This window comes from Hemiscyllium ocellatum, chromosome 40, assembly GCF_020745735.1.
Source record: "Hemiscyllium ocellatum isolate sHemOce1 chromosome 40, sHemOce1.pat.X.cur, whole genome shotgun sequence".
NCBI lineage: Eukaryota > Metazoa > Chordata > Chondrichthyes > Orectolobiformes > Hemiscylliidae > Hemiscyllium > Hemiscyllium ocellatum.
In genome coordinates this window covers 22887642-22959730 of record NC_083440.1, presented here as the reverse complement: position 1 = coordinate 22959730, position 72089 = coordinate 22887642, and the positions used below count along the sequence as shown (strand labels likewise).

At 47.6% G+C, this 72089-nt stretch overlaps 1 protein-coding gene across 3 annotated transcripts; it reads right to left on the bottom strand.

Moving 5' to 3' along the window:
- Positions 1 to 22886: 22886 nt before the first annotated feature.
- On the bottom strand, positions 22887 to 54310 carry LOC132834491 (SWI/SNF-related matrix-associated actin-dependent regulator of chromatin subfamily B member 1-like). 3 transcript variants are annotated; one of them, XM_060853410.1, is made up of 9 exons: positions 53990 to 54305; positions 49566 to 49677; positions 49201 to 49330; positions 47763 to 47900; positions 42974 to 43101; positions 28429 to 28595; positions 26689 to 26879; positions 25132 to 25263; positions 22887 to 22982 (listed from the first exon to the last, which is right to left on the bottom strand). In XM_060853410.1, exons 1-9 carry the CDS (start codon positions 54071 to 54073, stop codon positions 22943 to 22945), a joined length of 1122 nt encoding a protein of 373 aa, XP_060709393.1. In that variant the 5' UTR covers positions 54074 to 54305; the 3' UTR covers positions 22887 to 22942. The 3 variants fall into 3 exon arrangements, with proteins under 3 accessions (XP_060709393.1, XP_060709392.1, XP_060709391.1); XM_060853409.1 differs by lacking the exon at positions 22887 to 22982 and having other exon boundaries at positions 24470 to 25263; positions 26701 to 26879; positions 53990 to 54310; XM_060853408.1 differs by lacking the exon at positions 22887 to 22982 and having other exon boundaries at positions 24470 to 25263; positions 53990 to 54307.
- Between the last annotated feature and the right edge of the window lie 17779 nt (positions 54311 to 72089).

Here is a 72089-nt window from a genome sequence, read left to right as displayed (position 1 = left end):
TAAAATATTTTGGACCCGGTGAGACCAGATCACCATAGAGGATGGCATGTTATTATGCTGGATACAAGATTCAGGTAAGTGAGAGAGATGGTTCACTGCAGGGGATGAAGTTTGGTGTAGGAATCATGGGAGTTACCCCTCATGGGAGAGACCCCGCATGGGTAAGAGGCATGGTCGGCGCAAGGTCAGGTCCAGTGACATTCAAAGTTTGGGTGGGTGTGATGGTCCTGAACAAACATGTAGGTCACATGAAAGCTGCAAACATGCAAATGTTACAGGAGCAAAATGTGCCTGGCTCCTCGACAGCCCTTTTGACTCTTCAGGAACCCATGGGTTCTCCCCTCCATCAAGCATGGAAGATACTTCGGAATCTGAGATGAACACAGCGGATATCAACACCTGGATACCTTTGCCACCTGAACAGGAGAATGCATTTCTTCTACTGTGCAATACATGCCACCTGTATCAGAGGCACAGTTGTAGGAACCTCAGAAGGAGCTACAAAAGAAAAGAACTGACCCTTATCCTCAGAGTCAAAACAGGAATGATACAGTTATAGTAACAAGGTGAACCAGGGAGACCTCGTAGAAAATGACTTCTCTGATTAACAGGTCCAACATGGGACCCTAGCTGACAGATAAGAACAGGAGTCACACCTGCGCACACACACAACATGGGCGATGGGGAAAAAAAATTAAGCACTACTGCAGTTAGGCAGTAGTGTGGGGGTTTAAGAAAAACAAAAAAAAAATGAAAAAAACAAGAACAGGAGTCACACCTGCACACACACAACATGGGTGCTGGGGAAAAAAAAGCACCAGCACAGTTAGGCGGTAGTGTGGGGGTTAAAAAGAAAAGAACAGGAGTGCCAGACAAGAACAGAAATATCAGACATCCTGCTCAGTCAGAGCTGGCTCTGACGGAGCTGGATCAATGTCAAGGACTCTTCATATAAAGGGATGACTTGGTGACAAGATACCAGCCTCTCTCAAGTTATTTCACACACAAATGCCATGCAATAAGCATCTTCAACAAGAGAGGCTCTAATCACAACCTGTAATATTCAATAGCCTTACAATTACTGAATCACTCACTATCAATATCCAGGGATTGCACATTAACTAAAAAATCAACTGGACTCACAATATGAATAGTGGCTAAAACAGCAGGTCAGAGGTAGGAATACTGCAGCAAGTAACTCTGACTCCCCAAAACCTGTCCACCGCCTACAAGTCAGGAGTGTGATGGAATATTCCCCACTTTCCTGGATGGGTGCACCTCCATCAACATTCAAGAAGCTTGACACCATCCAAGACAATGCAGACCACATGATTGGCACCACATCCACAATCCACCACCAACCCTCAACAGCATCAATAGCTACAGGATACACTACAGAAATTCATCAAAGGGCCATAGACAGCATCTTCCAAATCCACAATCACTACCATCCAGAAAGTCAAGGGCAGCCTAATTATAGGAACTGTACCAGCAAGATCCCCTCCAAGTCACTCAGCATCCTGACTTGGAAATATACCATTGTTTCTTCAGCGTCGCTGTCAAAAGCCTGTAATTCCCTCTCTAGGGCATTTTTAGTTAACATACAGCATGTGGACTGCAGTGGTTGAAGAAGGCAGCTTGCCAACACCGTCTCAAGGGCTAACTAGAGATGGGTAATATATGCTGGCCAGCCAGCGATACATACATCCTACGGGTTAATGAGAAAAGTACTCAAAGTATTGTTCTGAGTATATGCGCTTAAATTCCACAATATTAATGAAAATCTGGAATTAAAAAGAGGTACTAAATGACATAGCTGCATTAGGGTGTACAGCAGTTAGTAAAGGTACCAACAAGAACCGGGGGCGGCACGATGGCACAGTGATTAGCACTGCTGCCTCACAGCACCAGAGACCAGAGTTCAATTCCCGCCTCATGCGACTGACTGTGTGGAGATTGCACATTCTCCCCTTGTCTGCGTGGGTTTCCTCCGGGTGCTCCGGTTTCCTCCCACAGTCCAAAAATGTATGGTGAATTTGCCATGCTAAATTGCCTGTAGTGTTAGATGAAGGGTCAAAATGTAGGGGTTGAGCTTCGGCGGGTCGGTGTGGACTTGTTGGGCCGAAGAGCCTGTTTCCACACTGTAAGTAATCTAATCTAATCTAATCAAGAGAGAAAACCTCATCCTCACTGTCAGTGATCTGTCTGGTTCATTACTGCTCTTTAGGTAAGGAAATCTTATCTCACCTTTCCTGGACTGGCCTACATGTGACTCCAGACCCAAAGCAATGCAATTGACTCTTCATTGCTCTTCAGGCAATTAGAAATGCTCAATAAATGCTAGCCTTGCCTTAAGAAAATGTATTCATGCCTTGGATCAATCCAGTGACCTATCACTGGATTGCCTCCAATCATTGTACCTTTCTTCAGGTAAAGGGACCAAAACTGTTTACAATATTCTGGGTGCGGTCTGCTGAGAACCTTGGATAGCTTTAGCAATACTTTGCTATTTTTATACTCCATTCCCTTTAGAATAATGCAAACATTCGACTTGCCTTCTATTTTACCTGATGGATTTGTCTGCTAGCTTAATATTTATGCACAAGGAGCCTGAAATAACATTATGTTGCAGATTTCTGCAATTTTTCTCCATTTTAATAATATTCAGTTTATCTCTTCTTGCCAGACCTCACAGTGACAGAAACACCATTGACCCAATTGTTCAGCTCCACATAGGCTTGTCCATTCCATCCACTCCTCCCCTTTCTTTTCTCATTTTATTTTAGTTCCTTTCTACTCGCTTACCTTCTGGAGAGTGGCATCAGGCTGGTTGAATTTGGAGGTCACTTACATGTCCAGTATGGGGCAACCTCTGGGGATCTGACCCTAGACTCATGTTGAGTTCCCAGTGCCCAACATGCAGACCAAGGCAAGACTGAGGATTGGTGCACAGACCAAAGGTGAGGCCGCAGCCCAGCAAAGGGTCCTGGATCAGGGCTTTGGCAGTCCAGTGTGTGGCAGCGGCTAAAAGTCCGGATCAGGACTTTGGCTGTCTGAGATCCCAGGAGTGAGCCCACCACAGTGATGAAGTTCCCCCAACATTTGCAATGATGACAAAAGCAGGGGAGACCGAGCCAGGGCAGGGAAAGCTTGTCAAAACAGAGGAGATCGAGCCCTGGTGGGAAGTGCAGTCCCAGCTTGGCTAAGCACAACAAAGACTGCAATGGTTGAACTTTCAGTATGATTACTTTATTTTCAATTTAATACTAAGAAAGACTGCAATGTTTAACTTTCAACTTTGTTCCTTATTTCTTTCTACCTCGTTCTTAAGTTTTTGTACCAAGGTATTTGTACCTAAGATGGCGCTGTGCATGGTGACATCAAAAACTGTTCACTTGTATTCCGGTACCTTTTTACTTGAGTACACATAACAATAAAGACTAAATCTAAAATCTGAATCTGAATCTAAAATCTAAAGGACATAGCTACTAGGCATGGTCTGCAGCAGGTGTTGAGGAACCATTAAGAGGGAAAGCTTGACCTCACCCATACTAAGCTGCCTACAATGGTACGCTGGTGCATGAATGTATCAGAAAAGTGACCACCACACCATCTGTATGAAGGCGAAGTCCTGTCTTCACATTGGGGGCACCCTCCATCGTGTTATGTGGCACTACATTAGACAGAAGTGATCAGGTCCAACAGCTCAACAATGGTCATCTATGAGGTATTTGGGCCATCAGCAGTAGGATTGTTCTCAAACACAATCAGCAACCTCCTGGCACAGCATATCACCCACTCAGCTTAATTAGAGACATCATACAGCAATACTGATCTGATCTCGCCTAAAAAGAGAGGCACCATGGGGACAATGATCCTAGCAAAAGAGACTTAATTGGATTTAGTGAACTAATCTCTGAGCAGAATAAAATAGAGTCACTAATCTCATCCATAAAGACACAAGGGAGGTACTAATCTAACCTAGGAGGTACACCGTAGATACAGCCTGATCCAATTTAGAAAGACACCAAATAGGGAACCTCATCTAATCTACAGAGACACCATTCAGAGATCTAATCTCCAAAGGCACCATAAAAGGAGCTTCATCTAATCAAGAGAGGTATTATCGAGACAGTCTGATCTAATCTCGGGACAGAGATGTAGAAAGGATATTGATCTCAACTAGAGAGAGAAAGAACATAGACACTTTCTGACTTAAACTAAAGAGAGAGAAAGATGCCATGGAGAGGTTCCGATTTAATCTAAAGTGACACCATGAAGGCACTAAACTAACTCAGAGAAATTGTGACTCCAGGTTACATGAATTACTGCGTAATATAGAGACTCTGATTCAATCTAAAGGAAGAGACACCACAAAGGCTACTGATCTATTCTACAAAGAAAAAGTGAGACACTACAGTCATAGAGCACAAAGAAAGATCCGTCCGTCTATTGTATCCACTCCGCTCAAAAACAACTACCTAATTATTCTAATCCCATTTTCCAGCACTTGGCCCATAGTCCTGGATGTCTAGACATCAAAAGTGTACATAATCTAAATATTTCTTAAATGTTATGAGGATTTCTACCTCTACCACCCTTATAGGCAGTGAGTTCCAGATTCCCACATCCACTGGATGAAAAAGTCTTTCTTTCTATCTTGACACCTTCTGCCCCTTACCTCATAACTATGTTCCCTGGTCACTGATTGCTCTATCAAGGGGAAAGAACACAAGAACCAGGAACGGGAGCAGGCCATCTGGCCCCCAAGCCCGCTCCGTCATTTAATAAAATCATGGCTGATCTTCTTGTGGCCTCAGCTCCACCTACACACCCTCTCACCATAATCCTTAATTCCTTTACTGCTCAAACAATTATCTATCTTAGCATTAAGAACATTCCATGAGGAAGCCTCAACAACCTCACTGGACAAGGAATTCCACAGATTCACAATCCTTTGGGTGAAGAAGTTCCTCCTCAATTCAGTCCTAAAGCTGCTCTTTTTAATTTTAAAGGTTTTGCACTCTTGTTCTTGTTTCACCCGCCAGTGGAGACATCCTCCCTGCTTCTATCTCATCCATTCCCTTCATAATTTTATACATTACTATAAGATCCCCCTTCACTCTTCTAAATTCCAATGAATATAACCCAATCTACTCAGTCTCTTCTCGTAAGCCAACACCCTCAACTCTGGAATCAACCTAGTGAATCTCCTCTGCATCCCCTCCAGTGCCAGTACATCCTTTCTCAAGGAGACCAAAACTCCACACAGTACTCCAGCTGTGACGTCACCAGCACCCTATTCAGCTGCAATATAATCTCCCTGCTTATAAACTCAATCCTTTTAGCAAGAAGGACAGAATTCCATTTGCCTTAATAATCTGTTGCACCTACAAACTAACCTTGATGCACAAGAATACCGAGGTCCCTTTGTAGAGCTGCATTCTGCATTTTTTTACCATTCAAATAATAGTCCTTTTTATTATTATTCCTACCAAAATGGATGACTTCATATTTATCAACATTGCATTCCATCTGCCAGACCTTTGCCTGCTCATTTAAACTATCCCTCTGCAAACTATCAGTCTTTTGCAGACTTTGCTCTACCACTCATCTTAGTGTCATCAGCAAACCTTGACACACCTCATGTGATCCCCAACTCCAAAACATCTTTGTAATTTGTAAACAATTGCTAATCCCTGAGGCACACTACTAGTCACTGATCGCCAACCAGAAAGGCACTCATTTATCCCCATTCTTTGCTTCCTGTTCGTTAGCCTATCTTCTTTCTATGCTAACACACTGTCCGTAACACTGTGCACCTGTATCTTATGCAGCAGCCTTATGTGTGGCACCTTTGTCAAATGCCTTTTTGTAATCTAGATACACCACATCCACTGAGTTCCCGTTGTCCACCACACTCAATGCCTTCATAGAATCCTAGTAAATTAATTAAACATGATCTGCCTTTCATGAACCCATGCCGTGTCTGGCTAATCAGATAACTATCTAGGTGTCTTGCTATTTCTTCCTTGATTATAGATTCAAGCACTTTCCCCACCACAGAAGTTAAGGTAACGGCCTATAATTCCCCATCTTTTGTCTACCACCTTTATAAAACAGTAGCGTTACATTTTCAGAAAGGTATCTTCCTATCTACCCTTTCTATGACCCTCATAATTTTACAAATCTCATCATGTCCCCTCTCAATTAAAAAAAATCGAAGAACTGCAGATTCTGGAAATCTGAAATGAAAACTGAAATTGTGGACAAACACAGCAGGTTTTGCAGCATCTACAGAAAGAAAGTAGAGGTGAGAGAGAGCAAGGAAGAATATAAGGATCGTGGTACCATTTTTGGTGGTTTGGTATTATAGCACTTGAGTACTGCTGAAAATGACTCATTTTGTCAAAGTTTTTTTGCATTAATCTCATCAGGACATTAACAAGTTTATAAGTGGAAAGGTGGAATAGTATGTTATACTGTATGAGAAAGACAGTACTGGTTGGTTGGCAAGGACTCTCATGGTGTCAAGGTGTTGCCATGCAGAATGTGTAACTTAGACAATGGCCAATAGTTAACTGCCAAGCTCTGCCATAGCAACATGAATAATGTTTGACGCTAACAGAAACATGTTTTGTCCGTCACGTAAATAAGCAATGTGGTATATGAAATTCAGTGCCTGTATAATGCTAGGTATATAGGCTGTATTTCTCAAACATTGGTGGATTGTATGAAAGCATGCCCTGTCAGTCGTTCTCAATAGGCAAGGTGCAGGCGATATCCAACCAACTTGTGTTTGCAAGACTCGGAACAGTGTACAACATTAGACATGATTTTGTAATAGGCTTATTTAACAAATTATAACCAGAGTGCACTAAAAATTACAGTGATAATCAATTTAAGACTTAAAAACAAAGAACTGTTAATGCTGGAAATCTGAAAATAAAAAATAGCTGCAGAAATTGAACCTGAAATATTGATTCTGTTTTCTCTCCACAGATCCTGTCAGACCTGCTGAGATTTTCTAGCTGTTTGTTAGCAATTTAAAATTGTCAGTTCGGCTCACCAAGCAGAAAACTTATGTGTACAGGAAACAACACATATTAATACATCAGCCCTTCTTCTTTGCAGAGATAGTGAAAATTTTGAGCCTGTTTGAACTTACCAAAATAGGTGTCACCCATTCTCTGGTTTGTACCTCAAGTCAATGCCTTGATCAATCAGAGTCAACCAGTCTGGTTTAAATTTAAACAAAACTCAGCAATTAACTCAGAATCATAGGTAGACAGGGTAATGAAGCTAGCATTTGGTACACTTTCCTTTATTGGTCAGTGCATTGAGTTAGGATGTCATGTTGCAGCTGTATAGGACATTAGTGTGGCTGCTTTTGGAATACTACTCAATTCAGTCTCCCTGTTAATAGGAAAGATGGTGATAAACTTGAAAGAGTTCAGAAAAGATTTACAAGGATGTTGCCAGGGTTGGAGGATTTAAGCGAGAGGGAAAGGCTGAATAGGCTGGGGCTATTACACCTGGAGCATTGATGGCTGAGAGGTGAGCTTGTACAGATTTATAAAATCATGAGGGCACGGATTAGATGAATAGTCAAGGTCTTTTCCCGAAGGTAGGGGAGTCCAAAACTAGAGGGCATAGGATTAAGGTGAGAAGGAAAAGATATAAAAGGGAGCCAAGCAGCAACATTTTAACGCAGAAGGTGGTGTGTGTATAGAATGAGCTGCCAGAGGTAGTGGAGGAGGCCGGTACAACATTTAAAAGGCATCTGGATAGGTACATGAATAGGAAGGATTTAGAGGGACATGGGCCAAATGCTGGAAAATGGGACTCTATTTGTTTACAGTCGGCATGGATGAGTTGGACTGAAGGGTCTGTTTCCATGCCGTACAACTCTATCACTCTAACAGCTAGTCATCAACTAACGGGTACATTTTCCATGGCATTTCCTCTATCGATGAGTCCACATGCCAATCAATCAATACTTTTTCATAGAGTATATTTGCAATACTGTTCAGCCAAATATCTTAGGACTACAAGATGAAAAGCTTCAACAAAATATTTCTTTATTCAGCAATATTTTATGTTCATGGCCATCAGTCTTAAATCTTATTCATAAGACTTCCATCTTATCCATGTCCTTTGTAAGAAAGGCCCTTAAATATTTCTAATTACCTGTACCAGGTCTGGGAGGTGAGAATTTCACGGTAAAACGTTTCCTGTCTCTCCCCATTATCTTCGCATTGTAGTTTTATTTGAATTTTTGGAATAAACTTACCCAAAATCCTGTAAACCAGGGGGCTCCAATAATCGCAGGGTATGAATAGCTTTCCGCAAAAATCAGTGGAATGCCAAATATCATCTGAATCATTCCGATCATAATCTCAATGGCCTACATTGGCAAATGATTGCAGAGAAAGAAAAAGCTTAGAATGAACACAGTTATGAGATATAGACTATCTACAGTACAAAACTGATGTCAGAACATGACTGATAACCACTACCAACAGGTGACATGTGCAGAAAGTAGACAAAAGACTAAGCAAATGAGCCCCAAAATCTCTAGCTGGGATGCTGTACCAGAAAGGGATATAGGGACACTACGGTTCTAGTCAGCAACCCTTGTTGAGTAGAGTAACGTCTTCAGTTTAAGGCTCTGATAATCAAAGATGATATATTATTTCTGCAGGATTGTTGCATGAATTCATCACAAAGATGTTGGGGCTAGAAGGACACCTATTTCTGAATAGATCACTCTTCTTTACCTTGAGTGTGGAAGATGGGTGTTATAATTATCTTAAAAAGTTGGAGTGATAGAATAAATAGAGAAAAATTATTTTCTCTGATGGGGCTGGGCTGGGAAAGTTGATCAAGAGTGAGGGAACAATTCATAAGAAAGGGCTTTGCTTTTAAAATCTGAAATTAGTCATTCAGGGTAATGGCATCAATAAAATGATAATGGAAATATGGATTTCAAAAAACCTGAGGTTGGCACTCAAATGAAAACTTTTAAGACTGAGATTGACAGAGTTCTAATGAGCAACAGGATTAAGCCTTGTGAAACCAAGGTGGATCAATGGAATTAAGATACACACCAGTTACTGAGTAGCAAAATATCAAGGAGCTGAAAAAACTTCACGATTTTTCCATGACAAGATCTTCAGCTATGAATTTTGACAAATAAAGGTGGTACATTCCCCTTTCAAGGTAACTGCAATTCCATTACCTATTGAGTTAGGTTATACCTGAATGAAATGGAATGGAAAGTGAGGAAGAGAAACAATGGTCTCTCTCTCTCTCCTCCACTGAATCTCACTCATTGAGACAGTACAGAAAAAGTGCATTCCCAACGCTCCCAGCACTCCCTTAATACTGACACTCCAACAATGCAACACTCCCTCAGTAGTGATCCTCCTTCATTACAGTGTTCCCTTTCTACTGACCCACTAACACAGTGCTCCTTCTGACAATGCAGTGCTCACTTAGCACTGACCCTCCCAACAAAAGGCCACTTGCTTGATGTAATTTACATTACTTTTCTGAGACCATATATTTACAAAGAAAACAGGCAGAAAGATGTCAATACTTACACCTAAATCTCTTAACTCTGTGTGTAATTGCTCCATTAAGGTTAAATGGGCCATTTTGTAACGTGACAAACTGATCCATGACATGCGATGTTTATGCATATGGTGAAGCTTTGGTTGATTGAACCTCTGAGACGCAGACTTGGGTTGCGTCCAAACGGTTGTGGGTTTTTGCTTAAACATTTGAGTAAATAAATTCTGGTTCTTCTCAGGCATTTTTGCTGAAGGCCTCTCTTTAGTTATCTGCAATTTATTGGAGAATTAACTCCACATGGATTGTTTTCTTCACAAGATAATTAGGGGATCCTGAGCAAAACATAAACAAAAAGATTTCATCGTTATCCAGAAATGCTAACGGCATATACTGATATGAAAAGACATCTTTTGAGGGCAACCACATTTTGCTGGAACGTGCATACTTGAGGGAATACTGGTAGTAGGTTTCAGCAGTGGTGCCTGCTTTTAGACTCACAGCCGACTGGCCATTAGGCACAATCTGATTATACAGAATATTCCAGAAGAAGAGTTTTGAAAGCCGGAGAGCATCATTTGAGTGAAGTCACAGGTTTGAGATCTGACACAAATTTTAAACAGATAGTGTCATAAGAATGATAACTAGTGCCTGAGGCACCACATATCAGAATTATTGTGTGGTGAGTGAACATGAAGGTCATTCAGCCCCGGTGCCTCTGTCACCTCTTTGGTACAGCGATTGCTAAATCCTATTCCTCTCCTCTTGCTGGAGGGACGAGAGGCTGGGTGGTGGGGGGAGGGCGGAATAAAATATATTGCATAATTCATAAACCAGTTAAGGATAGAAAGCAAAGGTTAATTTTTGGGATGGCAGGGTGTAACTGGTGAATTGATACATGGATCAGTGCTGCTTACAACGTACAGGAACAACATAGAGATGAGAGGATTGGCTGAAAAATACCCAAATTTGCTGGATGATGCAAGGTGGGAGTACAATCTACAAAGACAACACAAAGCAGGCACCAAGATACACTGTTCAGTGAGAGGACAAATGGTGGTGCTGGATTGGAATATTCAATCAGAATATCCAATATTGGAAGATGAAGAATGGAAAAGCGGAATAACTTTAGAATTAAGGTTACACATGAGCAAATGCTATATTCAGAACCATTTAGGTATCATTATAAATGCATCATATAAAGTTAAAGTGACAGCAAGCAATCAGGAAAGCAAGTAGTATAGCCAACTTTATTCAGGGGTTGCTGCAAAAGAGTAAGGATATTTTGCTGCAATTATATATGGTTTTGGTGATCAGAGGTACAGAATACTGTTACAGCTTGGTTTGCTTCCAAGCGAGTGTGTCAGTATTTCCTGCAGAACATGATAACATTTAGAGGGATTCCTGGGAAGCATGTCAGCAGCACTGTATTTACTGCGGTTTCCTGGTGCGTGTGCCAGTACTAACAGATCAGTGGGAAGTGTGTCAGTATTTACCAGGATCCCAAGGGAGGTGTGTCAGTATTTAAAATGATCCCTGGGGGAGTGTGTCAGTTTTAACAAAGGAGATCTGGGAATGTCATATTTACTAGAGTTCTACAGTATGCCATTATTTACAGGGGTACCCAAAGTGTGCATCAGAGTTTACTATGATAATGTACAAAAGCTACATTTGACAGATGTTCAGGGATGGGAGGGCTGTCCTATGACGACACATTAAGCAGAATGAGCTTATATTCTGTAGAGTTCAGCAGAGTGAGAAGTGATCTCACTGAAATTCTTCAAAGGTTTGATAGGGCAGATGCTGAGAGGCAGTTTCCCCAACTTGGGAGTCTAGAACAAAGGGGGAAGAGGAGTCACAGTCTCAGAATACTGACTGAGCATCTACCTCTGAAATGCAAAACATCCAAAAATTCAAAACCCTTTGAAAGAATGCATATCTCATCCCTGATCCTTATAAGATTAGAAGGCATAGAATCTGTGTGGGTAGAGTTGAGGAACTGCAAAGGATACAAGACCCTAGTGGGAGTTACATACTGATCTCCTAGCAGCAGTCAGGGCGTGGAGCAGAAAACAAATCAGGAGATAGAGAAACCATGCAAAAAAGACACTATTACAATATTCATGGGCTATGGAGAAAATCAAGTTGGTAGCAGACTCCAAGAAAAAGAATTTGTGAAATGTCAATGAGATGGGTTTTTTTTGGAGTAGCTTGTGGCACAGCCCATGAGGGAACAGGCAATTCTGGATTTGGTGATGTGTAATGAGGCAGACTTGATTAGGAGCTTAAGGTGAAAGAACGCCTGAGGTTGGTGACCACAATATAATAGAATTTACCCAGAAGCTGGAATTGGATATAACAGTATTGCACTTCTGTAAAAGGTAAGTATAATGAGCGAGGAGATGACCAAAGTTGATTGGAAGAGGAGCCTAGCAGGGAAGATGGTAGAGCTGCAATGGCAGGAATTTCTGCAGGTAATTTGGGAGGCACAGCAGAAATTCATCCCAAGGAGAGGAAGACAAAAATATACTAATGGTAGGTCAGGCAACCATGGCTGACAAAAGAAGTCAGGCACAGCAGAAAAGCAAAAGAATGTTGTGGAGATTAGTGGAAAGCCAGAAGATTGGTCAATCTTTAAAAACTAGTAGTGGACAACTTGTAAAGAAATAAGGGTGCAGACTATGAAATATTAGGGCAAGTGAGCCAGTATTATAAAAAAAATTGCAGGTTTTTTTGGATATATAAAAGGTAAAAGAGAAGCATAAGGCATTGGATTGCTGGAAAATGAGGCTGGCGAAGCAGTAATGAGGGACAAAGAAATGACGGCGGAACTGAATAGGTATTTTGTATCAGTTTTTACCATGGAAGACACCAGTGGCATACCTGAATTTTATGAGAGTCAGAGGTCAAAGGTAAGTGTAGGGTCCATCATTAAAGTTGGGAAAGCTGATAGATCTGAAGGTGGATAGATCAGCTGGACTGGAAAGACTACACCCCTGAGTTTTGAAGGAGATAGCTGAGGAGACCGTGGAGACATTGGTGGTGATCTCTTAGGAATTACTGGAGTCAGGAAGGCTCCCAAAGGATTAGAAAATGGCTAATGTAAAGCTCTTTTTTTAAAAAGGAAGGAAAGCAGAAGAAATTATAATCTGTCTAGCCTGACCTCGGTCGTTGATAAGACTTTAGAGTCCATTACTAAGGATGAGATTTTGGAATACTTGGAGGTGCATAGTACAATTGGGTTGAGTCAGCATGACTCCAACACAGGGAGATCATTTCTGGAAAATCTATTAAAATGTTTTGAGGTGGTAACGAGAAATTTAGACAAAAGAGTGCCAGTGGACATGATCTATTTGGATTTCCAGAAGGACTGTGACAAGGTGCCGTACTGGAAGCTGCTAAATCAGAGCCTTGGATGCTAGAAGCAAGGTACTGGCATGGGTAGTGGATTGGCTCACTGGCAGAAAGCAGAGAGTTGAGATAAAGAGTTGTTTTTCAGAATGGCAGCCATTGACTAGTGGACTTTTGCATGAGTCAGTGTTGGGTCAACTATTCACATTATATATTAGCAATCTAGATAAAGGAACTCAGGGCATTATTGCTAAATTTACAGATGACACAAATATAGGTGAAGGGACAGGTAGTTAGCGTTGAGGAATCTGTGAGGTTTCAGAAAAACTTGTATGGGCAAGAGGATTGGGCAGTTGAAATATAATGTAGGAAAATGTGTGGTTTGAATAGAGGTCTAGACTATTTTCTAAATGGGTAAACACTTTAGAAATCTGAAGCACAAACGGACTTAGGAGTCATAGTTCACGATTCGCTTAAAGTTAACAAGCAGTTGCAGTTAGGAAAGCAAATATAATGCGAGCATTCATTTCGATGGCTAGAATACAAGAGCAGGGATGAACTGCTGAGACTATATAAGGCTCTGGTCAGACTGGACGAGGAATACTGTGAGCAGTAGTGGGCCACATATCTAAAGATAGATGTGCTGGCCTTGGAGGGTTCCAAAGGAGGTTTATATGAACGATCCCAGGAATGAATGGCTTGTCATTTGAGGTGCAGGTAAGCACTCTGGATTTGTACTTAATCGAGTTTACAAGGTTGGGGGGGGGGGGGCGGAATCTCATTGAAACTTACATGGCACTGAGAGGCCTAGATTGACTGGACGTGCAAATGTTACGAAGAGAGTAGGACCTGAGGGCACAGTCGGTGTGAAGGAACTGAGGATGAATTTTTTCAACTAAAGGATGTTAAATCTGCGGAACTCATTGCCACAGAAGTCTATATAGGCCAAGCCAGTGAATGTATTTAAGAGAGAGATGGATAGATTCTTGATTAGTAAGCGAATCAAAGGTTACAGGGAGAAAGCAGGAGAATGCAACTTGGAAACATTTATCAGCTTTGATTGTATGGGCCAAATGGCCTAATTCTGCTCCTGTACAGTACAGTCTTCTCCTCCTCAGAAGGAGTTAATCACATGAAAGCTGGAAGACATTCCATGCAGCAGGACAGAGACACATCAACGGCTGGGAAGATTAGAAGTATCGTTAAAGTCAGACCTTTTTTTTGGATAAACAGGAAAGATAGAGGAGGGTATGGAAAAGCTGGCAGATAAAAGAGGCAAAAGAAAGGAAGATGCAACAGGAACACTGTAAATGAGGAGCACAAATTGTGCATATGGAAATCCTGAAACAGAAACTGAGAAAGCATGTCGGGGGTATCATGAAAAGACCGACCCATGTCTGTCACACCGATTTAGTCACACCGATTATTTTTCATCGATCTTTACCCTTACACTTCACCTCTCTCTTATCACTTACACCCTTACATCCTTCTCCACTCTACCCATTCAACTCCCTTCTCTCTTCCTCTGCCCTCCTTCCAGGTCCCCACATTCTCCTTTATTACACCATCCTACTTTCTGATTCCTTTTCAACCCTATCTTTTACACATCCTTTTTCTCACTTACACTGTTCTTCTCTTCCCTTTTTCCCCATATCGTTTCTTGCTACCCATTCCACATGTCTCCTTCACTTCTCAATTACTCCCTTCCTTTATCATCTCATTTTTGCTTTCCACAGGCACTTTCATTCCCTTCCTGGTAACAACTTGCTCCCCATCTTTCTGAATGCGTGCTCCCCTCCCCGAGCCCCTTTTCTCCAAAATCTTTATTCCTCTCCTTCAATTTCTTCATGATGTTTCATTGCCCCATTTGCCATTCCCTTAAATGATCCTTCCTCACTACTCTTATCCATTTCTTCCCCTTCGCTATTAACCCTCTCCTCTTCCATTACTCCAGATCATCTGCCATTTCAGCTTTTTACTATCCCATTTCACTCACTTCCCCCCTCTTCATTTATCATTACACACCCCCAACCACCCTCCAAATTCACTATCTCCCCTCCCCATTTATTCATTTCCCACACCACTTTACATCTGACTCCTCTTCCCATTTACCCCTTACTGCTTATTTGAAATGTCTCATTCCCATCAAACCCTTTCCTGTCCCTATTTACCCCTTCTCCCTTCCCAATTTCATTTCCAACTCCCCTCCCATTTCAGCCCTATTTCACTCACAATTTTCTCTTCAGCACTCCTTCCCCCCCCCTTTTCTGAGCATTTTACACCGTTTTCTCCATTTCACCTCCATCCACTGTATTCCTCCCTCCACCCATTTTAACCCCTGTACAGCCACCATTTGAGGAGAAAGTGAGGACTGCAGGTGCTGGAGATTAGAGCTGAAAATGTGTTGCTGGAAAAGCGCAGCAGGTCAGGCAGCATCGAAGGAGCAGGAGAATCGACGTAAGGGCATGAGCAAGGGCTTTGGATGCTGCCTGACCTGCTGCGCTTTTCCAGCCACCGTTTGATCCCATTACCTCTTGCCTCCTTCCCCCCATGTTACTCCCTTTCCTGATTTCAAATGCTCCCCCTGCTACACCCCTGAAGCCCCCCAACTCATCTTTCACCCTTTTCCCCTCGCCATGCGGTACGCCTTCCCCACATCAACTCCTGCCATCTCCAAATTTATAGACGATACCCACTCAAACACTATCCCGCTGCCCCCTCACTCCTGTGACCCCCTACATCACATTGCCCCCCACCCATGACGACCCCTTCCGGTCATATCAACCTCCCAAGTTGACCACCCTCAGCTCAATCACACTAACCCCCACTTCTCCATTGCCCCCTACTTTTCACATCCTGTTGTTCCCCCATGACATATTTACCCCCCTCTCCACTTTTTAACCCCTCACCCACATTGCCACTGCTCCCAACTTGTCCTCAGTTGTCATTGACCCCTGCATGCCCTTTGACCCGAGGGCACCATTGCCTCTGCACACTCCATTCGACGCCCCTTGACCAAAGTTTTAACCCCCCGCCCCCCCAGCACCACGTGTCCCATGGAGCCCCAGCACAAAACCATTCAACATTTTGACAGACACCGACCCCCCCCACAACAAGACCAATGCCCCTCCTCCTCCTCGTCGTCGTCCACCTCCTTCGCCGTCCGACTGCCCACCTTCCCTCCCCACGTGACTCCTCTTTTCAAACCGACCCACGCGGCCGCGAGCGAAACGGCCGCGCTCCGACCGACAGCGCACGCGCGTCGCCGACACATTTCCCGCCCCCCCCCAACCCCACACTAAAGGGGAACCAACAACGAGCCAACGCCTGCGGCGCGAGCCGAACCGCGCCTCGCCAACCGCCGCCCGCACGCGACGCGCCGACCCACTGGGAAGGGCGCGAGGCTGGAGGAGGCGGGGCTTGCAGGGACAGGGCGTGGTTTACAGATAGAGGGAGGGGCTGGAGGGGGGTTACAGAGATAGGGAGGGGGTGTAGGGGGTTACAGAGATAGGGAGGGGGTGTAGGGGCTGGAGGGGGGTTACAGAGATGGGGAGGGGGTGTAGGGGATGGAGGGGGTTACAGAGATGGGGAGGGGGTGTAGGGGGGTTACAGAGATGGGGAGGGGGTGTAGGGGCTGGAGGGGGGTTACAGAGATGGGGAGGGGGTGTAGGGGGTTACAGAGATGGGGAGGCAGTGTAGGGGGGTTACAGAGATGGGGAGGGGGTGTAGGGGCTAGAGGGGGGTTACAGAGATGGGGAGGGGGTGTAGGGGGTTACAGAGATGGGGAGGGAGTGTAGGGGCTGGAGGGGGTTACAGAGATGGGGAGGGGGTGTAGGGGGGTTACAGAGATGGGGAGGGGGTGTAGGGGCTGGAGGGGGCTACAGAGATGGGGAGGGAGTGTAGGGGCTGGAGGGGGTTACAGAGATAGGGAGGGGGTGTAGGGGGTTACAGAGATGGGGAGGGAGTGTAGGGGCTGGAGGGGGTTACAGAGATGGGGAGGGAGTGTAGGGGCTGGAGGGGGTTACAGAGATAGGGAGGGGGTGTAGGGGCTGGAGGGGGTTACAGAGATGGGGAGGGGGTGTAGGGGCTGGAGGGGGTTTACAGAAATAATGATGGGGTGTAGGGGAGGGAGGGGGTTACAGAGATAGGGAGGGGTTGTACGGGTTGCAAGGGATGTACAGATGTAGGGAGGGAGTGTAGGGGCTGGAGGGGGGTTACAGAGGTAGGGAGGGGGTGTAGGGGTGGGAGGGGGTTACAGAGAATGGGAGGGGGTGTTGGGGCTGGAGGGGGGTTACAGAGATTGGGAGGGTGTGTAGGGGCTGGAGTGGGATTACATAGATACGGAGGGGATGTAGGGGCTGGGCGGGGTTACAGAGATTTGATGGGGGGTGTAGGGGCTGGAGGGGGTTTACAGAGATAATGATGGGGTGTAGGAGAGGGAGGGGGTTACAGAGATAGGGAGGGGCTGGAGGGGGGGTCACAGAGATAGGGAGGAGGTGTAGGGGCTGCTGGGGGGGTTACAGAGATAGGGAGGGGGTGTAGGGGCTTGTGGTGGGTGACAGAGAAAAGGAGGGGGTGTTGGGGCTGGAGCGGGGTTACATAGATACGGAGGGGATGGTGCAGGGTTACAGAGATAGGGAGGGCGTGTAGGGGCTGGAGGGGGGTTACATAGATAGGGAGGGGGCGTAGGGGCTGGAGGGGGTTACATTGATAGAGAGGGGATAGAGTGGATGTAGGGGCTGGGGGGGTTACAGAGATAGGGAGGGGGTGTCGGGTCTAGAGCGGGTTTACAGAGATAGGGAGGGGGTGTAGGGGCTGGAGGAGGTTAGAGGTGGGGTGTAGGGGTTGGAGGAGGTTACAGAGATGGGGAGGGGGTGTAGGGGCTGGAGGATATTACAGAGATGGGGAGGGGGTGTAGGGGCTGGAGGAGATTACAGAGATAGGGAGGGGTGTTGAGGCTGGAGGAGGGTTACAGAGTTGTGGAGGGGGGTTTTCAGAGATAGGGTGGAGCTGGTGGCGGGCTTACAGAAATAGTGAGGGGCTAGAGGGGGCTTACAGAGATAGGGAGGGGGGTTACAGAAATAGGGAGCGGCTGGATGGGGAGTTACAGAGATAGGGAGGGGGTGCAGGGGAAGTTAACAGAGATAGGGAGGGGGTTACAGAGATCGGGAGGGGCTGGAGGGGGGTTACAGAGATAGGGACGGTGTGTAGGGGCTGGTGGGGGTTACAGAGAATGGGAGGGGGTGTAGGGGCTGGAGTGGGGTTACAGAGATAGGGAGAGGGTGTAGGGGCTGGAGTGGGGTTACGGAGATAGGGAGGGGGTGTAGGGGTTGGAGGGGGTTACAGAGATAGTGAGCGGGTGTCGGGGCTGGAGGGGGGTCACAGAGATAGGGAGGGGCTGGAGGGGGTTCCAGAGATATGGAGGGGGTGTAGGGACTGGTGGCAGTTACAGAGATAGGGAGGGGGAGTAGTGGCTGAGGGGGGGGGGGGGGGTCACATAGTTAGGGAGGGGGTGTTGGGGCTGGGGTGGTTACATAGATAGGGGGTGTGGGGGCTGGAGAGGGTTACAGAGATAGGGAGGAGATGTAGTGGCTGCAGGAGGTTACAGAGATAGTGAGGGGGTGTAGGGGCTGGAGGGGGGTTACAGATAGGGAGGGGGTGTAGGGACTGGAGGGGGTTACAGAGATGGAGAGGGGGTGTAGGGGCTGGGGGGGCTTACACAGATAGGGAGGGGGTTACAGAGATAGGGAGGGGGTGTAGGGGCTGGAGGGGGTTACAGAGATAGGGAGGGGGTGTAGGGGCTGGAGGGGGTTACAGAGATAGGGAGGGGGTGTAGGGTCTGGAGAGGGGTTACAGAGATAGGGAAGGAGTGTAGGGGCTAACCAGGGGTTACAGAGATAGGGAGGGGGTATAGGGTCTGGAGAGGGGTTACAGAGATAGGGAGGGGGTGTAGGGGCTAACGGGGGGTTACAGAGAAAGGGAGGGGGTGTAGGGGCTGGAGAATGTTACAGCGATAGGGAGGGGGTCTGAAGGCTGAGGGGGATGTTACTGAGATAGGGAAGAGGTGTAGGGGCTGGAGGGGGATTACAGAGATAGGGAGGGGGTGTAGTGGCTTGTGGGTTCACAGAGATAGGGAGGGTGTCTAGGGGCTGGAGGAGGTTACAGAGATAGGGAGGGGGTATAGGGGCTGCTGGGCGTTTACAGAGATAGGGAGGGGGTGTAGGGTCTGGAGAGGGGTTACAGAGATAGGGAGGGGCTGTAGGGGAAGTTAGAGATAGGTCGGGGGTGTAGGAGCTGGAGAGGTGTTACTGAGATAGGGAGAGGATGGAGGGGGTTTACAGAAATAGGGAGGGGGTGGAGGGTCGTTTACAGAGATAGGGAGGGCGTGGTACTGAGATAGGGAGGGGGGTTACAGAGATGTGGAGGGGGTTACAGAGATCGGGTGGAGCTGGAGGGGGTTACAGAGAGAGGGTGGGGGTGTAGGGGCTGGAGGGGGGTTACAGAGGGTGGGGGTGTAGGGGCTGGAGGGGGTTACAGAGAGAGGGTGGGGGTGTAGGAGCTGGAGGGGGTTACAGAGAGAGGGTGGGGGTGTAGGGGCTGGAGGGGGTTACAGAGAGAGGGAGGGGGTGTAGGGGCTGGAGGAGGTTACAGAGATAGGTCGGGGGTGTAGTGGCTGGAGGGGGGTTACAGAAGAGGTGTAGGGGCTGGAGGGGTGTTACTGAGATAGGGAGAGGGTGGAGGGGGTTTACAGAGATAGGGGTGGAGGGTCTGTTACAGAGATAGGGAGGAGGGTTACTGAGATGTGGAGGGGGTTGCAGAGATAGGGTGGAGCTGGAGGGGGGTGGTTATAGCGATAGGGTGGGGGTGTAGGGACTGGAGGGGGTTACAGAGATAGGGAGGGGCTGGAGAGGGGGTTATAGAGGGAGGGGCTGGAGAGGGGGTTACAGAGGGAGGGAGGATCTGGAGGCCGTTACAGAGACAGGGAGGGATTGGAGAGGCGGTTACAGAGATAGGGTGGAGTGGGTTACAGAGATGGGGATGGGGTGGAGGGGGGTTACAGAGATGGGGATGGGGTGGAGGGGGGTTACAGAGATGGGGATGGGGTGGAGGGGGGGTTGCAGAGATAGGGCGGGGTGTAGGGGCTGTAGGGGGTTACAGAGATAGGGAGGGGGTGGAGGGGTTAAAGAGATGGGAGGATGTCTAGGAGCTGGAGGCTGTTACAGTAATAGGGAGGGGGGTCCCAGGGCTTAAGCAGTTTACAGAGATAGGGAGGGGGCGGAGGGGCTGAAGGTGGTCACACAGATAGGGAGGGGCAAAGGGGTTGGAAGGTGCTACAGAGATAGGGAGGGGGTGTGGCAGCTGGAAGGGGTTAGAAAGAGGGAGGGGGTTACAGAGATAGAGAGGGGATAGGGAGCAGTTTACAGAGATAGGAAGGGGGTGTAGGAGCTGGAGGGGTCACAGGGAGAGGAGCTGGAGGAGGTTACAGAGTTAGGGAGGGGGCCTAGCGGCGGGAAAGGATCACAGAGATAGGGAGAGGGCGTGGCGACTGGAGGTGGTCACAGAGATAGGGAGGGTGCAAAGGGGCTGGAAGGGGTTACAGAGATAGAGAGGGGTGTAGGAGGTCACAGAGACGCGGAGGGGATGTAGGTGGTCTCAGAGGCAGGGAGGGGCTGGAGGAGGTCACAAAGACAGGGAGGGGCTGGAGGGGCTCACAGAGACGAGGTGGGGGTGGATGGGCTGGTGGAGGTTCCAGAGATAGGGAGGGAGTGTAGGGGCTGTGGGCGTTTACAGAGATAGGGAGGGGATGGTACAGAGATAGGGGGGTTACAGAGATAGGAGTGGAGGGGCTGGAGGGGGTTACACAGATAGGGTGGAGCTGGAGGGGGTTACAGAGATAGGGAGGGGGTGTAGGGGCTGGAGGGGGTTACAGAGATAGGGAGGGGATGGAGGGGAGTCACAGAGATAGGGAGGGGGAGTAGGGGCTGGAGGGGGGTTACAGAGATAGGGAGGGGGTGTAGGGGCTGGAGGGGGTTACAGAGATAGGGAGGGGGTGTAGGGGCTGGAGGGCGTTACAGAGATAGGGAGGGGGTGTAGGGGCTGGAGGGGAGTTACAGGGATAGGGAGGGGGTGTAGGGGCTGGAGGGGAGTTACAGAGATAGGGAGGGGGTGTAGGGGCTGGAGGGGAGTTACAGAGATAGGGAGGGGGTGTAGGGGCTGGAGGGGGTTACAGAGATAGGGAGGGGGAGTAGGGGCTGGAGGGGAGTTACAGAGATGGGGGAGTAGGGGATGGAGGGGGGTTAAAGAGATAGGGAGGAAGAGTAGGGGCTGGAGGGGGTTACAGAGATAGGGAGGGGGTGTAGGGGCTGGAGGGGGTTACAGAGATAGGGAGGGGGTGTAGGGGCTGGAGGGCGTTACAGAGATAGGGAGGGGGTGTAGGGGCTGGAGGGGGTTACAGAGATAGGGAGGGGGAGTAGGGGCTGGAGGAGGTTACAGAGATGGACAGGGGTCTGGGTGTTCAAGTTGCCGAAAAAAGTGGGTTTGGTGATTGCTTAAGTTTACTGAGATAATGAGTGAGGGGCCAGCTTGGTCAGTGGCCAGTTTTTGGAAGAACGGAGTTTCCAGCAGATATGGTGAGTAAATAGTTTGGGGGTCACTGGTCAGTTGTGGTCTGACAGTTCAAGTTTGTCGGTGTTTGCAGGACAGTAAATCTTGCTGGTCAGTGGCCTTTTATCTGAGTTCATTCCAATGTTGGAGCCTGACGTCATTGCCCAGGTTGCTGGCAGATCATAGGTCAATGCTGTTGCTCTCCTCCTCTTGGGAAATTCACATCCGTCCCAAATTCAGCTGCTGCTGGAAAATGGGATGTGGCTGTTGCGCCTCCATGTTACACATGTTAACCACCGCCTGATGAGATTTGGGATGAATTGCATCAACATTATCGATGATAATGTAATGTCTGCCTCTCTGATCACCCTCTGGCAATCTGTCCTCCATTTCCTTATCTTGGGGAACATCGAAACAGAATTAAGACTTGTTAGCTTGTGAAGCCTGTCCTGCCTTTCAATACGAGCGAGAGTAATTCCCGAATAATTCAGTGACTTTTGACCATTCCCCACTTCCCAACCCATTTTAGTCGCTTTGTCTGTATCACTCATTCCCTTTCCTCCTTGTTCCCTTTTTCCACTGTTATTTCTCTGTCCCTCTCACACAACACTTCTCAAATAATCCCTCTCTCTCTCTCTCTCTGGCGTCTATTGTTTATGTAAAATGTTGATCGCCTTGTGACATTCCAAAGGCATTTTCTGAATTATAGTTACTCTTTATGATGTGGATAATGCAATTGGCGCACAGTGAGATCCCACAGACGGTAATGAGCAATGAGATCAGAAAGCCCATTCTTAGGTGTTGGCTAAGGTATAAATATTGACTCCAGGACACTGGGAGGAACCCATCCTTTCTTTTAGCGAGCACACACCACTTTTTTGTCATTAGGGGCTAGTGAATGTATCAATAGATGGGTGAGAGCCCAGTTACCTGTCTGGGTGTGGTTGCTTGTGAACTAGATGTGTCTTTGGTGGTTTTACAGTCGCTGTGCCTCAGTTCCTTTGACTCGCCCCCTTCCACACAAGACCCAATGACAAAAATATATTGGTTTAGCATCAAGTGTTTACTGAACGAATACAAATCACGTCTGTTTCGGCTCCCCACACACCCACCAGGCAGCCAGTTGGAGGCAGGGGGAAGAGAGGAGGGGGTGAAGGGAATCGAAGTCAATTGGCTGTTGATGAGGACAAGTAAATGACGAGACCATTAAAGTGAACAAAAGAAAAACGTGGAACGCAAGTTCCCAAAGTGCGAAAGGCGGTAGCAGCCGTGGAAATGATCGACACCAAACAGTAGCTCCACTGGTTCCCACCCCGTGTTCTTAGCCAAATCCCCCCCCACCCCACCCATCCCTCTTTCCCCCCACCCCGGTCCCACGATGTGACAGAGCTGGCAGAAGGCGCAGAGTCCCCGGTTACCAGCTGGGAGCAGTGTTGGCAAGGCGTCGCATCCGTCTGCAGGATTTCAAGAACAAAACACAAGCACAAGAATCGTTCAGCAAGACTTTGACCCAGCAACCACCTTCATATCCTCACAAACAAACAGTACATTCCCCCTCCACTATCAATATCTCGGGGCTTGATACCACTGACCAGCCATATGAATAATATGGCGACAGAAGCAAACGGTGGGAATTCTGCAGTGGGTAACTCCTCTCCTGACTCCTCCCCCGAACCCTGTCCCTCATCTGCAAGGCACAAGTCAAGAGTGTGATGGAATACACCCCACTTGCCTGTGTGAGTGCAGCACCACAAGACTCAATATCGACACCAGTCAGGGCAAACCTGCCTGCTTGATTGGCATCCGATCCACCACCAATGCCCAGTGGCAGCAGTGTGTGTGTTATGTACAAGATGCACTGCAGCAACTCACCAAACCTCTTTTGACAGCATCTTCCAAACCCCTGACCTCTCCCATCCAGAGGGACAAGTACAGCAGATACACCACCTGCAAGTTCCCTTCCAAGCCACAGACTATCCTGACTGGGGGCTGCTATATTGCCATTCATGCTGTGTCGCTGGGTCAAAATCCTGGAACTTCCTTCCTAAACAGCACTGAGGGTGTGCCTACCCTCTGTGGACTGCGGTGGTTCAAGAAGGCACTTCACCACCACTTCCACCAGGGGAATTAGGGATGGTCAATAATTGTTGGCCTAACCACTCACACCCATATTCCGTGAATGAATAAAGACACCACTCAGTCCGACCACTCCTTGTGGGAGTGATGACATTCCCAGATTTTCTGGGAAAGGGAGTTTCTCCTGAGTTCCCAGTTGGATTTGTTGGTGACTGATTGGATTTATATTCTGTGAATTTACACTTAGCATGTCAGTAACACCAAGGAGGGAACAATTGATGGTGGGACTGTGGATGGGAAGCCACTCACTTTGCACTGCTAGGCAGGAAGATAAATTGCAAAGATAACAAGAGTTGAGCAGAGGGATACAGATAGGTTTAAGTGAAAAGGTGGCTCAGTGGTTAGCACTGTTGCCTCACGGTGCCAGGGACCTGGGTTTGATTCCAGCCTCGGGCGACTGTCCGTGTGGAGTTTGCACATTCTCCCCGTGTCTGCGTGGGTTTCCTCCGGGTGCTCCGGTTTCCTCCCACAGTCCAAAGGTGTGCAGGTCAGGTGAATTGGCCACGCTAAATTGCCCGTAGTGTTAGGTACATTAGTCAGGGGTAAATATAGGGTAGGGGAATGGGTCTGGGTGGGTGGGTCGGTGTGGACTTGTGCCAAAGGGCCTGTTTTCACACTGTGGGCAAACTCATCTTTAAAAAAAAAGGCAAAATTTGACAGATGGAGAAAATATGGGAGAACACTTTGGCAGGAAGAGTAGCGAAACTGTTGTTGTTTTTAAATGGAGGGAGTCTGTCGAACAAAGGGATCTGGGTGTCCTGGTATATAAAGTACCAAAACAACGTTAATACACAGGTACAGCAAGTAATTAGGAAGCCAGATGGAATTTTGACCTTTATTGTAAGGGGAAATCGAGTATAAAAGGAGGAAAGTATTGTCACATCTGTACACGGCCTTTGTGATACAACATCTGGAGTAGAGTGTACGGTTTTGCTCTCTGGAATTTAAGAAGGATACAATTGCATGTGCAGTTCAGGGGATATTCTCTCAACTGGGTTGATGTGGGATGTCTTTTATGAGGATACGTTGTGCATGTATCCACTGAAATTAAGAATGAGGTGATCTCAGTGAAGGATGTAAGATTCTGAGCAGTTTATTGTTGGATGCCAAGAGGGCGTTTGCCCTTGGAAAGGGAACTCTTAAAAAGAGGGGACACAGCTTAAAAAATTGGGGCTTCCCCATTTAAGACAGAGGAGGAATTTATGCTCTCAGAAGGTCATTTCTCTCTGCCTGTGAGCAGCGGAGGCTTGGTCACGGAATATATTCAACACTGAGTGAGACAGATTTGTGATCGACAACAGGACTCGAGGGTCACAGAGGGGGGAGGGCCAGGCAGGAAAGTGGAGTTGAGGCCACAATCAGATCAGCCACGGTTTTATTGAATGGCAGACATAGCTCGAGGGGCCGAACGGCCGACTCCTGTTCCGCATTCTGGTGTTCCTCGGACTCCAGGTGGTCGTGCTGTACCTGGTGTTTCTGTCCTGGTCGCGAATCTTCTTCTCCATCTCGGCATCGGTCAGGGTTTCCAGGAGGGGGCACCACTGGTCGGCATCCGTGGTGTTCCGGAGGGCGCTCTCCACGATCGGCAACGGATTCTCGCTGGAAAAATAAACGTGGGTTTGGATCGGGAAGGCGAAGGGGAAGGTTGGGTTGGCGAGGGTGAAATATTTTCAAATGCTGGGTGAGACAGAACGGGAAGCCAGTCCGGATATAAAAAAGGTATATTTCCACATCGACAATCAAATTCGACACACCACGACCCAGGTGTCTCCCAACCATTCTCAAAGCGGTCACAAAGACCACATGGCAACTCGCTGACCACTGCAATTCAGGCAAGATAGGTCTACGCTTGTGTGAGCAGCAGTTCAGTTCACAGTCCCACCTAGTAGCTGGTAATATCATGCCGGCATCCATGACTTGGGGGTGGGGTGGGGGGGAGCTGTGCCACCACAGTGTACTCAACCCAGAGAGACTCAGTCCTGAGGGAACGCTGCACTGTCGGAGGGTCAGTACTGAGGGAGTGCTGTACTGTCGGAGGTTCAGTGCTGAGGGAGCACCATACTGTCAGAGGGTCTGTACTGAGGGAGTGCTGTACTGTCGAAGGGTCAGTCCTGAGGGAGTGCAGCACTGTCGGAGGGTCAGTGCGGAGGGAGTGCCGCACTGTCGGAGGGTCAGTGCGGAGGGAGTGCAGCACTATCGGAGGGTCAGTACTGAGGGAGTGCCATACTATTGGAGTGTCAGCGCTGAGGGAGTGCAGCACTGTTGGAGGGTCAGTGCGGAGGGAGTGCCGTACTTTGGAGGGTCAGTACTGAGGGAGTGCAGCACTGTCGGAGGGTCAGTGCGGAGGGAGTGCCGCACTGTCGGAGGGTCAGTGCGGAGGGAGTGCCGCACTGTCGGAGTGTCAGCGCTGAGGGAGTGCAGCACTGTTGGAGGGTCAGTACGGAGGGAGTGCCGTACTTTGGAGGGTCAGTACTGAGGGAGTGCGGCACTGTTGGAGGGTCAGTGCTGAGGGAGTATGGCACTGTTGGAGGGTCAGTGCTGAGGGAGTGCTGTACTTTGGAGGGTCAGTACTGAGGGAGTGCTGTACTGTCGGAGGTTCAGTGCTGAGGGAGCGCCGTATTGTTGGAGGGTCAGTACTGAGGGAGTGCTGTACTGTTGGAGGGTCCGTACTGAGGGAGTGCCGCACTGTTGGAGGGTCAGTACTGAGGGAGTGCTGCACTATTGGAGGGTCAGTGCTGAGGGAGTGCGGCATTGTTGGAGGTAAGTACTGAGGGAGCAACACGCTTTCAGAGGGTCAGTGCTGAGGGAGAGCTGCACTGTTTGAAGGTCAGTACCAACAAGGGTATCGATGCATGTTTCCAGAAATCCTGAGGCAGGCAAAAGAGAGAGGTTGATGTCAACCCAAGTTCTCGCAGAGGACGAAAGGTTTGTGGCAAAAGTCACTGACACTACCCTGCACCCTCACCCTCCCGGCTGTGCTGTTGGGGTCCCCCTGCTGAACTGAAACTCCCACCCCTAACAGACCTGAACGCGTACGTTCTCTGGTGCCAGCTCAGCTGTCCACGGATGCTGTAGGCGATGGTCGTGACGAATTCCCCGCCCAGGCCCAACTCCGAGCACAGCTTCAACGCAAACTTCTCAGGCGAATTATCCCTCTCAGACATGTCCCATTCAAACTGGTCCACCAGCAGGATATTCCCAACGTGCGTGTTGAGCTGTGGGGGAAGAGAGAGAGACAGAGAGAGAGACGGAGCAGGGTGATGGGACGGGCGGTGCTAAGAGTAAGGGAGATTCGTTCACAGGACAGAGTGGAGGGATTGGTGAACACTGGTTCTGCAGGGATGGAGCAATGACATGGGAAGATGCCAGTACAAGGCCACCCTCTTACTTTCTCAAACAACGAAGATATTCTGTCAACTAAGCAATGGGGAAATCTTACAAAACCAGACACGCAGTGAAACCCCAAACCCACCTCAAATCCCTGGGTTGCCATAAACGAGATTGTTCCAACAGATATAAAATTGAATGGATAAACTGTGCTGATCATTGGCTGAAGCATGCAAGGAATTTTGCTACACGTTTTCAGAGTTCTTATCCCATTGGGAGTCACAGTACACAATTCCAGTCTCTGTATCAAAGTGGGAGTCACTGTGTACAGTCCCGGTCTCTGTATCACACTGGGGGTCACTGTGTACAGTTCCAGTCTCTGTATCACACTGGGAGTCACTGTGTACAGTCCCGGTCTCTGTATCACACTGGGGGTCACTGTGTACAGTTCCTGTCTCTGTATCACACTGGGAGTCACTGTGTACAGTCCCGGTCTCTGTATCACACTGGGGGTCACTGTGTACAGTCCCGGTCTCTGTATCACACTGGGGGTCACTGTGTACAGTTCCTGTCTCTGTATCACACTGGGAGTCACTGTGTACAATTCCAGTCTCTGTAGCACACTGGGAGTCTCTGTGTACAGTTCCAGTCTCTGTATCACACTGGGAGTCACCGTGTACAGTTCCAGTCTCTGTATCTCACTGGGAGTCACTGTGTAGAGTTGCAGTCTCTGTATCACACTGGGGGTCACCGTGTACAGTCCCTGTCTCTGTATCACACTGGGAGTCACTGTGTACAGTCCCTGTCTCTGTATCACACTGGGAGTCACTGTGTACAGTTCCGGTCTCTGTATCACACTGGGAGTCACTGTGTACAGTCCCTGTCTCTGTATCACACTGGGAGTCACTGTGTACAGTTCCTGTCTCTGTATCACACTGGGAGTTACACAGTCACAGTCTCCTTCTCAGTCTGGCAATTACTGTGCATACTTCTGTGTCCACAACAAATTTCTCTACAGTTCTGTTCCTCATATTTTAAAATGTAAACAGAGGCGATGAAGCAGATGGAAAAATGCTTGAAAAAGATGAGAAGAACTGAAGTCAGAACCGTCTGCGGCCTCTCGAATCAAGATATTTACAAGTTCAACACACTGAAGGAGGAGAGGTTCAGAAACTGCTCTGACTCAGACTTTGGTGTGATGAGTGAGCTTTGGACTCCAAACTGCATCAGTATGATCGAAAATTCCTGGGTTAAATCATCTTTCCCAAGAAGGCAAAACAAATGGCCGATTGAAGAATCAAGACGATGGATGGAAAGGAACGAAAGGGCGGGCTGTGAAATTGGTTTGGAGCAATGGGTGGGGAGTCCGGGAGACCACAGCTGCCACTGCATGGCGCGACAAGGTGCGGGGAGATGGAGCAGCGGCCTACAACTTGCCTTGATGATGACGCGCTGGTCAGTCTGGTCCTCCAGAATGCTGTCCATGGGGTAGGATTCCACCTGCTGCCGAATGGCCGAGGCCACAGCCGGCACAAAGTTCAGCGGGTTCAAGTCCAGGTCGTCGCAGAGGATCTCAGCAAACATCTCTGGCGATATCAGCTTCTCTGCCAAGGACAAAGAGTGGGAAAAGGAGGCCGTCAAAGTGGGAGGGAGGTCCAGGGACACTGAGATCTGGAGGCAATTTGCCTCAATGTGAGATTGAAAGGAATACGAAATTGCACGTAGCAGAGAAGGCAGAGGTGCCACTCCAGGTTTTATTTTACTATAGTTATAATCCAGGGTACAGCAGTGTGGGGTTATATTACTGTGTTAATAATCCAGGGTGCAGTACTGTAGGGTAATGTTACTGGGCTAATACTCCATGTTGCAGGTGTGTAGGACTATATTACTGGGCTAATACTCCAGGGGACAATAATGAGAGGTTGTGTGTGTTAATAATAATCCAGGGTACAGTAGTGTAGGGTTATGTTACTGGGTTAATAATTCAGTGTGCAGCAGTGTAGAGTTATATTACTGGGTTAATAATCCAGGGTACAGCAGTGTATGGTTATGTTACAGGGTTAATAATCCAGGGTAGAGTACTATAGGGTTATGTTACTGGGCTAATACTCCAAGGTGCAGGATTGTAGGGTTATTTCAGGGTGTTAATAATCTAGGGTACAGTACTGTAGGGTAATGTTACTCAGTGAATACTGCAGTGTACAGAACTTTACGGTTATACTACTAGGTTAATAGTCCAGGTTACACTAGTGTATGCTTATGTTACTGGGTTAACAATCCAGGGTATACTAGTGTAGCGTTATGTTACTGGGCTAATAATCTAGGGTAGTGTAGGATTATATTACTGGGTTAATAATCCAGCATACAGTAGTGTAGGGTTATATTACTGCATTAATACTTCAGGGTACAGTAGTGTAAGATAATGTCAGAGGGTTAATAATGCAGGGTATAGTAGTAGGGTTATGTTACTGGGTTTATAATCTAGGGTGCAGTACCGTAGGGTTATGTTACTGGGTTAATAATCCTGGGTACAGCAGTGTAGGGTTATGTTACTGGGTTAATAATCCAGCGTACTGCGATGTAGGGTTAGGTTACTGGGTTAACAATCGAGGGTACAGCAGAGTAGCGCTATGTTACAGGGTTAATAATCCAGGGTACAGCAGCGTTGGGTTATGATACTGGGTTAATAATCAAGATTAAAGCTGTGTAGGTTTATGTGACTGGGTGAATAATCCTGGTGACAGTAGTGTGTGGTTGTGTTACTGGGTTAATAATCCTGGGGACAGGAGTGTGTGGTTATGTTACTGGGTTAATAATCCAGGTTACAGCTGTTTAGGGTTGTGTGACTGGGTTAATATGCCAGAATACAGTACTGTAGGGTTATGTTACTGGGTTAATAGTCCAGGGTGCAGTAGTGTAGGGTTATGTGACTGGGTTAATAATCCAGGGTACAGCTGTATAGAGTTATGTTACTGGGTTAATAATCCTGGGGACAGTAGTGTGTGGTTATGTTACTGGGTTAAAAATCCAGGTTATAGTTATTTAGGGTTGTGTGACTGGGTTAATATTCCAGGGTAGAGTAGTGTACGGTTATTTTACTCTGCTAATAATCCAGGGTACATTAGTATAGGGTTATGTTACTGGGTTAATAATCCAGTGTGCAGCAGTGTAGTGTTATGTTACTGGGTTAATAATCCAGGGAACAGTAGTGTAGGGTTATGTAACTGGGTTAATAGTCCAGGTTGCAGCTGTTCAGGGTCATGTTACTGGTTTAATAATCCAGGGTACAGTGGTGTTGGGTAATTTTACTGTGTTAGTTATCCAAGGTACAGTGCTGTCGGATTATGTTACTGGGTTAATAATCTAGGATGCAGTCGTGTAGGGTTATGTAACTGCGTGAACAATCCACGGTGCAGCTCTGTAGGTTATGTGACTGGGTTAATAATGAAGGGTACAGTCGTGTAGGGTTATGTTACTGGGTTAAAATCCAACGTGCAGTAGTTTAAGGTTACGGTACTGCGTTAATAATCCGTGGTACAGTAGTGTAGGGTTATGTTACTGGGTTAATAATCCAGGGTACAGTACTGTAGGATTATTTTACTGGGCTAATACTCCAGGCTGCAGGAATGTCAGATCATACTACTGGGTTAATACTCCAGGGGACAGTAATGTAAGGTTGTGTGTTAATAATAATCCAGTGTGTAGTAGTGTATGGTTATGTTACTGGGTGAATACTCCAGTGTACAGTAGCTTAGGGTTACACGACTAGGTTAATAGTCAAGGTTACGCTCGTGTAGGGTTATATTACTGGGTTAATAATCCAAGGTACAGTAGTGTAGGGTTGTATTAATGGTATAATGCAGGGTGCAGCAGTGTAGGGTATTGTTACTGGGTTAATAATCCAGGGTACAGCATTGTAGGGTTATATTACTGGGTTAATAATCCATGGTAGAGCAGTGCAACGTTATGTCACTGTGTTAATAGGTCAGGGTACAGTTGTGTGGGATTATGTGATTAGGTAATAATCCAGGGTACAGCAGTGTGGAGTTATGTTACTGGATTAATACGTCTGGGCACAATAGTGTCAGGTTATGTTCCTGGGCTAATAAATCAGGGTACAGCACATGGGTATTGTTACTGGGTTAATAATCCCGGGTACGGGACTGTAGGATTATGTTACTAGGTTAATAATCCAGGGTACAATCGTGTAGCATTATGTCACTGGACTAATAGTCCAGGGTACAGTCGTGTAGGGTTATGTTACTGGGTTAATAATCCAGGATACTGCAGTGTTGGGTTATGTTACTGGGTTAATAGTCCAGGGTGCAGTAGTGTAGTGTTATGTTACGGTTTTAATAATCCAGGATACAGTAGTGTAGGGTTATGTGACTGGGTTAATAATCCAGGGTACAGCTGTGTAGAGTTATGTTACTGGGTTAATAATCCTGGGGACAGTAGTGTGTGGTTATGTTACTGGGTTAATAATCCAGGCTACAGTAGTGTAGAGTTATGTTGCAGGGTTAATAATCCAGGGTATAGTAGTGTAGGGTTATGTGACTGGGTTAATAATGAAGAGTACAGTCGTGTAAGGTTATGTTACTGGGTTAAACTCCAACGTGCAGTAGTTTAAGGTTATGTTACTGTGTTAATAATCCATGGTACAGTAGTATAGGATTATGTTACTCTGTTAATAATCCAGGGCACAGTAGTGTAGGGTTATGTTACTGGGTTGATAATCCTGGCAACAGTAGTGTGTGGTTATGTTAATGTGTTAAAAATCCAGGTTACAGTTGTTTAGAGTTGTGTGACTGGGTTAATATTCCAGGGTAGAGTAGTGTACTGTTATTTTACTCTGCTAATAATCCAGGGTACATTAGTATAGGGTTATGTTACTGGGTTAATAATCCAGGGAACAGCAGTGTAGGGTTATGTTACTGGGTTAATCATCTAGTGTGCAGCAGTGTAGAGTTATGTTACTGGTTTAGTAATCCAGGGTACAGTGGTGTCGGATAATTTTACTGTGTTAATTATCCAAGGTACAGTGCTATCGGATTATGTTACTGGGTTAATAATCTAGGATGCAGTCGTGTAGGGTTATGTAACTGCGTGACCAATCCACGGTACAGCCCTGTAGGTTATGTGACTGGGTTAATAATGAAGGGTACAGTCGTGTAGGGTTGTGTTACTGGGTTAAAATCCAACGTGCAGTAGTTTAAGGTTACGGTACTGCATTAATAATCCGTGGTACAGTAGTGTAGGGTTATGTTACTGGGTTAATAATCCAGGGTACAGTACTGTAGGATTATTTTACTGGGCTAATACTCCAGGCTGCAGGAATGTCAGATTATATTACTGGGTTAATACTCCAGGGGACAGTAATGTAAGGTTGTGTGTGTTAATAATAATCCAGTGTGCAGTAGTGTATGGTTATGTTACTGGGTGAATACTCCAGTGTACTGTAGCTTAGGGTTATACGACTAGGTTAATAGTCAAGGTTACGCTCCTGTAGGGTTATATTACTGGGTTAATAATCCAAGGTACAGCAGCGTAGGGCTATGTTACTGGGTTAATAATCCAGTGTGCAGTAATGTAGTGTTATGTTACTTTGAAGAATGTGTTGCTGGAAAAGCGCAGCAGGTCAGGCAACATCCAAGGAGCAGGAGAATTGACACTTGGGCATAAGCCCTTCTTCAGGAATCTTCGATGTTTCGAGCATAAGCCCTTCTTCAGGCCTTATGTTACTGTGTTGATAATTCAGATTACAGTAGTGTAGGGTTATATTACTGGGTTAATAATCCTGGGTACGGTATCTAGGGTTATGTGACTTGGTTGATAATCCAGGGTAAAGTAGTGTCGATTTGTGTGACTAGGTTAATAATCCTGGCAACAGTAGTGTGTGATTTTCTTACTGGATTAATAATCCAAGGTACAGCTGTTTAGGATTGTGTGACCTGGTTAATATTCCAGGGTAGAGTAGTGTACTGTTATTTTACTCTGCTAATAATCCAGGGTACAGTAGTATAGGGTTATGTTATTGGGTTAATAATCCACAATACAGTCGTATAGGGTTATGTTACTAGGTTAATAATCCAGCATGCAGCAGTGTAGGGTTATGTTACTGGGTTAATAATCCAGTGTACAGTAGAGTAGGGTTATGTTACTGGGTTAATAATCCTGGGTACAGTATTCAAAGTTTGGGAGAAGATTTGTAGCTCGGGTGCTCGTTGTTGTGGTTCTATTCCCCGAGCTGGGAATTTGTGTTGCAGACGTTTTGTTCCCTGTCTAGGTGACATCCTCAGTGCTTGGGAGCCTCCTGTGAAGCCCTTCTGTGATGTTTCCTCCGGCATTTATAGTGGTTTGTCTCTGCCGCTTCCGGTTGTCAGTTGCTGTCCGCTGCAGTGGCCGGTATATTGGGTCCAGGTCGATGTGCTTGTTGATTGAATCAGTGGATGAGTGCCATGCATCTAGGAATTCCCTGGCTGTTCTGTTATCGGAATCGATAACTACTATTATCGGACAAGCCAAACAGAGAACAGCCAGGGAATTCCTAAAGGCATGGCACTCATCCACGGATTCAATCAACAAACACATCGACCTGGACCCAATATACCGGCCACTGCAGCGGACAGCTGGAACTGACAACCGGACGCGGCAGAGACAAACCACTATAAATGCTGGAGGAAACATCACAGAAGCGCTTCACAGGAGGCTCCCAAGCACTGAGGATGTCACCTAGACAGGGGACGAAACATCTGCAACACAAATTCCCAACTCGGTGAACAGAACCACAACAGGGTACAGTATTGTAGTGTTATGTAACTGGGTTAATAGTCCAGGTTGCAGCCGTTCAGGGTCATGTTACTGGTTTAGTAATCCAGGGTACAGTGGTGTCGGGTAATTTTACTGTGTTAATTATCCAAGGTACAGTGCTATCGGATTATGTTACTGGGTTAATAATCCAGGATGCAGTCATGTAGGGTTATGTAACTGCATGAACAATCCACGGTGCAGCCCTGTAGGTTATGTGACTGGGTTAATAATGAAGGGTACAGTCATGTAGGGTTATGTTACTGGGTTAAAATCCAACGTGCAGTACTTTAAGGTTACGTTACTGCGTTAATAATCCATGGTACAGTAGTAAAGGGTTATGTTATTGCATTAATAATTCAGGGTACACTAGTGTAGGGTTATGTCACTGGGTTAATAATCCAGGGTGCGGAAGTTTAGAGTTATATTATTTGTTTAATAATCCAGTAGTATGGTGTGTTGTTACTGTGTTGATAATCCAGGGTACAGTAGTGTAGCGTTATGTTACTGGGTTAATAATCCAGGGTACAGTAGTGTAGGGCCAAAAATACAAAGGATAGTAAAAGCTTTTTTTAGGTATGTGAAAGGGAAAAAAAAATGGTTAAGACTAAAATTGGGCCCTTGAAGACAGAAACAGGGGAATATATTACGGGGAACAAAGCAATGGCAGAAGAATTGAATTGGTACTTGAGATATGTGTTCACTGGGGAAGACACAAGGAATGTCCCTGAGGTAACATTGGCTGAAGGACCTGAACTGAAGGGAATTTATATTTGCCAGGAATTGGTGTTGGAGAGACTGTTAGGTCTGAAGACTGATAAATCCCTGGGGCCTGATGGTCTACATCCCAGGGTACTGAAGGAGGTGGCTCGAGAAATCGTGGATGCGTTGGTGATTATTTCCCAGAGTTCGATAGATTCAGGATCAGTTCCTGCGGATTGGAGGGTGGCTAATGTTGTACCACTTTTTAAGAAAGGTGGGAGAGAGAAAGCAGGACATTATAGACCAGTTAGTCTGACCTCAGTGGGAAAGATGCTGGAGTCTATTAAAAAGGATGAAATTACGACACATCTGGATGGTAATAACAGGATAGGTCAGAGTCAGCATGGATTTATGAGGGGGAAATCATGCTTGACTAATCCTCTGGAATTTTTTGAGGATGTAACTCTGAAGATGAACAAGGGAGATCCAGTAGATGTCGTGTACCTGGACTTTCAGAAAACCTTTGATAAAGTTCCACGTAGGAGGTTAGTGAGCAAAATTAGGGCGCATGGTATTGGGGGCAAAGTACTAGATTGGATTGAAAATTGGTTGGCTGACAGGAAACAAAGAGTAGTGATAAACGGCTCCATTTCGGAATGGCAGGCAGTGACCAGTGGGGTACTGCAGGGATCAGTGCTGGGACTGCAGCTTTTTACAATATATATATTAATAATATAGAAGATGGTATCAATAGTAACATTAGCAAATTTGATGATGATACAAAGATGGGTGGCAGGGTGAAATGTGAGGAGATTACAGGGTGACCTGGACAGGTTAGGTGAGTGGTCAGATACATGGCAGATGCAGTTTAATGTGGATAAATGTATGGTTATCCATTTTGGTGGCAAGAACAGGAAGGCACATTACTAGCTAAATGGAGTCAAGTTAGGTAAAGGGGCAGTACAAAGAGATCTGGGCGTTCTTGTACACCAGTCAATGAAGGTAAGCATGCAGGTACAACAGGTAGTGAAGAAAGCTAATAGCATGCTGGCCTTCATAACAAGATGGATTGAGTATAGAAGCAAAGAGGTGCTTCTGCAGCTGTACAGGGCCCTGGTGAGACCACACCTGGAGTACTGTGTGCAGTTTTGGTCTCCAAATTTGAGGAAAGACATTCTAGCTATTGAGGGAGTGCAGCGTAGGTTCACGAGGTCAATTCCTGGAATGGCGGGACTATCTTATGTTGAAAGATTGGAGCGACTGGGCTTGTATACCTTTGAGTTTAGAAGACTGAGAGGGGATCTGATTGAGACATATGAGATTATTAAAGGATTGGACACTCTGGAGGCAGGAAACATGTTTCCGCTGATGGGTGAGTCCCGAACCAGAAGACACAGCTTAAAAATAAGGGGTAGGCCATTTTAGGACAGAGATGAGGAGAAACTTCTTCACCCAGAGAGTGGTGGCTGTGTGGAATGCTCTGCCCCAGAAGGCAGTGTAGGCCCAGTCTCTGGATTTGTTTAAGAAAGAGTTGGATAGACCTCTCAAGGATAGTGGAATCAAGGGTTATGGAGATAAGGCAGGAACAGGATACTGATTGAGGATGATCAGCCATGATCATAATGAATAGTGGTGCAGGCTCGAAGGGCAGAATGGCCTACTCCTGCACCTATTGTCTATGTTACTGGGTTAATAATCCAGGTGACAGCAGTTTAGTGTTATGTTACAGGGTTAATAATCCAGGGTACAGTAGTGTAGCCTTGTATTACTGAGTTAATATTCCAGGGTACAGTGATGTAGGGTTGTGTAACTAGGTTAATAATCCAGGATACAGCAGTGCAGGGGTTATGTTGCAGGGTTAATAATCCAGGGTGTATTCTCTCCACCCTTCAGGCTCTCTGCCTGTATTCCTGATGAAGGGCTTTTGCCCAAAACGTCAATTTTACTGCTCCTCGGATGCTGCCTGAACTGCTGTGCTTTTCCAGCACCACTCTAATCTAGACTCTGGTTTCCAGCATCTGCAGTCATTGTTTTTACCCTCATGTTACTGGGTTAATAATCCAGGGTACAGCAGTTTCAGGGTTATGTTACTGGCTTAATAATCCAGTGTACAGCAGTGCGGCATTATATTACTGCATTAATACTTCAGGGAACGGTAGTGTCGGATAATGTTCCAGGGTTAATAACGCAGGGTATGGTAGTATATGGTTATGTTACTGTGTTGATACAGTAACAGTAGGTTACAGTAGTGTAGGATTATATTACTGGGTTAATAATCCTGGGTACAGTATCTAGGGTTATGTGACTCGGTTGACAATCCTGGGTACAGTAGTGTAGGGTTATGTTACTGGGTTAATAATCCAGGGTACTGCAGTGTTGGGTTATGATACTGGGTTAATCATCAAGGTTACAGCCGTGTAGGGTTATGTTAGTAGGTAAATATTCTAGGGTACAGTAGTGTAGGGCTATGTTGCTGGGATAATAATCCAGCGTGCAGCAGTGTAGGGCTATGTTACAGAGTTAATAATCCAGGGTAAGTAGTGTAGGGTTATGGTACTGGGCTAATACTCCAGGGAGCAGGAGTGCAGTATTATATTACTGGGTTAATAATCCAGGGTACAGTACTGTAGGATTAAGGGCTTATGCCCGAAACGTCGAATCTCCTGTTCCTTGGATGCTGCCTGACCTGCTGAGCTTTTCCAGCAACACATTTTCAACTCTGATCTCCAGCATCTGCAGACCTCACTTTTTCCTACAGTAGTGTAGGGTTATATGACTGGGTTAATATGCCAGGGTACAGTAGTGTAGGGTTATGTTACTGGGTTAATAATCCTGGGGACAGCAGTGTGTGGTTATGTTACTGGGTTAACAATCCAAGTTGCAGCTATTTAGGGCTGTGTGACTGGGTTAATATGCCAGGGTACAGTAGTATAGGATTATGTTACTGGGTTAATAATCAAAGGTACAGCAGCGTAGGGCTATATTACAGGGTTAATAATCCAGGGTAAGTAGTTCAGGGTTATGGTACTGGGCTAATACTCCAGGGAGCAGAAGTGTAGTATTATATTACTGGGTTAATAATCCAGGGGACAGTAATGAAAGGTTGTGTGTGTTAATAATAATCCATGGCACAGTAGTGTAGGGTTATGTTACTGGGTTAATAATCCTGGGTACAGCAATGTCGGGTTATGTTATTTGGTCAATAGTCTAGGATACAGCACTGGAGGGTTATGTTACTGGGGTAATAATCCATTGTGCAATAGTGTAGTGTTATATTACTGTGTTGATAATCCAGGGTACAGCAGCGTAGGGTATGTTACTGGGTTAATAATCCAGGGTAGGGAAGTGTAGGGTTGTGCTACTGAGTTAATAATCCATGGTACAGTAATGTGGGGTTATGTTACTGGGTTAGTAATCCTGGGTACAGTAGTGTAGGGTTATGTTACTAGGTTAATAATCCAGGATACAGCAGTTTCAGGGTTATGTTACTGCCTTAATAATCCAGTGTACAGTAGTGCAGCGTTACATTACTGCATTAATACTTCAGGGAACAGTAGTGTCGGATAATGTTACAGGGTTAATAACACAGGGTATAGTAGCATAAGGTTGTGTTACTGGGTTTATAATTCATAGTGCATTAGTGTAGGATTATACTACTGGGTTAATAATCCAGGAGACAGCCGTGTAGGGTTATGTTACTGGGTTAATATTCCAGGGTACAGTTGTGTAGGATTATGTTATTAGGTTAATAATCCAGGGTACAGCAGTGTGGAGTTATGTTACTGGATTAATACTTCAGGGTACGATAGTGTCCAGTTATGTTTCTGGGTTAATAATCCAGGATACAGCGTGTAGGGTATTGTTACTGGATTAACAATCCCGGGTACAGTACTGTAGGATTACGTTACTAGGTTAATAATTCAGGGTGCAGTCGTGTAGTGTTATGTTACTGGGCTAATAATCCAGGGTATAGCTGTGTAGAGTTATGTTACTGGGTTAATAATCCTGGGTACAGCAGTGTGGGGTTATGTTACTGGGTTAATAATCCTAGTTACAGCCGTGTAGAGTTATGTTACTGGGTTAATAATCCAGGGTACAGCTGTGTAGGGTTATGTTACTGGGCTAATAATCCAGGGTATAGCTGTGTAGAGTTATGTTACTGGGTTAATAATCCAGGGTATAGCTGTGTATGGTTATGTTACTGGGTTAATAATCCAGGGTACAGTAGTGCAGGGTTATATTACTGCACTTATACTTCAGGGAACAGTAGTGTCAGATAATGTTACAGAGTTAATAACGCAGGGTATAGTAGTATAGGGTGATGTTTCTGGGTTTATAATCCATAGTGTAGTAGTGTAGAGTATTGTTACTGGGTTAATAATCCCGGGAACGGTACTGTGGGATTATGTTACTAGGTTAATAATTCAGGGTACAGTTGTGTAGCATTGTTACTGGGCTAATAATCCAGGGTACAGCAGTGTGTGATTACGTTACTAGGTTAATAATTCAGGATAAAGCCGTGTAGGATTATGTTACTGGGTTAATAATCCAGTGTACAGTAGTGCAGCATTATATTACTGTGTTAATATTTCAGGGAAAAGTAATATTACAGGGTTAATAACGCAGGGTGTAGTAGTATAGGGTTATGTTACTGGGTTTATAATCCATAGTGTAGTAGTGTAGGGTTATATTCCTGGGTTAATAATCCAGGATACAGTCGTGTAGTGTTATGTTACTGGGTCAATAATCCAAGATACAGTAGTGTAGGGTTATATTACTGGGTTAATAATCCTGGGTACAGTATCTGGGGTTATGTGACTCGGTTGATAATGCAGGGTACAGTCGTGTAAGGTTATGTTACTGGGTTAATATTCCAGGGGTCAGTAGTGTAGTGTTATGTTATTGTGCTAATAATCCAGGGTATAGTAGTGTCGAATTATATGACTCGGTTAATAATTCAAGGTACAGCATTGTAGAGTTATATTACTGGATTAATAATCCAGGGCACAGCAGTGTTGGGTTATATTATTGGGTTAGCAGTCCAGGGGACAGTGGTATTGGGTAATTTTACTGTGTTAATAATGCAGGACACTGCGGTGTAGTGTTATGTTACCGGGTTAATAATCCTGGGTACAGTTGTGTAGGGTTATGTTACTGGGTTAATAATCCTCGGTACAGTAGTGTAGGGTTATGTTATTGTGTTAATAACCCAGGGTGCAGCAATGTCAGGTTATGTTATTTGGCCAATAGTCTGGGATACAGCAGCGTAGGGTTATGTTACTGGGGTAATAATCCACGGAACAGTAATGTAGGATTATGTTACTGCGTTAATAATTCAGGGTACAGTAGTGTAGGGTAATCTCACTGGGTTAATAATCCAGGGTATAGCTGTGTATGGTTATGTTACTGGGCCAATAATCCAGGTTATAGCTGTGTATGGTTATGTTACTGGGTTAATAATCCAGGGTACAGTAGTGCAGGGTTATATTACTGCACTTATACTTCAGGGAACAGTAGTGTCAGATAATGTTACAGAGTTAATAACGCAGGGTATAGTAGTATAGGGTGATGTTTCTGGGTTTACAATCCATAGTGCAGTAGTGTAGGGTATTGTTACTGGGTTAATAATCCCGGGAACGGTACTGTGGGATTATGTTACTGGGTTAATAATCCCGGGTACAGCAGTTTCAGGGTTATGTTGCTGGTTTAATATCCAGGGTACCATAGTGTCGCGTTATCTTAATGGGTTAATAATGCAGGTTGCAGCCATGTAGGGCTGTGTTACTGGGTTAATATACCAGGGTACAGTAGTGTAGTGTTATGTTACTGAGTTAATAATCCTGGGTACAATAGTGTAGGGCTATGTTACTGGGTTAATAATCCAGTGTACAATAGTGTAGGTTATATTACTTGGTTAATAATCCAGGGTTCAGTAATATAGCGTTGTGTTACTTGGTTAATAATCCAGGGTACAGTCATTTAGGATTATGTTACTAGGTTAATAATTCAGGGTACAGCTGTGTAGGATTATGTTACTGGGTTAATAATCCAGTGTACAGTAGTGCAGCATTATATTACTGCGTTAATATTTCAGGGAAGAGTAGTGTCGGATAATGTTACAGGGTTAATAACGCAGGGTGTAGTAGTATAGGGTTATGTTACTGGGTTTATAATCCATAGTGTAGTAGTGTAGGGTTATATTACTGGGTTAATAATCCAGGATACAGTCGTGTAGTGTTATGTTACTGAGTCAATAATCCATGGAACAGTAATGTAGGATTATGTTACTGCATTAATAATTCAGGGTACAGTAGTGTAGGGTAATCTCACTGGGTTAATAATCCATGTTATGTTATTGGTTTAATAATCCATGGTACAGTAGTGTGATGTGATGTTACTGTGTTGATAATCCAGGGTACAGAAGTGTAGGGTTATGTGACTGGGTTAATAATGCAGGGTATGGCAGAGTAGTGTTATATTACTGTGTTAATAATCTAGGGTACCGTCGGGTTAGGTTATGTTACTGGATTAATAATACAGGATGCAGCAGTGTTGGGGTATGTTACTAGGTTAATAATCTAGCATACAGTAGTATAGGGTTATATTACTGGGTTAAAAATCAAGGGTACAGTATTTAGGTTGTGTTACTAGGTTAATATGCCAGGGTACAATAGTGTCTGCTTATGTTACTGTATTAATAATCCAGGACACAGTGTGTGGAGTATTGTTACTAGGTTAATAATCCGGGGTGCAGCAGTGTTGGGTTAGGTTACTGGGTTAAAAATACAGGGTACAGTAGTGTAGGGTTATATTACTGGGTTAATAATCCTGGGTACAGTAGTGTAGGGCTATGTGACTGGGTTAATAATCCAGGGTACAGCAATGTAGGGTAATGTTGCTGGGCTAATAATCCCGGGTACAGTAGTTTCAGGGTTATGTTGCTGGTTTAATAACCCAGAGTACCATAGTGTTGCATTATCTTACTGGGTTAATAATCCAGATTGCAGCCCTGTTGGGCTATGTTACTGGGTTAATATACCAGGATACAGTAAGGTAGCGGTATGTTACTGTGTTAATAATCCAGGGTACAGTAGTGTAGGGCTATGTTATTGGGTTAATAATCCAGGGTACAGTAGTGTATGGTTATATTACTTGGCTAATAATCCAGGGTACAGTAGTGTAGGATTATGTTACTCAGCTAATAATCCAGGGTGCAGCAGTGTAGGGTTATGTGACTGAGTTAATAATCCAGTGTACAGTACTGTAGTTTTATTTTACTATGTTAATACTCCAATGTACAGTAGGGTAGGATTATCTTGCTAGGTTAATAATCTGGGGTGCAGCAGTGTAGAGATATGTTACTGGGTCAATAATCCAGGGTATTGTAGTGTTGGGTTATGTTACTGGGTTAATAATACAAGATGCAGCAGTGTAGGGGTATGTTACTGTGTTAAAAGTCGAGAGTACAGCAGTGTGGGATTATGTTTTTGGTTTAATAATCCAGGGTACAGTGTGTAGGTTGTGTTACTGGGTTAATGCGCCAGAGTACAATAGTGTCTGGTTATGTTACTGGGTTAATAATCCAGGATACAGCGTGTAGAGTATTGTTACTGGGTTAATAATCCAGGGTATAATAGTGTAGGGTTATGTTACTGGATGAATAGTCCAGGGTAGTGTTGGGCTATGTTACTGGGTAAGAAATCCAGGGTAAAGTAGTGCAGAGTTATGTTACTGGGTCAATAATCCAGATATGGTACTGTCGGATTATGTTAGAGGGTAATAATCCAGGGTACAGTCGTATAGAGTTATATTACTGGGTTAATAATCCAGGGTACAGTAGTGTAGGGTTATGTTACTGGGTTAATAATCCAGGGTACGGTGGTGTAGGGTTATATTACTGTGTTAATAATCCAGTGTACAGTAGTGTAGGGTTATATTACTGGGTTAACAATCCAGGGTACAGTAGTGTAGGGTTATGTGACTGGGTTAATAATCCAGGATATAGCAATGTAGGGTTATGTTGCTGGGCTAATAATCCCAGGTACAGCAGTTTCAGGGTTATGTTGCTGGGTTAATAATCCTGGGTACAATAGTGTAGGGCTATGTTACTGGGTTAATAATCCAGTGTACAATAGTGTAGGTTATATTACTTGGTTAATAATCCAGGGTTCAGTAATATAGCGTTATGTTACTTGGTTAATAATCCAGGGTGTATGTTTGTCGTGTTCTGTTGTCCCTTTTGAAGCTGTCTACTGCATGACCTGCCTCAAATCATGCAGGGATGCTTTTGAATTGCTCCTTGAATCCCCTAAATTTGTCGATCAGTCCTTAATCAGCTACTAGTGCTTGCTCACTGCCCCCCCAGTTCCCCGGGTTCACAGTCAGCAGTGGGGCAGTTATGTGTGAATGTTGCTGGGAGGGCCTGTCCCACCCTGTGCTGGCCCAGACAGAGCTGGGACTGTCGTCCCATTACCATTCATGTTCCAGGTGAAGGTGTCCCGCAGCTTCTGCCCATCGATTTCCATGTCCAACCGGATCGGCACTAGGAGCTCAGGCTGGGCGGCGTTCTCATGGATAACCGCGGGATCGTGGTCATCAAAACTGTAGAAACGGAGTTGACAAAGAGAGAGTAAGAGACAGCGTCCAACAGAGAGACTGATGTGTGGAAACAGAGGGGAGACAGAGAAGGTGGGAGGTGGGAGACATCGAGAGAGAGAGGGGAGGGTTTGAGATACATAGAGAAGGCAAGAAACAGAGAGGAAGGGGGTGAGAATAGAGAGAGAGAGAGAGCATGAGAACGCAAAAGAGACAGAAGGTGAAAGACAGAGAGAAAGAGCGGGAGAGAGATGGGAGAAGGAGACAGAGGGAGAGGGACAGAGACAGAGAGGGTGAAAACAGAGAGACGGGGTGTAGAGGGAGAGACAGACACAGAGAGAGAGGGATAGGGAGAGAGAGAAGGGGAGAGGGACGGAGACAGAAAGACAGCAAGAACAGAGAGGGAGAGGGACAGAGGGGGAGAGGTACAGAAACAGACAGCAAGAACAGGGGCAGAGACACTAGGGAAGGCAAGAACTGGGAGAGACAGAGTGGGAGAGAAGAGGAGACAGCAACAGAGAGGAAGAAAGAGAAAAAGGTGGAGAGAGAGAGAGAAAGGGAGAGAGGGCAAGACAGAAAGAAAATGATGGAGAGAGGCAGAAGGAGGAAGACAGAAAAATGGGGAGAGACAGGAATACATGGGGATAGAGCGAGGAGCATACAGAGAGGAAGAGAGAGAGAGAGGAAATGAGACAGGGAGAAAGGGGAGGGAGAGGAGACAGACACAAGAGATGAGAGAGAGAGAGGAGGAGGAGACTGTTTTTGTCTGAATGTGGCATCAAGGAGTCCAAGTCAAACTGTGGGTCAGGGGGTCAAAATCTCACAGTTGCAGTCATACACTACATAGCAGAAGATGATTGTGGTTGTTGGAGGTCAGTTATCTCAGCTCCAGGAAACCTCTGCAGGAGTTCCTCAGGGTAGAATCCCTGCCCCAGACATCTTCAGCTGCTTTGCCATAAAGTCAGAAGTGAGGATTTTCACTGACAATTGCACAATGTTCAGCCCCATTCACCACTGGGGCATCAGAGGCTGAGGGGTGGACATACAGAGGTTCATAAAAATCATGAGGGGCACGGATAGGGTAACTAGTCAAGGCCTTTCTCCTAGTGTAAGGCGACCAAAACTAGAGGGCATAGAGGCATCGAGATGGGCTTTTTGTCCAAAATGTCAATTTTCCTGCTCCTCAGATGCTGCCTGACCTGCTGTGCTCTTCCAGCCCCACTCTAATCTAGACTCTGATTTCCAGCATCTGCAGTCCTCACTTAGGCCTCATAGAGATGTACAGCACAGAAACAGACCCTTCAGTCCAACTCATCCATGCCAACCAGTTTTCCGAACATAATCCAGTCCCCTTTGCTCGCACTTGGCCCACATCCCCCCAAACCCTTCCTATTCATATCCCCATCCAGACGCCTTTTAAATGTTGTCATTGTACCAGCCTCCACGACTTCCTCTGGCAGCTCATTCCACACACGTACCACCCTCTGAGGGAAAAAGTTGTCCCTTAGGTGCATTTTCAAGCTTTCCCTTCTCACTTTAAACCAGAGACCCTCCGACAGTGCGGCCCTCCCTCAGCACTGACAGTCCCACAGTGCAGCCCTCCCTCAGCACTGACCCTCCCACAGTGCGGCACTCCCTCAGCACTGACCCTCCGACAGTGCGGCACTCCCTCAGCACTGACCCTCCGACAGTGCAGCCCTCCCTCAGCACTGACCCTCCGACAGTGCGGCCCTCCCTCAGCACTGACCCTCCGACAGTGCGGCCCTCCCTCAGCACTGACCCTCCGACAGTGCGGCCCTCCCTCAGCACTGACCCTCAGACAGTGCGGCTTTCCCTCAGCACTGACCCTTCGACAGTGCGGCTCTCCCTCAGCACTGACCCTCCGACAGTGCGGCACTCCCTCAGCACTGACCCTCTGACAGCGCGGCCCTCCCTCAGCACTGACCCTCCGACAGTGCGGCCCTCCCTCAGCACTGACCCTCCGACAGTGCGGCCCTCCCTCAGTACTGACCCTCCGACAGTGAGGCACTCCTTCAGCACTGACCTTTCCACAGTGCAGCGCTCCTTCAACACTGACCTTTCCACAGGGCTGCGCTCCCTCAGCACTGACCCTCTGACAGTGCAGTGATTCCCCAGCACTGACCCTCCGATAGTGCGGTGCTCCCTCAGCACTGACCCTCCGACAGTGCGGCCCTCCCTCAGCACTGACCCTCCGACAGTGCGGCCCTCCCTCAGCACTGACCCTCCGACAGTGCGGCCCTCCCTCAGCACTGACCCTCCGACAGTGCGGCACTCCCTCAGCACTGACCCTCTCACAGTGCGGCCCTCCCTCAGCACTGACCCTCTCACAGTGCGGCCCTCCCTCAGCACTGACCCTCCAACAGTGCGGCACTCCCTCTGCACTGACCCTCCGACAGTGAGGCACTCCCTCAGCACTGACCCTCCGACAGTGCGGCACTCCCTCAGCACTGACCCTCCGACAGTGCGGCACTCCCTCAGCACTGACCCTCCGACAGTGAGGCACTCCTTCAGCACTGACCTTTCCACAGGGCTGCGCTCCCTCAGCACTGACCCTCTGACAGTGCAGTGATTCCCCAGCACTGACCCTCCGACAGTGCGGCACTCCCTCAGCACTGACCCTCCGACAGTGCGGCACTCCCTCAGCACTGACCCTCCGACAGTGCGGCTCTCCCTCAGCACTGACCCTCCGATAGTGCGGTGCTCCCTCAGCACTGACCCTCCGACAGTGCAGCCCTCCCTCAGCACTGACCCTCCGACAGTGCGGCCCTCCCTCAGCACTGACCCTCCCACAGTGCAGCCCTCCCTCAGCACTGACCCTCCGACAGTGCGGCCCTCCCTCAGCACTGACCCTCCGACAGTGCGGCCCTCCCTCAGCACTGACCCTTCGACAGTGCGGCTCTCCCTCAGCACTGACCCTCCGACAGTGCGGCACTCCCTCAGCACTGACCCTCTGACAGCGCGGCCCTCCCTCAGCACTGACCCTCCGACAGTGCGGCCCTCCCTCAGCACTGACCCTCCGACAGTGCGGCCCTCCCTCAGTACTGACCCTCCGACAGTGAGGCACTCCTTCAGCACTGACCTTTCCACAGTGCAGCGCTCCTTCAACACTGACCTTTCCACAGGGCTGCGCTCCCTCAGCACTGACCCTCTGACAGTGCAGTGATTCCCCAGCACTGACCCTCCGATAGTGCGGTGCTCCCTCAGCACTGACCCTCCGACAGTGCGGCCCTCCCTCAGCACTGACCCTCCGACAGTGCGGCCCTCCCTCAGCACTGACCCTCAGACAGTGCGGCTTTCCCTCAGCACTGACCCTTCGACAGTGCGGCTCTCCCTCAGCACTGACCCTCCGACAGTGCGGCACTCCCTCAGCACTGACCCTCTGACAGCGCGGCCCTCCCTCAGCACTGACCCTCCGACAGTGCGGCCCTCCCTCAGCACTGACCCTCCGACAGTGCGGCCCTCCCTCAGTACTGACCCTCCGACAGTGAGGCACTCCTTCAGCACTGACCTTTCCACAGTGCAGCGCTCCTTCAACACTGACCTTTCCACAGGGCTGCGCTCCCTCAGCACTGACCCTCTGACAGTGCAGTGATTCCCCAGCACTGACCCTCCGATAGTGCGGTGCTCCCTCAGCACTGACCCTCCGACAGTGCGGCCCTCCCTCAGCACTGACCCTCCGACAGTACGGCCCTCCCTCAGCACTGACACTCCCACAGTGCAGCCCTCCCTCAGCACTGACCCTCCCACAGTGCGGCACTACCTCAGCACTGACCCTCTGACAGTGCGGCACTCCCTCAGCACTGACCCTCCGACAGTGCGGCACTCCCTCAGCACTGACCCTCCGACAGTGCGGCTCTCCCTAAGCACTGACCCTCCGACAGTGCGGCTCTCCCTCAGCACTGACCCTCCGACAGTGCGGCCCTCCCTCAGCACTGACCCTCCGACAGTGCGGCACTCCCTCAGCACTGACCCTCCGACAGTGAGGCACTCCCTCAGCACTGACCCTCCAACAGTGCGGCACTCCCTCAGCACTGACCCTCCGACAGTGCGGCACTCCCTCAGCACTGACCCTCCGACAGTGAGGCACTCCTTCAGCACTGACCTTTCCACAGGGCTGCGCTCCCTCAGCACTGACCCTCTGACAGTGCAGTGATTCCCCAGCACTGACCCTCCGACAGTGCAGTGATTCCCCAGCACTGACCCTCTGACAGCGCAGTGATTCCCCAGCACTGACCCTCCGACAGTGCGGCACTCCCTCAGCACTGACCCTCCGACAGTGCGGCTCTCCCTCAGCACTGACCCTCCGATAGTGCGGTGCTCCCTCAGCACTGACCCTCCGACAGTGCGGCGCTCCCTCAGCACTGACCCTCCGACAGTACGGCCCTCCCTCAGCACTGACCCTCCCACAGTGCAGCCCTCCCTCAGCACTGACCCTCCCACAGTGCGGCACTCCCTCAGCACTGACCCTCCCACAGTGCGGCACTCCCTCAGCACTGACCCTCCCACAGTGCGGCACTCCCTCAGCACTGACCTTTCCACAGCGCGGCCCTCCCTCAGCACTGACCCTCAGTATTGACCCTCTAACAGTGTCACCTCTTTGCTAGTTGCTGTAACTTGCTGTCTGGGTATCCACCTGCCGAACTCACCATAGGGGGAACACCCTCTTCTTGTCCCGTCCCATGCGGTTTCTGTTGATAGAGGTTGAACAGGGCACTGCGTCCAAGTGGTGTGAACTGTTGGGTAGGGTGGGAACCCATTGGTTACTTCTCTTTGACTTTGGTTCCCTGCAATGGGAGAGTAGAAAAAAAACGAGTGAGAGAGTGGGAGACAGACAGAAAGGGAGAGGGAGTCTGACAGAAACAGAGAATAGGACTGAAAGAGAGGGAGGGAGAGAAATACACAGAGAGACAACCTGACACAGAGAGACAGGGACTGATAGAAACATTAGTGGTGGAGAAAGTAGTGGGGGAGGCAAAAGATAGGTGGAGAGAAAGGGGGAGAGAGATGATGGGACAGAAAACGAAGAGAGATAAACAGAATTAAAGACACACAGATGGAGAGAGAGGGAGACGCAGGCTGCAACTGTGATAGGTAAAGAAAGAGGGAGAGAAGAAGATAGTCACAGAGAGAGAAATATAAAGAGCCCAAAGAGAATAAGGCTGGGGAGAAAGGGAGATCAGGAGAGAGAAAAACAGGTGGAGAAAGAGAGAGAGGTAAAGTGTGTGAGAGAGAGAGAGACAGAGAGAGGGTGACAGACAGAGGGCGAGAAAGTGACAGACAGACAGGGATAAGAAGGAGGGAACACCAGAGGGAGAAAGATTTGGAAGGAGAGAAGGCGAGAGAGAGAGAGAACATGGAGAGAGATGGAGAAACAGAGAGAGTGAGTGAGAGAGAGACAGATGGAGAAACACAGAGAGTGAGTGAGAGAGAGACAGATGGAGAAACACAGAGAGTGAGTGAGAGAGAGACAGATGGAGAAACATAGAGAGTGAGTGAGAGAGAGACAGATGGAGAAACACAGAGAGTGAAACAGAGTAACATAGAAAAAGTGAGAGAAAGAGATGAAAGTGACGGAGATGAATCACGGTATGTAACCCGTCAAAAAGCCAAAGAGTTATATACATTGCAATGGGATTGGCTCTCAATTGTTTAAGCTCCAGAGAGTCGACACGTCAAGGGGGGGAGGCAATGTCCTAGCGGTATCGCTGGACTGTCCGGGTCATGTTCGGGGGAACCTGGTTTGAATCCTGCCACGGGCCCCAGATTGTGGAATTTGAGTTCAATTTGAGACTCTGATATTCTCTCCATTGTACCAGGAATCTCCCCCCCCGGCTCTCATTGCCTCCCACTGGCATGCGCTGGAATCTCCCACATCGAGGGTTAACCCCTGATATCAATGCACCGTCCCAGGGGCTGGACTGGGACTTGATCTCCAAGCTGCAGGCTCAGCAGCAAGAGGTGGTTGTCGAACCTAGTCACTCCTCTGACCATGCCCCCTTTGTCCAAGACCGTGGGGAGAAGCCCCCTAACCCCAGTTTGAAGGCAGGTGACTGGACCAAGACCCCGCAAGGTAGGTTTTATTACCGGAGGTACGTCGGAGGCTCAGTGCTGATGGAGACAGCCTTATACTTCTCATCGTTGCCTTCCAGAATCTCTTCCACCTCCGTTGCACGAAGCAGGGTAACGTTTGTGGCCAGAGTGGTGTAGCCATGATCTAGAGAGAACAGGCAAAGACATGCTTCATTGGCTACTTGGATTCTTCAATCATAGAGGGTCCTGTGACTGAATGACATGCCCCACGCAACACCAAGGTCAAATGGACACTGTCTGAAGGAGTGTGTTGGAAAATCCTGGCCAAATTCTGCATAGGGGGGAGAGCCAGACCGAATACCGCAGCTGTTACAGGATAGGAACCTGAGGAAGAGAAACCCCTCAGGGTTCACCCTCACCGTGTGACGAAGCAACAATCTTCTTCCTCTCTTCGACAGTGGCCAGGCGTCTCCAGAGGGATGGATACTTCTTGTACAGCGAGCCCCGGAACATGCGCAGGTAATTTCCCACCTGTCAGAGAGAAAACATTCGCAAGCGTCAGTCCGCCCGGGAAAAGAAAAGCCACCATGCTTCCAAGAGTTCGCCTCGGTAGGATGGAGGATGGCCTCACAGTTCCCAAAATAAGGAGAGTGTGTGCAAGGGACATGAGAGACACTGGTAGCATAGCACCACCCCATGGCCAGAGCCTTCAATTACACCGTGACTGTTGACAAAGCAAAACTGAATGGGATATAGTGACATGTGCAACAGAAACAAAGGAAATCCAGAGCCTTACATTACATTAAGTAATAGAATGATTTACCAACATATGAATTAAGAGAAGTAGATCCCTTGACCTCTCAGACTGCTCTCCCCACTTATAAGATCAAAGCTAATTCCTATCTCCACCCTCCAATAATATTTCCCCCCCACCCCAACTCCCTGCTTCTCAAAATTCGAATTATTTCTGCCTGAAAAATATTCAAAGTCTTAGCTTTTTGAGGAATAGAGTCTGAGGGGTCATGACCCTCTATTTTAAAAAAAAAGGTTATCCTGATTTTCGATGGGTGACGTGTTTGGAAAGCATGCTCCCAAGGTATAGATGCTCCCTGAAGACGTAACATCCTTTCCAGATTCCCTTACTTGAGGAGGGATGGAGTTGTACTGGAGGCGGTTCAGAGGAGGTTCCCTCAGTCGGTCCCAGAGGCGAGAGATTGAGCAGTTTAGCTCGACACCCTCTGGCGTTCAGAGGAATGGGCGGAGATGGAACTGAAGTCAATAAGATGCTATAGGGAGGGTTGACAAAGCAGAGGCGGGCATTATGTCCCTTCGCGCAGGACGATGTAGACCGAGACATCGTTGCTTCAGGATAAGGTGCAGCAGGTTAGAAACAGAGACAAGGAGGGGTTAATTCACTCGATGGTTTCGTGAATCTGAGGCATTTATTCTCCCAGAGTGCGGTGGGTGCTGGGACATGGAGTAAATTTAGGGATCAGCCATGATCGTATTAAACAGGAGAAGGGGCAGAATGGCCTCCTGCTGCTCCCCTGCAAAGACCTTCAGGACTTTATATTTTCAATTACATCAACTTTCCCCTCCTTAACCCCAGTGGATACAATTCCAGTCAGTTCAATCTTTTTCTCATAACACAACCTGCCCATCCATGTGCCAGTGTGGAAATCCTTCTCTGAACTGCTTCCAGCGCAGTTACATTCTCTTTAAATCAGGAGACCAATACTGTACCCCAGCTGTGACCCCCACCAATGTCCTGTATAACTGCATGACCTTGGCATTCAGGTCTCCTCACAATGGATGACAAGATGCTGTGAGTTTTCTTGATCAGAACTAACCCAATGCTCTAAATGACGAGAGGAACCAGGCACATGATGAGAATTTTGCATTGAGCAACTTCCTCGCCCTTTAGCAATGTGTGAGACGGTTTGTTTCCTTCACCATTCGCTTTCCTCCTGATCTCTGTGCCATCAGCCAGGCCTTCTGACTGTTCACCCAAACCATTTGTGTAATTTCCAACAGTCAGTTCAACAAAAAGGAGCTCATCGTTCCGGGGCTGCTGTGTGGTCGATCCCATTCCCCTGCGTCCCGAGTGGATCTGTTTTCACTGCCCTTTCAGGCAGTATCTTTCGGATCCACAATTACCGTAAACGTAAATGAACATTTGTTTTCCTCTTCCTCCCTCCCTTTGGCTCTTTTGCAGATCATCTTTTAATCTGTGTCGCTCTGTTTCCTGACCTTGCTGCTACACATAGAAGGTGTTATCCATGGCATGGAGTGGTGTCAGAAAGTAGGATGCTGTCTGTTTCATTTTTCTTCCATCTTGTGTTTCTTTGTCTCTCTCTCTCTCTCGTTTCTTCTCAACAGCGTCCTGATCTCTCAGTCTTAGCACAGGCCCGATCTCACAGCCTTAGCATAGGCCTGAACTCCTAACCTTAGCACAGGCCCGATCTCACAGCCTTAGCGCAGGCCTGAACTCCTAACCTTAGCGCAGGCCCGATCTCACAGCCTTAGCGCAGGCCTGAACTCCTAACCTTAGCGCAGGCCCGATCTCACAGCCTTAGCACATTTCCAATCCCACCCCCTTAGCGCAGGCCCGATCTCACAGCTTTAGTGCAGGCCTGATCTCCCAACCTTAGTGCAGGCCCGATCTACGAGCCTTAGCACAGGCCCAATCTCCCAGTCTTAGTGCAGGCCTGATCTCCCAGCCTTAGCGCAGGCCTGATCTCCCAGCCTTAGCGCAGGCCCAGTGAGGTATCCTTTCGGCCTAGCATGGTAGTCTCTCGGCCTAGTGTGGCTGTCTCTTGGCCTAGCGTGGCGGTCTCTTGGCTTAATGTGGTGTTCTCTCAGCCTAGTGTGATGGCCTCTCAACTTAGCATGGTGGCCTGGGCCTAGCATAGCAGTCTTTTGGCCATCTCTTGGTCTAGCATGATGGTCTGTTGGCCTAGCGTGGTGGTCTCTTGGCCTAGCGTGGTGGTTTCGGCCTAGAGTGGTGGTCTCTTGGCCTAGCATGGTGGTTTCGGCCTAGAGTGGTGGTTTCGGCCTAGTGTGACGGTCTGGTCCTCGTGTGGTGGCCTCTTGGCCTAGATTGCTGGCCTGGGCCTGGTGTGGCAGTCTCTCGGCCTAGTCTGGCGGTTTCTAAACTGTTAAACTGTTTGTGGATGAGAAGAATCCATGGTATTATGTGGAATGAAAGAATGAGGATTACACATTGTTTGCTGTTTAACTTGAATTGCTCGATCAGCTTCACAGACAAACAGAGGGGCGGCACGGTGGCACAGTGGTTAGCACTGCTGCCTCACAATGCCAGAGACCCGGGTTCAATTCCCGTCTCAGGCGACTCTCTGTGTGGAGTTTGCACATTCTCCCCGTTTTCTCCGGGTGCTCCGGTTTCCTCCCACAATCCAAAAATGTGCAGGTTAAGTGAATTGGCCATGCTAAATTGCCCGTAGTGTTAGGTAAAAGGGGTAAATGTAGGGGAATGGGTCTGGGTGGGTTGTGCTTCGGCGGGTCAGTGTGGACCTGTTGGGCTGAAGGGCCTCCTTCCACACTGTACGTAATCTAATCTAAAAGATCACAACCAAACATTTGGGATCTTGCTGTCCTCCTGTGGTCTGTTCCATTTCTAACAACAGTGACCACATTCTAAAGTGTGCACCTCATTGTTTTACAGCCAATCATGTAAGGTGCTATACAAATGCAAGTCTTCCTTGTTTCAGTATCAGTTCAGCTTCTCTCTGTGATTTGACTGGGGGAGGAGGGTGGAAGCTGGAAGATAGGCCGCAATCTCTCACAGACAGAGATCTCCAGTGTATCAGGGCCCCTGAAACCATTGGGCTAATAAAACAACCAGAGAGAGAGACAGACAGACAGAGAGAGAGAGATACACACACACACACAAAACAACACATACACACAACAACATACGCACACACACAGGCATGGTCTCGCTCTCTCTCTCTCTCACACACACACACACACAACACACATACATACACACACACACACACACAGGCATGGTCTCTCTCTCTCTCACACACACACACACACACACAGGCATGCTGTCTTTCACACACACACCCCCACACAAAACAACACATACACACAACAACATACACACACACACAGGCATGGTCTCTCTCTCTCTCTCTCACACACACACACACACACACAGGCATGCTGTCTTTCACACACACACACCCACACAAAACAACACATACACACAACAACATATACACACACACACAGGCATGGTCTCTCTCTCTCTCACACACACACACACACACACACATCCTGACAGACAGAGAATGACCAAATCGGGGGATAATGACAGCAACGTTTAGGGGTCAGAGAGAAAGCCTGAGCTGGGACCATCTGCAGCCAGAGCCCATTGAAGAGGGAGCCGGTGTTTTGTGAAGGGATTTTAAACGGCCAGCGCAAAGGGAGCGTGAAATGCTGCAGGAGGATGGAAGCAAACAAAGCTCCCCCCCGCCACCCCCTCTCACAGGAGCAGCAGCACCAGCACAGGGTGAGAACCGCAGAGCCAGATCCATCCCTGTAGCTGGCCTCTGTTTAACGTGTCACACAAAACCACAGACAAACACAAGACACACAGGAGTTAGCGGCGGCCCCAGGCAAAACCAGCACAAGGGGGCCAGATTCAGGTTTCAGGTCAGCATGCAGCTCCCATTGTCACTGCTTAACTCAGGCATTGTTTACCACACTGGCTCAAAAATGGTCATGGAGATCCTTTCTCCTCTCTCTTCCTCCCTCCCTGTCTCACTGCCTGCCTGTGTGATGTTTAATACACAACAGAAATGCGATCCTTTACCTCCGATCCAATCATGAACCACTCGCTTGCTTGTTCCAGCTGGAATTTCACAGGTTTCAATCCAAATGTTTTACTGGCCGCCATGGAGAGAGGGAAGAGAGAGGAGAGCGAGAGAAGGAGAGGAAGAGGCAGAGAGACAGAGAGAGGGGAACAGAGAGAGGGGGGAACGCAGGCAGAATCTTAATGAAAATTTTCCAGCCCTCCAGGAACAGGGAGCTGTCAGTCTATCCCAAGGAGGCTTGTGCAGTGGAGAGACCGGAAAAGGCAGCCAGGCTGTTAGATTAAACCTGCCTGACGGAGCTCACTGACAAATTCAACACAGAGCCCACCGACCCTGACTGCAGAAATGTGGATGGCAGTATCTAACAGGGGGGAGGCTGAAACCTACCCCCCACCAGCCAAATCAGTGCTGAGGGAGCGCCACACTGTTGCAGGGTCAGTACTGAGCGGGCACCGCACTGTCGGAGGGTGTCGGAGAAATTTGCCCAAGAGGTTAGAGATCACAAAACACAGCTCGAAGTGAGATTGACAAACAGTTTATTGCAAGCGATATCGCTGGGAGAGAAATTGACCCAAGCTGACACAGAACTGACAGTCTGCTAAGACAGATCAGATTTTCATCTACCCAGAGCTGAGGATAGTTTTATAGTAATGCTGCAGAATGACACTGATTAAGAAATGGGAAACTACAATGTTTCTGGAAGTGGAGTAATTTAGTTGCAAGGATGCTCATTGGAAATCAGTTTATTAGATGAATGTCCTGTTCCTTACAATGCAACACCCTGACAGTATCATGGTTCCATTCCTCTTCACAGGTAGGTGTTAAAGTCTTTTCTGAAGTGGTGAGGTGCTTCCATTGTCCTGTTCCTGGAGCAGGTCCTTGCTGATGTCTCTCTCTGTCTGTCCTGCTCTTTGTGTGGCTTTGGTATTGCTGGGTTGTGAAACTGCCCTTAGGGCTTTGAGATCTCTGTCATGTCCATGGGAGCTTAAAGCCTATTCCATTGTCGGCGTGCTGTCTGACCCAGTTTGTGAGCTGCTCAGGAATTCTGGGTGCCCTGGTACAATTTGAACAGTTTTGCTTTTGTGGGCCTATCGTGGGTTAGCAAATCTCTTCCCAGAGGACTCCGACCCCAGTTACGATGGGAGACTCCGACCCCAGTTATGACAGGAGTCTCTGACCCCAATTACTCTCGGGCACTCCAACCCCAATTCCTCCAGGGCACTCCGACCCACAAAGCACAGGGGCCTCAAACCCCTGGTACTACAGGAGCCTCTAACCCTAGTTACTCCAAGGTCTCTAACCCCAGCTACTACAGGTGGCTGTAACCCCAATTCCTACACGGGCCTCTATCCCCACAAAACACAGGGGTCTCTAACCACAATTACTACAGGGCACTCGAACCCCACAAAGCACAGGGGCCTCTTACCCCTGTTACTACAGGGTCTCTAACCACAATTACTACAGGGGCCATTAACCCCGGAAACCCAGGTGCCTCTAACCCCAGTTACTACAGACACTTTAACCCCAGTTACTACAGGGCACTCGAACCCCAATCACTACAGGGGCCTCTCACTCCTGTTACTACAGGGGCCTCTAACTACAATTACTGCAGGGCATCTAACCCCAATTACTGCAGGGCACTTTAACCCCAATTACTACAGGGGTCGCTAACCCCAATTACTACAGGGGTCGCTAACCCCAATTACTACAGGTGTCTCTAATCCCAATCACTACAGGGGTCGCTAACCCCAATTACTACAGGGCACTCTAACCCCAATTACTCCAGGGGCCTCTAACTCCAATTACTACAGGGGCCTCTAACCCCAATTACTACAGGGGTCGCTAACCCCAATTACTACAGGGGTCGCTAACCCCAATTACTACAGGGCACTCTAACCCCAATTACTACAGGGGCCTCTAACCCCAATTACTACAGACACTTTAACCCCATTTACTACAGGGGTCACTAACCCCAATTACTACAGGGGCCTCTAACCCCAATTACTACGGGGCACTTTAACCCCAATTACTACAGGGGTCGCTAACCCCAATTACTACAGAGGCCTCTAACCCCAATTACTACGGGGCACTTTAACCCCAATTATTACAGGGCACTTTAACCCCAATTACTACATGGGACTCTAACCCCAATTACTACAGGGCACTCTAACCCCAATTACTACAGAGGCCTCTAGCCAAAATTACTACAGGAGTCTTTAACCCCGCAAAACCCAGGTGCCTCTAACCCCAGTTACTACAGGGCACTCTAACTCCAATTACTACAGGGGCCTCTAACCCCAATTAATTCAGGGGTCTCTAACCCCAATTACTAAAGGGCACTCTAACCCCACAAAGCACAGTGGCATCTACCCCCACAACGCACAGGGTCATCTAACCCCATTTACTACAGGGGTCTCTAACCCCAATTACTACAGGGCACTCTAACCCCACAATGCACAGGGTCATCTAACCCCAATTACTTTAAGGCATTCTAACCCAATTACGACAGGGGCATCTAGCCCCATTTACTACAGGGGTCTCTAACCCCAATTACTACAGGGTCTCTAACCCCAATTACTACAGGGCACCCAAACCTCAGTTACTAAAGGGCAGTCTAACCCCATTTACTACAGGGGTCTCTAACCCCATTTACTACAGGGGTCTCTAACCCCAATTACTACAGGGCACTCTAACCCCACAACGCACAGGGTTATCTAACCCTAATTACTTCAAGGCATTCTAACCCAATTACTACAGGGGCATCTAACCCCATTTACTACAGGGGTCTCTAACTCCAATTACTACAAGGTCTCTAACCACAATTACTACAGGGCACTCGAACCCCACAAAGCGCAGGCGTCTCTGACCCCTGTTACTACAGGGCATCTAACCCCAATTTCTACAGGGCACCCAAACCTCAGTTACTACAGGGGGCTTTAACCCCACAAAACACAGGGGCCTCTAACCACACAAAACACAGGGGCCTCTCATCCCAATTACTTCAGGGCCCTCTAACCCAACAAAACACAAGGCTTCTAACCCCAATTTCTATAGCAGCCTCTACCCCCAATTACTACAGGGCACTCTAACCCCAATTACTACAGGGCACTCGAACCCCATAAAGTACAGGGGCCTCTAACCACAGTTACTACAGGGTCTCTAACCTGAATAACTACAGGGCGCTCTAACCCCAATTACTACAGAGACCTCTACCCCCCAAAAAGCACAGGCGCCTCCAACACCAATTACTACAGGGGACTCTAACCGCAATTACTACAGCGGGGTCTAAGCCCAATTATACAGGGGCCTCAAACCCCACAAAGCACAGGAGCCTCTAACCAACAACACAAACATCCCAATTACTACAAGGCCCTCTAACCCCACAATATACAGGCGACCTCTAATCCCTGTTGAACAGGGTCTCTAACCCCAATTAATACTGTGTCCTCTAAGCCCAATTACTACAGGGGCCTCAAACCCCACAATATACAGGCGACCTCTAACCCCTGTTGAACAGGGTCTCTAACCCCAATTAATACTGTGTCCTCTAAGCCCAATTACTACAGGGCACTCAAACCCCAATTACTACAGGGGCCTCTAACCACACAAAGCAAATGGGTCTCTAACCCTTGTTATACAGGGTCTCTAACCCCAATTACTACCGAGGTCTCTCCCCCCAATTACTACAGGAACATCTCACCCCACAAAACATAGGACCCTCGAATCCCAATTCCTACAGGGGCCTCTATCCCCACAAAGCACAGGGCCCTCGAACCCCAATTCCTACAGGGGCCTCTAACCCCAGTTACTACATGGGACTCTAGCCCCAATTACTACAGGGGCCTCTAACCCCACAAAACCCAGGGACCTCTAACCCCAGTTACCACAGGGCACTCTAGCCCCACATAACACAGGAGCCTCTAACCCCAGTTACTACAGGAGCCTCTAACCCCAGTTACTACAGGGCACTCTAACCCAATTCCTACAGGGGCCTCTATCCCTACAAAACACAGGGACCTCTAGCTGCAATTACTACAGGGGCTCTAACTCCACAAAACACAGGGGCCTCTTACCCCAGTTACGACAGGGGACTCCAACCCCAAATTCTATAAGCGGCCTCTAACCCCATTTACTACTGATCCTCTAACCCCAATTACTATAGGGCACTCTAACCCAATTTCTACAGGGGTCTCTAACCCCAGTTACTACACGGACCTCTAACCCCAATTACTACTGGGTCCTCTAACCGCAATTACTACAGGGCACTCTAACCCCAATTTCTACAGGGGTCTCTAACCCCAGTTACTACATGCGCCTCTAACCGCAATTACTACAGGAGACTCTAACCCCAATTTCTACAGGCGCCTCTAACCCCACAAAACCAAGGAGCCTCTAACCCTAGTTATTACAGGCGACTCTAACCCCAATTACTGCAGAGGCCTCTAACCCCAGTTACTACAGGGGATTCTAACCCCAAATTCTATAAGTGGCCTCTAACCCCATTTACTACAGGGTACTCTAACCCCAATTACTATAGGGACCTCTAACCCCACAAAACACAGGGCCCTCGAACCCCAATTCCTACAGGGGCCTCTAACCCCACAAAACCCAGGGGCCTCTAACCCCAGTTACTACATGGGACTCTAACCGCAATTACTACAGGGGCCTCTAACCCCACAAAACCCGGGGCCTCTAACCCCAGTTACCACAGGGCACTCTAGCCCCACATAACACAGGAGCCTCTAACCCCAGTTACTACAGGGCACTCTAACCCAATTCCTACAGGGGCCTCTAACTCCACAAAACACAGGGGCCTCTTACCAGTTACGACAGGGGACTCCAACCCCAAATTCTATAAGCGGCCTCTAACCCCATTTACTACTGATCCTCTAACCCCAATTACTACAGGGCACTCTAACCCCAATTTCTACAGGGACCTCCAATCCCACAAAACCCAGGGGCTTCTATCCCCAGTTACTACAGGGGACTCGAACCCCAATTACTACAGGCGGCTGTAACCTCAATTACGACAGGACGTTGTAACCTCAATTACTACAGGGGGCTCTAACCCCACAAAACAAAGGAGCGTCGAACCCCAATTACTACAGGGACTTCTAACTCCAATTACTACACTGCACTCTCACCCCAATTACTACAGAGCATTCTAACACCAATTACTACGGAGCCTCTAACCCCACAAAACATAGGGGCTTCGAACCCCAATTACTACAGGGCACTCTAACCCCAATTACTACAGGGCACTCTAACCCCAATTATTACAGAGGCCTCTTACCTCACGAAACACAGGAGACTAACACCACAAAACAAAGTGGCCTTGAACCCCTCAAAACACAGGGGTCTCTAACCCCATAAACCACACCATCCTCTCAACCGACAAGACACGGGGGGCTCTAACCCCACAAAACACTGGAGACTCTAATCCCAATTACTACAGGGCACTCTAACCCCAATTTCTACAGGGGGCTGTAACCTCAATTACTACAGGGGCATCTAACCCCACAAAACACAGGGGACTCTAACCACAATTACTGCAGGGGACTCTAACCCCACTAAACACAGGGGACTCTAACCCCAATTACTACAGGGCACCTTAACCTCAACTACAAGGTCTGTAACCTCATTTACTACGGGGCTCTTACCTCAATTACTACAGCATGCTCTAAACCGACAAAATACAGGGGCTTCTAACCCCAATTTCTATGGCAGTCTCTAACCCCATTTACTACAGGGCATTCTAACACCAATTACTACGGAGCCTCTAACCCCACAAAACACTGGGGCTTCGAATTTCAGTTACTACAGGGGCCTCTAAACCCAATTACTACAGGGCACTTTAACCCCAATTACTACAGGGGACTCTAACCACAATTACTACAGGGGACTGTAACCATAATTACTACAGGGGACTCTAACCCCACAAAATACAGGGGCTTCTAACCCCAATTACTACAGGGGCTTCTAACTCCAATTACTATACTGCACTCTCACCCCAATTACTAAAGAGCATTCTAACATCAATTACTACGGAGCCTCTAACCCCACAAAACATAGGGGCTTCGAACCCCAATTATTATAAGACGCTGTTACCTCAATTACTACAGCGGGCTCTAACCCCTCAAAATACAGGGGCTTCTAACCCCAATTTCTATAGTGGCCTCTAACCCCAATTACTACAGGGGGCTCTGACCTCAATTACTGCAGCAGGCTCTAACCCCACAAAATATAGGGGCTTCTAGCCCCAATTTCTATAGCGGCCTCTAACCCCATTTACTGCAGGGTACTCTAACCCCAATTACTACGGGGCCTGTAACTCCACAAAGCAGAGGCCTCAGTCTTAAATTACTACAGAGGGTTCTAACTCCAATTACTACTGGGGGCTATAACCCCAATTACTACGGGCCCTCTAACCCCACAAAACACAGAGGCCTCTATCTTCAATTACTACAGAGGGCTCTAACCCCAATTACTACAGAGGACACAAACCCCAATTACTACAGGGCCTCTAACCCCACAAAACACTGGGGCTTCTAATTCCAATTACTACAGGGACTTCTAATTCCAATTACTACACTGCACTCTAACACCAATTACTACAGGAGCCTCTAACCCCACAAAGCACAGCAGTCTCTATCTACACAAATCACAGGGACTTCTAACCCCAAATTCCACAGGGCACTCTAACCCCAATTACTACAGGGGCCTCTAACCCCACAAAATACAGAGGCCTCTATCTTCAATTAGTACAGAGGGCTCTAACCCCAATTACTACAGGGCCTTTAACCCCACAAAACACAGGGGCTTCGAACTCCAATTACTACACTGCACTCTGACACCAATTACTATATAAGGGGGCCTCTAGCCTCATGAAACACAGGAGACTCTAACACCACAAAACACAGCTGCCCTTGAACCCCCCAAAACACAGGGGCCTCTAACCCCACAAAACACAGAGGCCTCAAACCCCAATTACTACAGGGTCTCTAACACTACAAAACACAGAGGCCTCAAACCCCACAACTAACACGGGCCTCTAACACCACAAAAAACAGGGTCCTCAAACCCCACAAATTACACAATTCCTGCACAGCCTCTATCCCCAGTTGCTACAGGTGGCTCTAACCTCAATTACTACAGGGGCCTCTTACCTCACGAGTCGCAGGAGACCCTAACACCACAAAACACTGTGGCCTTGAACCCCAGAAAACACAGGAGACTCTAGCCCCACAAAACACAGGGACCTCTTACCCCACCTGACAAAGGGGGCTCTAACCCACAAAACACAGGGGCCTCTAAACCCATTTACTACAGGGCACTTTAACTCCAATTACTACAGGGGGTCTCTAACCTTAATTACTACAGGGGTCTCTACCTCCAGTTGCTACAGGGGGCTCTAACCACAATACCTACAGGGGCCTCTAAACCCAATTACTACAGGTGACTCTGACCTCAAATACTACAGGCGGATGTAACCTCAATTACTACAGGCAACTCTGACCTCAATTCCGACAGGGCGCTGTAACCCCAATTTCTACGGGGCCTCTAACCCCACAAAACACAGGGGCTTTGAACCCCAGTTACTCAAGGGGCTTCTAACTCCAATTACTACACTGCACTCTCACCCCAATTACTACAAGGGGCTCTAACCCCAATTACTGCAGGGCACTCTAACCCCAATTACTACAGAGACCTCTAACCTCACGAAACACAGGAGACTCTAACACCACAAAACAAAGTGGCCTTGAACCCCTCAAAACACAGAGGCCTCAAACCCCACAAAACCCGAGTCTCTAACCCCATAAAACCATCCTCTCAACCCACAAAACACAGCGGACTCTAACCCCAATTACTACAGGGCACTCTAACCCCAATTTCTAGAGGGGGCTCTAACCTCAATTATTACAGGGGACTCTAACCCCACAAGGTTCAGTGCCTCTAACCCCAATTACCACAGGGGCCTCTACCTCCAGTTACTACAAGGTGCTCTAAGCCCAATTACTACAGGGGCCTCTATCCCCAAAAAACGCAGGGACTCTAAACCCAATTACTACAGGGCACTCAAATCCCAATTACTACAGGGAGCTCTTACCTCAATTACTACAGCGGGCTCTAACTCCACAAAATTCAGAGCCCTCTCACCCCACAAAACACAGGGGCTTCTAACTCCAATTACTACATTGCAATCTGACACCAATTACTACAGGGGGCTCTAACCTCATGAAACACAGGAGACTCTAACACCACAAAACACAACGGCCTTGAACCCCACAAAATACAGTGACCTCTAACCCCACAAAACACAGGGTGCTCTAACCCCACAGGACACAGGGGGCTCTAATCCCCCAAAACACAGGGATCTTTACACCCAAAAAACACAGGGACCTCTAAACCCATTTACTACAGGGTGCTCTAACCCCAATTACTACAAGGACCTCTAACCTCACGAAACACAGGAGACTCTAACACCATAAAACACAGTGGCCTTGCCCCCCCTCAAAACCCAGGGGCCTCTAACCCCACAAAACCCGAGTCTCTTAACTCCACAAAACACAGGGGCTTCTAACCTCACCAAATGCAGGGGCCTCTAACCACACAAAGCACAGGGGGCTCTGACCCCACAAAACAGTTTGGTCTCTAACCCCACAAAACAGTTTGGCCTCTAACCCCACAAAACAGTTTGGCCTCTAACCTCACAAAACACAGGGGTCTGTAACCCCACAAGACACGGGGGCTCTAACCCCACAAGACACAGGGGACTCTAACCCCAATTACTACAGGGGCCTCTAACCCCACAAAACACAGGCACTCTAACCCCAGTTACTACAGTGGCTCTAACCCCAATTACTACAGTGGTCTCGAATTCCAATTACTACAGGGGTCTCTGAATTGCGACAGGGGCCTCTACCGCACTGATTCACTGATGTTAAGGCAAATGTTCTTAATTGCTTTACCATCCCTGCCTGTCTACCTTCTACTGTGCAGCAAATGTGTTCTGTAATTCAACATTGCACATTAGTCTAAATGTTTAACGACAAGTTTTCAGTCTGTAGACTTTTTCATGGCTGCACCAGAGTTTTGTACAGCTGAAACATGACCTCATGGCACCGAAACTCAATCTCACTACCAACAAAAGCTAACACACCATATGCCTTCTTTACAACCCTATCAAACCCCAGCAATTGGAATGTCTCCACATCCGAGCAGTTGTATTGGAGGCAGAGGAACCCGGAGAGTTTTTGCAGCATACTGGGTGGGAGGAGGTGTAGTCCAGGTAGTTATAGGAGTCTGTGGGTTTGTCGTCAATGTCCGTCTGGGGACTGTCACCAGTGATGGAAATAGCGAGGACAAGAAAAGGGAGGGAGGTATCCGAGATGGACCAAGTGAATTTGAGGGCGGGATGGGAGTTGTGGGTGAAGTCGATGAACTGCTCCAGTTCAGCCTGGTCTGCACTGATGCACGTCATCGATGGAATGGCAGAAGAGGTGGAACACAGTGCCTATGTAGGTACTGAAGAGGGACTGTTCAATATGGCCGACAAAGAGGCAGGGGTAGCTGGGGCCTATCTGGCCACCCCCTGGATTTGGAGGAAATGGGAGGAATTGAAGGAAAAGTTATTAAGGGTGAGGACTGTTTTGGTGAGGTGGAGGAGGGTATCGGTGGAGGGAGACTGAATGGGTCTGTTCGAGAGACATAGGTGGTAGGCGAGTTGTTGGAGGGAATCCTGAGGGACAGGATGTACATGTACTTGGAAAGGCAAGGACTGATTAGAGATAGTCAACATGGCTTTGTGCATAGGAAATCATGTCTCACAAACTTGATTGAGTTTTTTGAAGAAACAACAAAGAAGATTGATGAGGGCAGAGCAGTGGATGAGGTCTGTATGGACTTCAGTAAGGCGTTCGACAAGGTTCCCCATGGGAGACTGATTAGCACGGTTAGATTTCACAGAATACAGGAAGAACTAGCCATTTGGATACAGAACTGGCTCAAAGGCAGAAGACAGAGGGTGGTGGTGGAGGGTTGTTTTTCAGATTGGAGGCCTGTGACCAGTGGAGTGCCACAAGGATCGGTGCTGGGCCCTCTACTTTTTGTCATTTATATAAATGATTTGGATGTGAGCATCAGAGGTACAGTTAGTAAGTTTGCAGATGACACCAAAATTGGAGGTGTAATGGACAACGAAGAGGGTTACCTCAGATTACAACAGGATCTGGACCAGATGGGCCAATGGGCTGAGAAGTGGCAGATGGAGTTTAATTCAGATAAATGTCAGGGACTGCATTTTGGGAAAGCAAATCTTAGCAGGACTTATGCACTCAATGGTAAGGTCCTAGGAAGTATTGCTGAACAAAGAGACCTTGGAGAGCAGGTTCATAGCTTCTTGAAAGTGGAGTCACAGGTAGATAGGATAGTGAAGGCGGCGTTTGGTATGCTTTCCTTTATTGGTCAGAGTATTGAGTACAGGAGATGGGAGGTCAAGTTGCAGCTGTGCAGGATATTGGTTAGGCCATTCTTGGGATATTGTGTGCAATTCTGGTCTCCTTCCTATTGGAAAGATATTGTGAAACTTGAAAGGGTTCAGAAAAGATTTACAAGGATGTTGCCAAGGTTGGAGGATTTGAGCTACAGGGAGAGGCTGAACAGGCTGGGGCTGTTTTCCCTGGAGTGTCGGAATCTGAGGGGGGACCTTTTAGAGGTTTACAAAATTATGGGGGGCATGGATAGGGTAAATAGACAAAGTCTTTTCTCTGGTGTGGGAGAGTCCAGAGCTAGAGGGCATAGTTTAGGGTGAGAGGGGAAAAATGTAAAAGAGACCTCAGGCAACTTTTTCACCCAGAGGGTGGTACGTGTGTGGAATGAGCTGCCAGAGGATGTGGTGGAGGCTGGTACAATGACAACATTTAAGAGGCATTTGGATGGGGATATGGATAGGAAGGGTTTGGAGGGATGTGGGCCGGGTGCTGGCAGGTGGGACTAGATTGGGTTGGGATATCTGGTCGGCATGGACGGGTCGGGCCGAAGGGTTTGTTTCCCTGCTGTACATCTCTATGACTCAATGAGAGGAAAAAGCGGAGGGCTTGGATGCCGTCCTTGTGGGGTATGGATGTGTATAAGGACTGCATGTCCATAGTGAAGATAAAGCCCTGGGGGCTGGGGAACTGGAAGTTGCTCAAGAGATGGAGGGCATGGTTGGTTTTGCGGATGTAGGTGGGAAGTGCCTGAACCAAGGGGGAGAGGATGGAGTCGAGGTAGAATGAGATGAGTTCAGTAGTGCAGGAGCAGGCTGAGACAATGGATTGGCCGGGGTAGTTGGGTTTGTGGATCTTGGGGGTCAGGTAGAAAAGCGCAGTATGGGGCTGGGGGAACTATGATTTTGGAGGCAATGGAGACAATGACGGACCGGACAGTGTGGGTGATGTTGGCCTCATGGGTCACAGTGGGGTTGTTGGAAAGGGGGAGTAAGGACATGGTTTTGGAGGATTGGCATTCGGCCTCTGCGACATAGATTAGATTAGATTAGACTTACAGTGTGGAAACAGGCCCTTCGGCCCAACAAGTCCACACCGACCCGCCGAAGCGCAACCCACCCATACCCCTACATTTACCCCTTACCTAACACTATGGGCAATTTAGCATGGCCAATTCACCTGACCCGCACATCTTTGTGACTGTGGGAGGAAACCGGAGCACCCGGAGGAAACCCACGCAGACACGGGGAGAACGTGCAAACTCCACACAGTCAGTCGCCTGAGTCGGGAATTGAACCCGGGTCTACAGGCGCTGTGAGGCAGCAGTGCTAACCACTGTGCCACCGTGCCGCCCACGTGCAGCACTCCACTCTCTCTGCACCAACTTCCGGTTCACCATCAAACCCGCTGACAACGAGGGGGCAGTGTGAGTCTGGAGAATGGTCCTCAACTACTTCCAGCTTCTCACCCTCTCCTTTAAGAAAAAGCTCGGGAATTAATATGCTTTAAACATTCTGAAGCATCCTTCACCCGGGCACCAAAAATGTAACATACTCTCCTAGATTCATGCTTACTGCTGTAGAATCGCCTCTCCATGCCCCTGAGAGGAGTGTTCCCTGTAACAATTATTCTTTTAAATCTTGACAAACCCATTTAACGTAAGATTCATTCTTCATGCCCAAGATCTGAATAACACCATTATTCTCCTCTGAGAGACTGTCTCTTTTAACAGTACACAAAACGGAATGTCTGTTTGAGAGAGGAATAGCCGCAGGAGACTTCCCTCTTCCCTTTCCTGACAATTATCTATCTGATTGACCCTTTTCTAAATCTACCCATCCTCACACTCAGTGTCTCCTGTATGGCTTCAAAGAACATTAAGTCTGAAATGAAGGAGCTCTCGATAGCACCTTATATCTAAAAATAAACTGCCTTTTCTAAACCACAGATTTAATATGGAGCATGCAAAAGAATAGTAAAGAAAATTAATACTAATATTAAAAAGACTTGATTGAACAAATGAGAGAAAATGAATTCTCAAATAATCCAACATTCAGCTTTTGGCTTCAGGAATTAAAAAAAAATTTCTCTAGAGCTGTCCACATGGCAGGCTTCTCAGCAAGCTCCATATATAAACAATCCCTCCAGAGCCATCCATGTGTACGCTCTGTATATACACAATCCCTCCAGAGCCGTCCATGTGTACGCTCTGTACATACACAATCCCTCCAGAGCCATCCATGTGTACGCTCTTTATATACACAATTCCTCCAGAGCCATCCATGTGTACGCTCTTTATATACACAATCCCTCCAGAGCCGTCCATGTGTACGCTCTGTACATACACAATCCCTCCAGAGCTGACCATGTGTACGCTCTGTATATACACAATCCCTCCAGAGCCGTCCATGTGTACGCTCTGTATATACACTATCCCTCCAGAGCTGACCATGTGTACGCTCTGTACATACACAATCCCTCCAGAGCTGACCATGTGTACGCTCTGTATATACACAATCCCTCCAGAGCCGTCCATGTGTACGCTCTGTATATACACTATCCCTCCAGAGCTGACCATGTGTAGGCCTCTCCACAAGCTCTATATAAACAATCTCACAGAGCTGACCATGTATAAACCTCTCCACAAGCTCTATGTAAACAATCTCTCCAGAGCCGTCCACGTGTCAGCCTCTTCACAAGCTCCATATATAAACAATCTCTGCTTCTATGTATATTTGCCCATGTTACTTTATTTCTGTTAAAGCTGACTCACCAATGCTGACAGACTCATTGGTCTATAATTCCCGAGCTTTTCCTTACTAACATTCACAAATAATGGCACCACATCAGCCACCCTCCAGTCTCTGTTGCCCACCCGTGATTGTTGATATGAATATTTCAGCAAGTCAAACAGTCATAGAGCCATAGAGAAGTACAGCATGGAAACAGACCCTTCAGTCCAACTCATCCATGCTGACCAGATTTCCCAACCTAATCTAGTCCCATTTGCCCACCATTGGCTCAGCAATCTCTTCCCTAGCTTCCTCATAGTCCGATATTTTTGAAGATCAGAGGATTGTTTTATGCTGGATTGTATGTAGTGAAGTCCATAAACAGCATGGCCTCACATCCACTCCCACTCTACATCACGGAGACAACAGAAAATGGTACATGGGAGGGGCTAGATAAACCATGAACACTGGAGAATCCTTTCAGAAGAAGAACACTCCCAGAAGCAATGATCCAATGACTAGTGTTTATCTCTATGGGACTTGACCAGCCATGATTCTCCCGTGGTATACGAGAGCATGACTCTGCCTGTCTGAATCCTTAAGTAAAGGCATCATCAACCCTGTCCACAAGTGGAAGGGGGAAGGAGAGCGGAATGACTCCACTGTGTCTCTGTCACTGACCACTGGGGGTATTAGACTGACCCCACTGTGTCTCTGTCACTGACCCAGTCACTATTGCCCTGGAGGGTCACTCTCTCGCTGTGGACAGGCAAGTGGTGGTGAGTTTAACTTGGGGCCCCCCACAGGGTTGGGAAGGCAAGACCTTCAGGTGACCTCAGCTGGTATGAGTAACACAGCCCCTACTGTTAGCTCTGTATGACAAAGCAGCCATCCAGCTACCTGAGAATCAGAGAGTGCAGATGGAGACCATTTGGCCCATTAAGTCTGCACTGCCCCTCCGAAGATCATCCCACCCAAACCTACCCCCGACCCTGTCCCTGTAACCTGCATTTCCCATTCCAGCCCACACCTCCCTGGGCACTATGGTCAATAGTGTGAAATGTTGTCATCCTTCTGTGATTCCTACCAATTACACTAGCTCTGTATTATTGTATTGAAGTAATTCATGTTGGTATCTCGGGGTGGGTGCTGCCTTGTTACAGGATGGGGAAAGGAGAATAGAGGACCCAGTGGGAGATTTTGTTAAAAAAAGAGTTTCATTCATTCAGAGAGTCTAATGATTCCTCCTCCTGGCCACCAGAAGGAGCCGCTCTGCCTCCCCTCACAGCCCACTTCCTCCTTGTCAGTCCTTCTCCATCAGGGAACCTTCCTCCTCCATTTGGTCACCACCCGCCGGCCTTGTACCCGCCCTAGACCACTTCATTGCGGACTGCAGACGTGACATCAGCCACCTCAATTTCTCCACCCCCCCCTCACCCACTCCAACCTCATCCCCTCCAAACGTGCAGCACTCCACTCTCTCTGCACCAACTTCCGGTTCACCATCAAACCCGCTGACAACGAGGGGGCAGTGTGAGTCTGGAGAATGGTCCTCTATGGTCCCGTGTGGGCGGCACGGTGGCACAGTGGTTAGCACTGCTGCCTCACAGCGCCTGAAGACCCGGGTTCAATTCCCGACTCAGGCGACTGACTGTGTGGAGTTTGCAGTGGGCGGCACGGTGGCACAGTGGTTAGCACTGCTGCCTCACAGCGCCTGAAGACCCGGGTTCAATTCCCGACTCAGGCGACTGACTGTGTGGAGTTTGCACGTTCTCCCCGTGTCTGCGTGGGTTTCCTCCGGGTGCTCCGGTTTCCTCCCACAGTCCAAAGATGTGCGGGTCAGGTGAATTGGCCATGCTAAATTGCCCGTAGTGTTAGGTAAGGGGTAATGTAGGGGTATGGGTGGGTTTCGCTTCGGCGGGTCGGTGTGGACTTGTTGGGCCGAAGGGCCTGTTTCCACACTGTAAGTCTAATCTAATCTAAAAAAGTCTAATCTAATCTAGTTGTACACATTGGCAGGAATGACGTAGTCAGGGAAAGGGTTAAGGCTCTGCAGAGTGAGTACAAGAGGTTAGGTAGAAGGTGAAAAGGCAGAACCTCAAAAGGAGTTATGGTTTACTTCCAGTGTAAAAGATCAAATGAGAGAAGGGAAGGGCAGATAAATCAATGCGCAGGGATTCAGCTCGGATCATTCTGGGAGAGAACAGGCCTGTTCAAAAAAGGATGGGTTTCACCTGAACTGGAATGGGACCAATGTCCTGATGGGGAGATTTGCTAGTTCTATTTTGGGAGCCTGTAATCATTTTTTTTTGGGAGGGGAGCTTCCAAAGTAATAGTGAAAATAAAAAGAGGGATTCTGAGGGATAAGACATCCATGTATTTGGAAAGACAGGGTTTGATTTGGAGTAGTCAGCCTGGCGTTTTGTAAGGGAGATCATGCCGAACAGATTTGTTAAGAGTTCTTTGGTGAAGTGACCAGGAAGATTGACAAGGGCAGGTTGGTAGACAGAGTCTATATGGATTTTAGTAAGGCCTTTGATAAGATTCCACATGGTACGCTGCTCTGGAAGGATAGATCGCATGGAATCCCGGGGGAGCTGGCAAATTGGATACACAATTTGGCTTGATGGTATGAAGCAGAGGGTAATAGTGGAAGGATGCTTTTCAGACTGGAGGCCTGTGACTAATGGAGTGCCTCAGGGGTTGATGATGGGCCCATTGCTGTTTGTTATCTATATCAATGATTTGGATGGGAATGTACAAGGCACGATCAGTGACTCTGCACAGCTGTGTGGCCCAGCAGTGACCCTGCACGGCCGTGTGACCCAGCAGTGACCCTGCACGGCCGTGTGACCCAGCAGTGACCCTGCACGGCCGTGTGGCCCAGCAGTGACCCTGCACGGCCGTGTGGCCCAGCAGTGACCCTGCACGGCCGTGTGGCCCAGCAGTGACCCTGCACGGCCGTGTGACCCAGCAGTGACCCTGCACGGCCGTGTGACCCAGCAGTGACCCTGCACGGCCGTGTGACCCAGCAGTGACCCTGCACGGCCGTGTGACCCAGCAGTGACCCTGCACGGCCGTGTGACCCAGCAGTGACCCTGGGGAGCTGACTGCTTCTGCTCTTTGGTTTCAATGATCTCATCTAAGAAAAATAAAGAGTGAAACTCACAGCTGACCTTGGAGAAACCTGTATGAGGGTGCTGACAGCAGATGAATGGCTAAATGATTAGTTTTTGAGGTTTAACCTTATTTGTCTTTATTTTCTGTATCTACAATAGGGAGGAGAGGCGATGTTTTTTCATTATATGTTTTTGTTGTGATCTGTTACTTGATTAAACTTTAAACACATAGGCTATCCTGGAGCAGTATTTCTTTACAGCAGTAAGACTGTGCTTGCTATTTTCTGGATCTGTAGATTAAGGTGCACAGATGACCTTTATTAGAGTGATGTGCCTTTCCTGTTGGTTGCAGAAGATTAGACAGATTGGCTTAATCTCAGTCATTTAGAAAATGTAAGTGTTCATATTGAAGGATGTGGATCTGGGATTTCACAAAGTCAACATGGATAGATGAAAGGGAAATAATGCTTTGCAAACATATTGGAATTCCTTGAAGATAAACTCAGAATAGATAAGGAATATCAAGTGGATGTAGTGTACTTGGATTTTCAGAAACTCTTTGGTAATGTCCCATAAAGAAAATTAGTTTTGCAAAATCAAAGCCAGTGTGATTGGGATATTATACTGACCTGGTCAGAGAATCCATTAACAAACAGAAAGCAGAATGTGTATTCTTTTCAGTGGAAGGTGATGCCGAGTGGGATTCAATGAGGATCATAGCTTGGGTTCCAGTATTCACCAACAGCTATGGTGATTCTGTTTTCATTCAGGATAGTAAATATTGGTACTTGCCTCTACGCTACAATCAATTCTTTTGTTTATTCATTAATTGAATAATCAATGTGACAGGATATTTTAACATCTCCCTGACTTGCTCTCTGAACTTCGATTGAGTTGCCACATAAACAAATGTGTTGGTGCAGCAATTTAAGTTCACCACTGAAACACCGGCCATTGCAAATATTTTTTCTGAATTATTATAATTTCTCAGGTACGTTCCTCGAATATTATAATAAAAGAATTCTGCAACATGCACTGACCACAGAATTATGAAGGTGCCAGATATGGTCAAAAGTAAAATCACAGACTTTCTTCTGCTCTCCATCTCTGGGTCACTGGGAATTTCCCCTTTTCTCTGTCCCTTCAGTCCTTATGGACCCGACTGGTCACTAAAATGTGTCTCACTGTCAGAACGTTAAGTAACAGAATTAAAGCATACAGAAGCAAGGGTGTTAAAACCCTATCAAACCAATTAAATCCAACCCATCCAGGCTCAATAAAATAAGTTTCCTTTGGATAGCAGAACTATGAAACGTTGGCAATGACCTGTACCAGTTCATATATAAAGTAGAAGGGGACATTGTTAAAATAGAGCAGAATACAGGTTGTTATTGAGAGGATAACAGCTGCATTTTCTTGGTGCAATATTTCATTTTCAGGTTCTGGAAATAAACGGCTATGAATCAATCAAAGAAGAAGGCGCCTGTGAACCAGACAGAACCAGCCATCGCTGCTCGTATCAGAACATTGTGAACACTGCACACAGGGGTGAGGTCCAGGAGAGACATGGGGAAATAGTCATATTTAATCTGCCACAGAATAATCTCAGTGATTAGAACAAATAGATCTGCTATCGCCATGGCCACCAGGTAATGACTGGTGCGAGTTGACAGGCCGCATTTTCCTCTGGATAGGATCGTGATTGCGATTAAATTAACTGCATGAGAAATAAGAGAACAGAAAGTGTTAAATTGCAGATTG

Bases quoted from the DNA above. Each gene is read 5' to 3' on its own strand.
- LOC132834491 (XM_060853408.1), bottom strand. From the start codon at position 54,073: ATGGCGGCCAGTAAAACATTTGGATTGAAACCTGTGAAATTCCAGCTG. The intron at 49,331-49,565 runs GTGAGGGTGAAC...TGTTCTCTCTAG, and splicing joins GATTGTTGCTTCGTCACACG to ATCATGGCTACACCACTCTG. The intron at 26,880-28,428 runs GCAAGTTGTAGG...CTTCCCCCACAG, and splicing joins ACCAGCGCGTCATCATCAAG to CTCAACACGCACGTTGGGAA.